General features: G+C 40.9%; 2 protein-coding genes across 8 annotated transcripts; both read right to left on the minus strand.

Moving 5' to 3' along the window:
- Positions 1 to 4489: 4489 nt before the first annotated feature.
- Positions 4490 to 36012, minus strand: LOC132195453 (uncharacterized). Of its 6 annotated transcripts, none has more exons than XM_059617464.1 (27): positions 35870 to 36012; positions 35744 to 35820; positions 35511 to 35658; positions 9445 to 9501; positions 9184 to 9241; positions 8859 to 9134; positions 8617 to 8801; positions 8519 to 8554; positions 8431 to 8464; positions 8317 to 8381; positions 8149 to 8251; positions 7850 to 8085; positions 7714 to 7785; positions 7599 to 7632; positions 7420 to 7487; positions 7264 to 7366; positions 6960 to 7198; positions 6829 to 6901; positions 6702 to 6757; positions 6606 to 6641; positions 6439 to 6553; positions 6264 to 6379; positions 6071 to 6139; positions 5966 to 6002; positions 5821 to 5900; positions 5666 to 5768; positions 4490 to 5611 (listed from the first exon to the last, which is right to left on the minus strand). In XM_059617464.1, the coding sequence occupies exons 3-27, from the start codon at positions 35547 to 35549 to the stop codon at positions 5361 to 5363; spliced, it is 2541 nt and encodes an 846-aa protein (XP_059473447.1). In that variant the 5' UTR covers positions 35550 to 35658; positions 35744 to 35820; positions 35870 to 36012; the 3' UTR covers positions 4490 to 5360. The 6 variants fall into 6 exon arrangements, 5 of the variants coding, with proteins under 5 accessions (XP_059473447.1, XP_059473448.1, XP_059473445.1 ...); XM_059617465.1 differs by having other exon boundaries at positions 35906 to 36000; XM_059617462.1 differs by lacking the exons at positions 35511 to 35658; positions 35744 to 35820; positions 35870 to 36012 and adding an exon at positions 9579 to 10679.
- Positions 36013 to 37319: 1307 nt separating this feature from the next.
- On the minus strand, positions 37320 to 39858 carry LOC132195254 (uncharacterized). 2 transcript variants are annotated; one of them, XM_059617123.1, is made up of 8 exons: positions 39698 to 39858; positions 39542 to 39639; positions 39149 to 39299; positions 38435 to 39037; positions 38289 to 38377; positions 38047 to 38207; positions 37857 to 37986; positions 37320 to 37797 (listed from the first exon to the last, which is right to left on the minus strand). In XM_059617123.1, the coding sequence occupies exons 1-5, from the start codon at positions 39807 to 39809 to the stop codon at positions 38313 to 38315; spliced, it is 1029 nt and encodes a 342-aa protein (XP_059473106.1). In that variant the 5' UTR covers positions 39810 to 39858; the 3' UTR covers positions 37320 to 37797; positions 37857 to 37986; positions 38047 to 38207; positions 38289 to 38312. The 2 variants fall into 2 exon arrangements, with proteins under 2 accessions (XP_059473106.1, XP_059473105.1); XM_059617122.1 differs by having other exon boundaries at positions 37320 to 37804.
- Positions 39859 to 72089: the final 32231 nt, after the last annotated feature.

The following is a 72089-nucleotide window of genomic DNA, read 5'->3' on the forward strand; positions in this document are numbered from 1 at the left end:
TTTATCGCGCCACGGAGATGTGTAAAATAGAGGAAAGATAGCACTCTGAAATATTTATACCAATTTGAAAACGTGTTCTATGTCTTGAGTTCTGCATTTAAAAAAATGCATATATTTTAACACGTGTTCTGTGAATTCTTCAATATAAATTTTAAAAAAGATGGAAGGAAAATAGATCAGTCGTCATTTACAACATCTGCAAAATCATGAAAAGGAGAATTTAAATAAAAATATAAATCAGTGATAAGTTATTTATATGTATTGGTTATTAAAAAAAACAATAAACAAAAAATTACACTCATATAAAAATAATCTATACATATTTTTTTATGTATATATCATGATAATTATGAGGAAGAGATTAATGTATTTTGATCAAATTTTTGGATGCATGGTCAATATTCTATTTATTATTCTCATTGGCAGTGATTATTTAGCATACAATTATTATAATATGAAATTTTTCATCACCAGGTAAAAGAGAAATTGCGCCTTAAACTCATATGATGATAACCATATAATGTCAATGATATAAAGCAATGGTCGTTATATCATTATTTATATATTTTTTAATATTATATCTATAATATTAATTTAAATGATTAAATGTTTTTTGTCTTGTAATAATAAAGAAATTTAATAAAAATCTCTTAACAAAAAATTATTTAAAAATAAAAAAAATTAAGTTTTATAATTGTTTAAAAATTCAAAAATTATAAAAACCATTTTTGTGAATTTAATATGATTTTATGCTGCAATCGTTGTTTTATTTCTTTACATATTTTACTTAACATAATTAATTTTCAATAATTATTATTTGATAATAAAATTAATAGATTCTAGTACAATTTTCATTTTAAAAATCTGTTATTAGAAGAACATCCTGCTCGGAGAATTAAACTGCGTTAAGCTCATTTATGATTCAAGTCAGTTCACAGTTCACCATGAGCGTGCGTTTAGGGGGTCACAATATATTGTATGTGCTGTTGACGCGAGATTGAATTCGGCAGCACGCAGGGTGCATGGTCGTGGTCACCCCTTTGAGGCCCGGCCGATGGCAGCGACGCGAGAATTGACCCGGGAGCCTCCCAATGGTGCAAACCAAGCTGCTGCTGAATACCTTGGCTCGCATGGGACGTGTGCGAGTGCGAATTCGGATCGAGCGAGGGCTGCCCACACCTCGTTACGGCCGCACTTTAATGTGCCGCCATCAAACCGGTGTACGTTATCAATAATTCATGGCGCAATCGACGAGATGGGAAAAATTATCACCGCCACGCCGAATGACAGGCGTAAACCCCATCGATTTGTCCACGCATCGGCAGAGGGAAAAGCAACGGAAGTGCAAATGATAAAAGTCAGCAGCCCTGATGATGGCGCAGTGGTCCTGAAATTAGGAGACTACAAATACTATTAAAAAATTTAATAAATTTCAATAACTTTCATATTACAATAATAATTTCATTAATTATTTCGAGCAAAACCTTTAGCGTAGTTTTTGTCAGGGATATTTGAAGTAGAAAATTATAGATTTCCAAGCAATTAGATAAAAGGGAAAGAAGTTTTTTTTGCAAATATAGAAAATATTTTTTTTTTTTAAATAGTCTTTTTATTTAAAACTAAATAATTTTATAAATCTTTTTAATGGAATATAAATTTTAAATTTTTTTATACACGTTTCTAAAGATCATTAATTTTCTGATTCATGTTATCCATGTACTCAATTGTATACAGTAAATTTAAAAAAAAAGCAAATAAGTTATGTCATGTGACATCAAAATGGTACTAAAATTAATGAAAATTATATTCTGTTTTGTTGCTTTATTCAAAATTATTTGTAACAGAAGAATAGCAAAATGCGATATATTTGGCCATTCATCAAATTATTCAAAAATGAACTGACGGATCCTTTACCTTTAGAGTAAAGTACAAATGGTACAAATTATGATGTGCAGCTAAATTCTGTCTTTCATTATTGTTGGTAGGATTAGAAAAATAAATATGCACAATTGAGAAAAGTAAGGCGGGCGCTGAACGAATTTTGTTAATGGAAGCGGCGGCAGCTCGGGCGATATCAAAATTGGCCTGTGGCTGGTGTCACCGCTCATCAGGGGCGATAGCGCTCTTGCCACCGAAATGGGGAATGACAGCCCCGAGCGTTTTTGCTCGCCGACCCTAAAACAACCCTGCGAAGCGCCACCATAATACTCTTTATGTGCCGAGCCAGCGGGCCGAGTGAACGCGCTGCACATAATGTACTTTGCGAGCAGCGAGGGCCGCCCACTGAATTTCGCAGGGTATATATTTTATACATTTTATCTAACACGTTTATTCCCCGTGGCACGTGGATAAAGTGGTATAAATGTGTGTTTAAAGCCGGCACAGCGGCGCAATATTGCTGTGCAAAGCAGCTTTATCTAAATTTTCAGTTTCATCGCTGTTCTCCATAATTGCAGTGAAAGCCCAGCACAGCGCGTGATCCTCTCTGCGCCGGGGTAAATTTATTCGCAACTCCCCGACGAGTGCTCCCCCGAAACGCTGCTGAAGCGGAAATCTGTTCCATTCCACCATGTCCATGCCCTTTGCCTCGTGTGATGTGCAGAAACGTACGAGGGACGCATCAGTTTAAAGGGCCACATCGAGCACCAGAAATAAAAAATCCTTTCATTTCACGGTCAAAAAAGAACATTGTTGTTCATTTGTTTAAAAATTTATTTTTTTTTTAATGGGATAATTGATTATTTGAATATATAAAGTTAAATTCATGTAAGTTGTATTTTTTTAATTACATTTTTATTTAGAATTTGATAAAGATATTATTTGTAATAATTTAAAGCTGATAAATTTCTGTATTAGTTCCATTAATAGAATAAATAGTTTTTTTTAATACTTATTATATAATTTTTTCCATTATTAGCATAATCTAATTTATTGATTTTTACGTCTCACATCATTGCTAATTAGACTAGTCTTTAAATTAATCTTCATGCAAACTTATTAATAAAGCTGCAGTTCATATATTTAGTATCCAAATATTATAAATAATGAAATATGTTAGTTGAAACTGATGTTTGATGATTAAAGTACTAGTTAAAATTAATGATGGTAAATTCATTAAAGCTCAATAAATTAAACGTGTGTATGAAATTCGTAGGAAATATATTATTCAAATTCAGGTAAACATGAGAATAATTCAGAATTTAAGGAGTTGTCGTTTGTACATAAATATTATTTTTTCCTTTGACATTACATTTCATTTAGCAAAAGCCAACTGCTGTTAAAATCGTGCGAAAATCCGCTGCTAATTTGAGTGTTTTACAAGAAGTCGGCGCTTTTTGACGCTGCCGCAACACGAAATCGGCTGTTCCTACTTTACTAATGATATGCACGGCGCGCTGCTCGCTCTCACAATAGAGCGTTCTTGGAAAACATCTGCTCCAATAATTCCAGGTGCTCAAACGCGGCACAAACACGTGGATAATAATAACCCTCGGTGTGACATTCATTAGGTTAATTTCGCCGCCGCAGCAGCAGCAAAAGAAGTCTCGTACATACAATAAACGCACAGAATCATCATTCGTCTATAAATATAACTTTTCTGGTATAAATGTCCACAAAAGTAAAAGGTGAAAATATTTTTGTGCGCCGCTCAAAAGGTGTCAAAACAGCTCACAATTACCCGGCTATTATTGTGCCCGAGGTGATAAATCACTTGCTAATAGCCAAGGTATTGAAGTGGAAAAAAACGAACGCGCCTCTATATATGAGCAGCACAGAGAGATGCTCCAGCGTGAATGACTCGGCGAAATACCGCGCCAGCCTCTCTTGATCTTTTTGTTGCCCTCTGTCGCGTGAATGGCAGAGGATGAGACACAAAAAGTAGAAAGATGCTCCGAAGTTCGCGTGTGTTATACACTGGAAATGTGTCTCATTCACTCTGCTCTTATATTCTTTACGAGTTTGAGCTGTGCGTGCTGGTCGCGCCTGTGAAAAGAATGAATATCATGACACTATGCTCGCGCATATAAACTTTTGCCTTTTCGCCCACCCACGATCACCAGAGGAAAACACAACCCCGCAGGGGGCACGCAATAACTGCCTTAACTGCACCTTTGCAAAGGTAAAGTCTACAAACGCCATTAATTTTTTTGAATTTTTTAAATTAAATTTTAAATCAATAGCTTCAACTTTGAGAATTTTCCTATTTTTTATGGGATTACATCCAATATTATTTTATGGGGGATGAAATTTAGTAGAGACTACGAGCCCCATGATCAGACTTGCATACGTTTAATAAAATTTTAATATTAATATCAATTTATCAATATCAACTTATTTATTTTTATTATCAATTTTGATTTCCTTTCAATTTGCTTCTTTTCAAATAGATGAAATATTGCAAAGAATAAATAGAAAAATATTACAATTCATAATTAATTGCCATTAAAGTTAATACAGAAACTCCTGTATTGAATTTTTATATACACGTCTTAAAAAAATACCTTCTATATAATTTCACTATAATCAAATAAGAGACTGAAAAAATAAAAATATCTTTTTGCCATCTCATCACATGACTGTATCAAAATTTTGAATTAAAACAAATGCAAAAGTTTACCTTTTGATTGTGATTAACAGCCACTTAACCCTTTCGTTGGCTTTTACGTGTGGTATGTACAACACTTTATAAAATCCATATATGCACGTAGCAGACCGGCCTTATTAGCGATTGGCCACACAAGCATCATCTCTTCTCTCGCCTTTGAGAAAGAACCGCTTTTGAGCACCACAAGGAGATTTAATGCTTTGCACGCCTATTTCACAGCTCTTTTAATTTGAATTTAATCGCGCTCGGCCTCAGCTGATAATGATCCGTGGCTAATTTGAATGGTTGCCGCGCGAGCATTTTGAGGTTTTCCTCCAAAATTTCCTCGATCGTTTATGACTAATAGTCTGTTTTCGTCGTGAAAGTTTTAAACTTAATATGATTTCTATAAAAAAAATTGGCAGTTTTGTTCTCAAATCTTAATACTTGTGATAGATAAAATTACAAGATTTTGACAATAAATTGTGTTTATTGATAAAGATTGTGTCACAAACAAAAGCTTTCAAAACAAATTTTTCCCCAGCCAGTTTCCACATTAATAAAAAATAAATCTTACATAATATTTTACCATAAAATCCAAACTAAAATTTAAATCAGTGTCGACAAAACGAAAATTTTCTATAATCTCATAGTTGGTTTTATCATCGGTATAATTCCTCTGACAATATAAGATCAAATTTGAAATTTTATATTATCCGTGAACATGATTTTTGCTGACTATTTTATTTCAAGCCAATAATTTCAACGATAAAAATTATTTGCACAAGAAGAATTGAACTGCAGTTGATTCGCAATCACTATAATGCAGTGAATTTTCCGGAGCCATATTTTCAGACATCATTCGTAGAAATAAACATTTGCTTGATTTGTAGCACGGATCTGTCGGCGTTTTCTTCATTGGAAAAAGTGTCTCCGGTATTTTCGCACCCGAGGAACACCAGAAGGACAAATCTCCGTTTTCATTCTCCTTGATTGGACCAACCGTAGTCCAAATATCAGGCCGTACTAATTTAATTTTTTTTAAGTTAATTTTTACAAGATTAGAATTAATGCGATTACAAGTTGGATCAAGCAGCAATAAAGCTTCAAGTTCAGTAACATTTTCAACTTCTAAAAGCTTCATTCCGATAGAACAGCAGTACGAATAAGTAACCTCGTACGACTGTAAAGAAATTGAATAATGATCATTAAAACAATTCTCTATTATAACATACCAATTTTGGAAAGCCGGAATTGTTCCTCCCAACAAAATATTTTGCACCGTTGGACACAGTAACTAATTTTCCAATTTCATCTATGAAGCAAAATTTTTAAGTTAAATCAGGTGATATAAAATAATAATTTAATTTTAAATCTGACTTTTCCCTGCTGATTTCAGCTGATCTACTAGAGTGCTCTGCATATAAAATTTGTGCATATAATAAAATAATGCTTTAAAATATTAAAAATATATGATTTATTTACATTTTTGGCGCAGAAATAATTAACGTCGCAGTACTGATAATTTGGCTCGCACATCAACGTAGATGGAAACTAAGTAAGAATAAATTTTTTAGTTAATGATGAAAATATTAATTTTTTTTTTTTTTTTTTTATTATTGTCGGTTTGAAAATGAGTTTTTGAAATTAGTTAATTTTTTTTTAAAGGTATTCCTACGTAATTGTTGGTGGCCGTTTTTATAGTGTACGCCATCAAATACTGGACCATCTGATATTGCGTCATTAAAACGCACCTTAAAATAAGGTAGGCAGAATCGCAGCGGTTGTTGCTTGCTTTCAATTAATGGTATAACAATTAAAAATCAATCTTTAAAGGAAAATAAGCAAATTACTTATGCTAGTGCACTTTTCGTAGGCTGCATAGGCCGATTGCAATTCAGTTTCATTTTTCAATGCATCTTCAAAAAGTCTCAAAATGTTTTGTCCATTTGGCTTCTTGTCCAGAAACTGAATAATAAAAATATGTAAATTTATGCAAGAAAACAATCTTGATATTAACTTTTTTGTAATTTTGGCCAATACATCTCGCGTAACACTTCAAAAAAATTTAAGCATAATTATTTAATTGAAAAATATGCATTTAATAAAACATTACAAGCAGATGATTCGCCGGCATTGTTGGCGTGAAGGTTAAAAGTATATCTTCTTCATCTGTGACCAAAAACATAAAACCACGATGACTTCAATATAAAAATATTTCTTTGGTGGATTTTTATATTAACCATGGTATAGACCGTATGTTTCCTTGCATTCCCACCATTTCTTTACTGCTTCAGTGTTATTGTTTGAACCTGCCTGATTAAAATTTCTTTTCATTCAGCATCATAATTTTAGTTTAAAAAAAATAGATTACCGAGCAAAGAAATAATTTTTCCTCCTCGCAAGGTGCTGTTCCAAGTTCAGTGACATTTGTAGTTTTGTTGAATGATAGGAAAACGCAGTCGTGCTCTTTTTTCGGAAATCCGTAGCCCCAAAGTATCTCTTGCCGATAAAAATACATGTCTGCCGAGCACCAGAAATGCTTTCCGGGGTATTTTGTTGATCTTCCAGAACTCCAGTAAGAATCTGTATCATTCAATCTGGCTGGCAATTCTGAATTCAAAATTCAAGACATAATTAGATAGAACTTCAGAGGCATAAATTTAAAAACTGCAAACTTCTAAAGATTTGAGCTATGCATTCCCTCTTTTCAGATAAATACAGGCTCTCCAAATCCATTCCCATGCTGCAGCAGTAATTTCTTGCATTTTCCCACGTTTTCTTTTTAAAAGATATAATAAATGAAAAAATTAAAAACGGATATTGAAAGATACTTTCACTCTTGAGAAATAGTAAAATTTCCCGCATCGTGCTTGAAACGTTCCTTTCATTGGCCCTGTCTCTATAAAAATGGCAACACTTCAAAAACGCTTATCTAATATCTCAAAGAACAGTGGTTTATATGTAAAAACATAAGAGTATTGAAAAAAAGAAAAAAATCTAATGTCACTACCTTGAGTGAGTCCATTGCTGGTAAGTATTTTAACCTGGAAAAAAATTTCGCATTTATCATGATTTTGATCAATTTTGATGCCAGAGGAAAATTTAAAATAAAAATCGAATATTACGTCCTGTGAATTGCAAAGCCCCGAGGCAGGACATCCGTTTTGCAGAAACTCACCAGGATTTTGCATCAAGCTCTGCGCATTTGCCATTCCGTACGTGTCACGAAAATTGAATTTTTTTATATTTTTATATATTTACCTCGCATGCAAAAGCAAATCGTTTGGAGCACAATTGGTCCCTCAAAAGAAACGCACCATTTTCAAATGAAGCGCTGACGCAAACGTCCCCCGAAACTTGCTGTTCGGCCGGTTGCTTCTTAGAATGCCACATTCCATTTTCAAAATTTCGGTTGTCATTTGCGCACCACACAAAGGTGCCATTGGTGCACCCCATTGATGTGCCACTTGTCCAGAACCTTGAATTATGCGGCCAATCTAAATTAATGAATTGGAAATAAATTACATTTTCCATCTTTTAAATTTTAGTAAAAATTATACTTTTGAATTTCTCGCCTACAGAACCAAGTTTTTGAATTGATTCAAAGCTGATAGGCTTCATTCCAAGGCTGCAGCATTTTTGCCACGCACTCAACCACACCATCTGAAATATTAATTACGCGATTTTTATAACAGCCCTGTTTTGTGTATTAACGAAATTCAAATTACAGGCTCGCCTCCAAAAATAAATGTTGTATTTCCAACATTTTCCCATGCTCCATAAACTTCCGGATCTTCAAATAAAATAATTTAAAATCTCATATTTATATTTTAAATAAAAACCTATGATCTGGTTATCTGCGTCTGTCAAATTTTTCTGAAAGATTCCAACTTACTTTTATTGAAGGTGGAATAAAAAATAAACAAATACTTGTGGATCGCAGTTCTTTGGACAGGAACAAGGTGGCTTTAAATTTGAAAAGTCAAAATATGGTTCTGGCATAGAATTTATAATTTTTAATTAAATACTTGGGTTGTGATTGGAACTGTGGAGGTTGCGGTGGTTGGAATGGTGGTGGTTGTAGTTGAAACAACTTCACTAATTAAACTTAATGTGGTTGTGATACTGGGTATGTCTTGAGTCAATATCACACTTGGCAAATCAGTGTTAATAGCTGATGCGGTAAAAGTTTGTCCCTCTTCGGTAGTTTGTTCTTATTACAAAAATAAAATTTTCCCTAAATAATATTAAAAAAAGTATGAAGTCAAACCAAAAGTTTCTGAGGTGGTTTCGACGATTTCTTGTGGTTGTGTCCCTTCAGTTACCTGTTCTGTCTGCGAGTTAATTTCAGTCTTCGGACTTTGCGACTCAATTGTCGTTGATTCCTGCTTGACAAAAACTTTAGCCGTACTTTGCTGTCGAGTATTTCTGCTTTCAGTCTTCATTGTCTGGTTTTGCTTTTGTGATGAAAACACCGTGCATGATTTCCCCCCGCAGCATTTTATTACAAGCTGCCTTTTATTCTTTTTTGATTTCTGAGATGAAGCTGAAAACAAGCAATAAATAACTTCAGAATTTTTTTATTTAATCGGTACATTTCACATTTCTGCCGGATTTTCGCATAATTCCCTTTTCTGGTGCAATGAATTTTGTCTGTGGAAATTATGATAATATTTTAAAAATTTCGAGATGATATTGTTATTCAATAAACTTGTAATTTTTTTTTTATAATATATTTTAATTAATATATGAATTGCAATAATTCCTTTACGAATTCATTTATACTTGGTTTTCAAATTAGGAGTAAACAAAATTTTTAATTTAATCCTATTAAATAAGAATTCTGTATCACATACCTTGTTGATTAAATTTTTTGTTTGCACCGGAGTCTCTTTCCCGTGAATTTCAAAACACTGACAGAACAAAATATTTCGAAGCAGAATTGATTTTAAAATAGCAGAGCAAATTATGAAATAAGGTGTATGCATACCTCACTTGAAATGGACCATATTATTAAAACGGTTGTGATAAAAATCAAACCACTTCTCATCATTTAATACTTTCTGTTGCGAATTTTCAATATGCTTGAATTCGCAACAGGAGAGGTGGACAGGACACGCTCACTCTATGCACGTTTGCACATAATCTGACGCAATTTTCATTTCAGCTCTTCCCCGTTACGGATGTGGGACACAGTTACGTTTGCCATCGGATATGGAAAGTATATCACATATAACAAAAGCGTGCGTTTTGCATTTCATGGAAATTTTTGAAACTTGCGAAAGAAAACCTTCAACTGGAATTTAATGCTGAGGCTCTTAACGAAGAGAAACGAGCTGCCAGGAATTTCGAAGACAAAGCGTGGGTGTTTTCCATTCATGCAACAAATTCCGAAAAAGCGATTTTTAAAAGCAAACAAAAAGCAGCAGTAAATGATTGGTGATAAAAAAAAGTATGATGGGCCGAGAGGGAAAATTTATCTGCCGCCCCTGCTGTTTGACGGGGTGTCCGTGGAGGCGCGTTCGAATAAATACGAGAAAAAGAGACACACACACGGGTTGATGAGGGTGCGTATTTTTCCTTGAGCCAAAATCCACCTGGAGCGAACTGATGCAGCGGGTCATTCATCAGCAGCAGCTCAACAAAGGCACCTGGTTCTCAAATCAGATTAGGCGGAGCGAGTGAAAGATTGAGTGGTGCGCGCCGTAAAAATTAAAATAAATGAGAAAGAGAGCTGGGGATCGAGAGATGCTGAGTGAGTGGCCGAGATGAGCAGCTTAAGATAAAGGTCCTGCCAGACCTGATGACTCCTTCCTGCTCGCCCGGCTAAAAAATCCAAGGAATTTTTATTATGCACCTGCTGCGCCGCGCGCGGATGCATCATCAATGGACCAAACCATTCACCCTGCCGATCCCACAATGAATCAACTTTTTTCTTCTCATGGTTATCGGTTTATTGGAGCTCCTTGTCATAGGTATTAACAGCTAATCACCTTACAATCATTTTTTTTGTACTTCTTTTCAAAGTGAATAACGAATTTCTGATTTTAAAATTTTTTAAAATCTTACTTTTAAATTTTACAATAACATAAAGATTTTTAAAATAAAAACTGCACACATAATGAACTTTTTAAAATTTTAAAATAATAATAAATATATTCATTACAATAATAAGTTAATTATAATCAATTTACATATACTTTGATTTTAAATTAAAAATATATTTGTTTTGAATTTTAATTTCCTTATTAATTAAATTTAATAGTTTTGTCTTACTTTGGTGGTCTCAAGACAGTGTCAAAAAATTAATTTGTCTTTTTTTTTGACTGGTTTAATATTATTAGATTATACCTTTTCTTTGGAAAATTGAAAAAAAAAATTATTTCAATTGTTTCATATAAAAACCGATTAATCCATTTCAAATTTTAGTCGGAAATAATTTATTTTCTCTTTTCCCAAAAGAAAAATGCAAGAAATATCAAAACCCACACATTGAATAGCTCGCCACGTAGCCAGGATAAATAAGAAATCTTTCATTCCTGAGGCTTGAGGTGTTATAAATGCGAGTCCTCAGCAGGTCATAAATTTCGTGTCTCGTTATATTCATCCACCAGCGCGCAACCACCGCACCAAGCAACCTCCACAATTCCTCTCCATAGTGCTGTGTTTGTATCAGTTTCGTGTGAATAATGCAGGTGGTGCCAAATACAATGCTATAGAGAGAGACCACCTCGAAGGCAATAACTTCCCCACGACCATTATCTCTCTTTCTCATTCAAGTTGTGCATCCTCTTCTTGTAAAATTCCAACGTAATGTAATGTTAATGTATTGAACGCGGACCCAATAAGTCTTATTGACGCGTCCGACTGCGCGCGAGACTATTAATTTCTGGTGAACGTGTGTATGTCTCTATCGAGAACGAACAATAAAGCAATCGACGATTCGCGCGGCCACACGCAAACTGTTACAGCCACAATGGGCCAATCAATTCGCGTAATTTGGCTGGATGGACGCACAGCTTGAGAATTGAATTTGCGAATTCCTTTTACATTTTATTTTGTTGGGGATTATCATTAATTCCGTTCTTATTTCTCACGGTCAATTCACTTAATTGCCGTAATAACGAGATATGGTTTTATTCTGTTAATATAAAATTCAACAAACCTTATAAAGAGGAAAATTTAGTTTGTCTATACATAAAAAATCCAACAAAAATTCAAAAATTGTATGAAATTAAAATTGAAGTATAGCAATTATGACTCGACCAACGTCTTCTGAAGTGTAGGTCATATGTGAGAATATATAATTTTTAATTTCCATATATAATCTGTGTATTTTGTCTTATCATTGGAATGTATTGAAATGCGCCGCCTGCATATGCTGCGAGCAATTTTATATTTAAACGCGCGCAGGTGTACATTATGCATACAAGAGCGGATAAAATATTTAACGCACACTCAAATTTAGAGCCAAATATACTGAAATAGATACGAAACTAAATTTTATTTATGCCAGCAAAATGTGCCAGCCGTAAACTCCTCTTCTCGCGATCATGTCAAATTTATTTATGTTCGGCCAGAGGAGATCAAAATTTTCAGAGTTCATGCGTTCAAGAAAATATGCGCGAATGTTTCTCAAATAATATAATTTTATTTGCAGTTCGGAACGCGAGACGATTTTAATGGACCTCCGAAATATATTTTTCCTGCTGGCCACCGAAAGGAATGAATGAATTAGGGATGAGTAAAAATTTGTTTGGAATTCGAAGCTAACACCTCGGTCACAGCTTGAGCTCTCCAACTGGTTAAACGAGGTATAAATTAGTGGATTTTTGACAACTTTTTATAATGCAGGGCCCTCTTCACGCGGCGCGTCTTTTCTCTCTCTCTCGAGAGGGACGCACAAAATTTCCTTCACAGCACTTTTTGTAAATATGTTTTTATGAAAAAGAGGCGCGTTTTTTAATATCTTTGGCCTGAGGCGCGTATTATACTTAATGGTGTTGAAACGCTGTTTGTATTTAGAAATTTGACAATTTTCATTAGTCTCTGTTGAGCGGTGGAATTTGTCACGGCTAATAATTTCCAACGCCATATATTACACTCAATTTAGGATGCTTTTTAAGGTGACTTTCATCTCTCTTCCATATTTCAGCACGCAACTCCTTATATGACGTTATGAGAATTTCCGCCTGTGGCAAACGTTACCGACTGAGAGAGAGAGAGAGAAAAAAGTAATATATAAATGTGTCAGGATTTGAATTAGTGCGCTCCCCAGTAAATTAGTGATAAATTACTCCCACTCACCGGGAGCGCACAATAAGCAAAAATGAGCACCTAGTATGTGATGAGTGACGGCGGCGTCACTCATCACCACGGGACGAACCCACGCGGACGTTCTCAAGTATCACCTCCGTTAAAGGTATTTATGTAATAACTGTCTTTGGATATTTAATAATAACAATGTCTTCCCTGGGTATCACATTTGTTTAATTGACTATTCCCATAGGATCTAGCACCGTCAGGGCGTAACTCTGACATCTGGAGGCACCGGCGAGATGTCTCTTTTCCACTTATTTAAAATAAGGGACTAGAGATAAAAAAATGGGACATTAATAAAATTCCCCGTTCCATTTTTTCTGCCTCCTAAATGTCGATTTTCCGGCATAGGTGCTTTTCCCTTGGGAAAACTGATTTTCCCCATGCCACCAAAAAGGGGCAAATCGGTTCCTCACATTCCCGACTCACCCGCTCTATCAACCAGGAGCAAGGGAGGATTTTTGGATATCTCTCTTTCTGTTCTTCAGAAAACCAAAAAACTTTTTTCCCGTAAATCAAAGGCGGAGGAAGATTTAAATCTAGATGAGTCAAGTTCCTCCGGAGACGATCCCTCCCGTAGTTTATTATTTCCCTCCAGGGGAAATTTAAACTCTCCACCTCCTGGGGGCGATTATGAACAAATCGGCCCAACCCTGGCCTACCAAACTTATGACATAAACCAGCCAGGACCCTCCTCTCGAGCTGATTATTTAGAGCTTCAAAGTCTCGAATTTCAGCCGTTCACACAAGCTGCAACCCCTTCCCTATCCCCTTATATTACCCCGTCTGATTATCTTGCACAAGTGGAAAACACTTCTGTTGGCACTCTTGATGCCCTGCGTAAGATAATTGGCACTCAATCAGAGGACGAAATCGAGGTGATTACAAATCAGTTCGGTTTGATTGATGTGCAGGACGAGCCACCTTCTGAGGAACTTGTTGAGCAGCAAATTCCTCGTAGCTCAACTCCTGCGGTCCCTAACCTTGAACCGTTAGTAATCAAATCTCGTGACACGAGTACCAATAGAGACGAAAATTCTCAATCGGGAAATAAAATGGCAAATCAGCCTACGAGCCGTGCGCGGCCGATTGACCTCGCCTTCTTCAAAGGCAAACAAAGTATCGGAGAATATTTGACACATTTCAATAGGGTCAGAGCGGCCAATCAATGGTCTGACTCTGAAGCACTTAATATTTTAAAGTGCAAATTGACGGGCTATGCATCGGAGTGGCTACAAGGCTATGAGGAAGACCCGGCGAACGCGAATGTGACGCTCGCTCAATTTTTGACAGACTTAAAAAATTCACAACATGTGCAGTCTGATGCACATGTGGCGGAGCGAGAACTTTACTCCAGGTTCCAAAAACGAGGTGAAAATTCACGCAAATTTGTAGGGGAAATGTTGTCTTTGATCAATAGAGTTGACCCCCATATGCTAGAGTCAAGGCGGATTCGCCTAATTTGCAATAATTTGCATCCCTCAATTTTGGATAGAATCGGTTCTCCCACTACAATTGGTGAACTTATTGCGCGGGCAGAGGATCAGGCGCTAAATCAACTCATTTTGGAACACCGGAGGAAAGTTTGCCCTCCTAGTGACTTTGACGCGGAGTCCAGCCGCTCTAGGCGGAAAAAGGGAAAAACCAAAAAATCAAGTAAATCAAAGAAAAAGAGTAAAAAGAAAAAGTCGGTTTCCGTCTCGGACAGCGAATCAACTAACGCGTCCGATAGCGGCAGTGAGTCTTCTTCATATCCGACTTCTTCTTATTCTTCCTCTTCTTCCTCAACTCACGCGGCCGTGGTTGAAAGGAAAAATAAAAAACTCCCCAAAAATAGTAAGAAAGTTGAACGCAAAATTGGGGAAAAATTGATGAAGAAAGTTGAAAAGCTCATCGCAGCCATTCAACTCTCTTCTGGACCTTCTCACATTCCCGCAGCCATGGTGCCCTCGCAGGCAGCCCCACAAGCGGCACCTGTGCAGGCTGTGGCGCAGTACACGACACCCAACCACTTCCCTGATCAGCCTTATGCTAATTACGACCGCGGTGGTTTTTCTCGTGGCCGTGGCGGCTGGAGTGGCCGTGGAGGCCGCCGGGGTCGAGGCGGCCGGGGCGGTGGCCGTATGTATTATAATTCGGGCAACACGATGCTTTGCAATTATTGTCGGCGCACGGGCCATTTGGAGAGCACGTGCTACAAACGCGAATTTGATTTGAGGAATTTAGGAGGCCACTTTGGACTCCCGGGGGCTGTCGCGAACCCCCAGCCGACATACGGGGCACAATATTATCCACCGGCCAGCCCACAAAACGCGTTGCCGCCATTTCCTTCCTTTCCGGCTCTTCCAGCACCGCCACTGGCGGGCCCAGGGGCACCGCAGGCGGCGGCGCCGTATGCCGTTCATGTGCATTACCCGTCGGCCAAGGAAAACCAAGACGGGAGGGCTTAGAAATTGGGGCCCGACCCCTCCCTAAAACCCATTTTGGGGGCTCCCTCTCTGTAAATTTTGAATCAGTTCGCACTTGCAATGAGAATAATTTTCAATCGAGCGGAAATAGTGTAGGAATCAATTCAGTCACAATTTGCGACAATTCTGCTAATCCACATGTTTTAAAAATTCCTGTAAATATTAATGGCGCAACAGTTCACGCGCTGACGGACACAGGAGCGCAGCTTAGTATTGTCTCTGCAGAATTAGTGAATAAAAAGGAAGTAAAGAGTAATTCAAATATTTTGCTGCGAGGCGCTTCTGGCCGTCTTATTCCGGTTTTAGGTTTGATTTCTCAAAAAATTCGAATCCAAAACACGGATTTTGTACATACATTTGCAGTGGTAGAGAATTTTGCACTTAAAATTTTGCTCGGTTTTGATTTTCTCAGTGCGAACAACGCTAACATTAATTGTAAAAATAAAGTTCTTTTGTTTGGCCCCGCAACAGAGGGTCCCTCTTTCGCTGAACCTGTAAATAAAATAAATTCAATATCTCAGGAGACAATGCAACCTCCTGCAGAGGAAGAGGAAATAGACGAAGTGCGCCCTATTGCAACGATTTGCGCACAACACACACTCGATATTGACGCGTTTGAGAGAAAATTGGTACCAATCTCAATTTCCCACAATTTGACAGAAGGTGAATATTTTGCTTTGCCTGAAGAGCGACTGATTAAAAAACATCTATTTGTGCCGAGTTTCATTTTTCATGTAACTCAAGGCTCAAATAATGTTTGGATTAAAAATCTTTCTAGAATACCTCAGCGCTTATTTCAGGGCCAGAAAATTTTCCACCTTTTCAAATTAGAATCTTTTCCGGAAATTGAAATTTTCCCAATTTCAACACAGTCAATTGACCCTCCTTCAGAGGCGCCGAAAGGGAACCCTTTGGATTTAATTCACATCAATCCTGAATTGTCAAATGAACAAAAGGCACAAATGCGCACTCTGTTGGAAAAATATAAACACCTTTTCCCACACGACACAGAAGATTTACCAACCACAAACAAAATACAACACATTATTAGGTACAAGGGACCTATAATCAAACAAAAACCCTTCAGGGAATCAATGGCTCAGCGCGAAGCGATGCGAATTGAAATTGACAGATTGCTTTCCAAAAATATTATTGAACCATCAGAAAGCCCATTCTCTTCTCCAGCCTTCATTATTCCCAAAAAAGGGGGTGGGTCTAGATTAGTTATTGATTACCGCTGCATAAACAAACATTCAGACCCAAATTCCTACTTTTTGCCTCTAATTTCTGACATTTTGGCTAGTTTCCACGGCGCGAATTTTTTCGCGGCCCTGGATTTGAACCAAGCCTATTTTCAAATTCCTATGGAGGAAGGTAGCAAAATTTTTACAGCATTTAGCACTTCCTCTGGTCACTATCAATTTAAAGTCCTACCCTTCGGTCTCCATAATGCTCCCGCCACATTTTCTAATCTTGGCGACAGCATTTTGAGTGACCTGCGATGGAAAATAGTAATTTCTTATTTGGATGATGTTTTTTCTTGGGCACCAACCTTTGAGAAATTGCTGGAAAATCTAGATATCATTTTACAAAGGTTTGACGCAGCAAACCTAAGATTCAAACCACAAAAATGCTATTTTGGGTTCCAAAAAATGAGCATTTTAGGTTGGTCAGTCAGCCCTCACGGTGTGCATGTGGATGCGGACAAAATCTCAATTTTATCTAAGCTCCATGAACCAAAGAACGTGAAAGAATTACTCAGGGCGCTCGGGATGATTGGCTATTATAGAAAGAGTATACCAAACATGGCAAAAATCGCAAAACCTCTTTATGATTTGGTAAAGAAAGACACAAAATTTGAATGGGGACCACAACACTCGGAAGCTTTTCGCACCCTTCTAGATAAAATTTCAAAACCCCCAATTTTGGCTCATTTTAATCCTTTGGCTAAAACATTTTTAGAAACTGATGCGAGCCACATTGCGTTTGGCGCGGTGCTGTCACAGCTAGACGAGCATGGGAATAAACGTCCCGTTGCTTTCGCTAGCCGAGCGACAACGCCGTCCGAAACCAAACTAGCAAGCGCTGCTCTAGAGTGCTGCGCACTTTCCTGGGGGATTTTGTATTTCAAATTTTACCTCAATGGAATTAAATTCACTGTACTTTCAGACAGCCATGCAATTTGTTCCATTACAAAATTAAAAGACCCTTGGGGCCGAATTGGGCGTATTTTGATGCGCCTCCAAGCTTTTGATTTTGACATGGCACATATTTCAGGCAAAAAACATGTCTGTCCTGATTTTCTCAGCCGCTCCAGCGCTGATTGGTTGCCGTTTGATGAAGAAAATTTCTTAGCGGAACTAGAAATTCCTGCGTTTTTCACCGAACTTGTAAATATTAAAAATGCTCAACAAACTGACGACAAAATTGTAAATATTAAATTAGCGTTGGAAAGAAATGACACAAGTCGTCAGTATAAGCAATTTATATTGCAAGATGGGCTCGTTTGCAAACGAGGCACGAGCCCGCGCAGCTGTCTTCTGCTGCCTCTTATTCCCGACTCGCTAAAAACACAGCTTATGCAAATGTTGCACGAAGATGTTCTCTGCGGTGCTCACTTGTCATTTGCAAAATGCTATGACAAAATCAAAACTAGGTTTTTCTGGTTTCACATGATTCGCGATATTAAACAATTTATCCGTTCATGCCCTATTTGTCAAAGTTTTAACAAATCAACCCAACGTAAGTTAGGCAGTCTTATGCCAGTGGACCGACCTAGGACGGCCTTCATTAAGGTGTGTCTGGACTTCGGAGGTCCATTCGTCCGGTCCACTCGCAGGAATTGCATGCTCTTGGTTGCAGTAGACTACCATTCTTCTTGGGTAGAATTACGAGCTTGCAAAGATGCCACAGCCAAAACCACAGCCACTTTTCTATTTGAGCAGTTCATTTGCCGAACGGGCCTATTTTTGGAAATTGTTCATGACCGGGCCCCAGCGTTTACAGGTGAGCTCATGACTGAGTTCTGCGAATTAATTGGCACTCGCCAGGTGAGAATTAGTGCGTATCACCCAGCTTCAAATGGGAAATGTGAAAGATTTGTTAAAACAGTCAAATCAATTGTAGCTAAATACGTGAGTCCTTCACAAAAAGATTGGGATTTACGTTTGCCACAAATAGCTTTTGCCCTGAATTGCTGCACCCATAAGTCAATGCAAGAGTCACCTTTTGCTCTTGTTTACGGCCGTCAGCCAATTCTCCCCTTTGATATGATTTCAAACGAAAGTTTCCGAGACCCGTTTGTAATTGACATACAAAATCGGCTTGCTCTCGCCGAGGAGATAGTTGCAAAAAACTATTCTAAACAGCAACGAAAAGACAAAGAGCGCTATGATGCGCGTCGCCGCTTAATTAAATTTAAGGTTGGCGACTGGGTTTCAGTTTTCACTCCACGCGCTAAAATTGGACTGTCGAAAAAGTTACTCCCTGTATATATTGGACCTAAGGAGATAACAGGAATCATCAGTCCAATCTCGTTTCGCGTACGCATGAGCCTTCGTCCTGGCGCAAAGGAGGAGGTCATAAACATTGAACGACTCAAACCCTTTTTCACTCGCGATGCACAACCCCAAGGGGTCCCAAATAGGAATAATTCGACTGAGCGCGATTCGTCTCCGGCTGCGGTCGAATTAAACCCTGAGTCTCAGGACGCGCAATCTGCTAACGCGACACCTGATTTAGACTCAGACTCATCTTAGGGTGTGTAGTACGCAAATTAGCTCAATTTGGGCTACCTGGCACAACTGTTGTTATGCCTGGAAATACGTGGCAAATGGAGAAATAGTTCCTAAAAAATTTATAAATAAAAATACAAAAAATTGGAACATTTTTCTATTATGGCCACTTTAAATAAAATTATTCTATTCATTTTTTTTTTTTTCTCCTCTACCACCTAGACGTGGCAGTAGCCTACTTTTCAGTGCGTTACTATGGCCACTTTAAATAAATATTTATGTAAATATTTCTGTAATTTATATGTATATATATATATTTCTATTTTGCCCTGAGTGCTAATCAATACAGTTCACTTTTTCATTCCATTTTTTCTTGGAACTTTAAATAAATTAGATTTTTTTTTACTCTTTCGGTCAATACACTCTTCTTCTATATGTATGAATTTTTTCATTTTTTTCCATTCATAAGAAAACACCTAAATCACCGCGGCACTGAGCGCACATCATATCAGCTCAGAATTATTAGAAGCGCGGTGGCCCGAGAGAAAGAGCGGTGCCTCACCCGCGAGCACGTGGCGACCGGAGTGTCTTGGCGATTTGATTTGGGACATGCGCTGTATCGCGCTCTGCATGTCGCAGCGGGCAGGCAGCTCTCGCGCGGAGTCGCCATTATTGCCCCTAAAATCATTTGTCCAAAAACCAATATCCCCAATATTTGCCCTTAAAACAAATGCCCAAAAATGAACTATCCTAAATTTTTCACTCAAAAATTCCCTAAAAAGTGAATGTCCCAAAAATATTTGCTCTTAAAAGAAAAAAAAAAATCTTGGACAGTCCTTCTGATCACTTCTAGTTACCTTATATTAAATTTTGTCAACCTTCATCGATAGGGGAAATATTTTAGAGCAAATAAATTTTGAAACATTTGGGAGTTTTGCAATTAGGGGCAAAGCGGGTCTCCTCTCGCACGACTTCTCACAGCAGCCGGCGCGGCATTTCTCGCGCTCGGGTCTTAGTTACTATTTTCTTTAAAATTTTATAGCACTCATTCTAGAGCTCTGAAAATTCTCATTCCTTGAGTTTTTTCAATAAATATATCTGTCTACGCACCTCAAAATACCTAACTACAACCATATACAGTTAATTTCTTTGAAAATTACACTTATAAAAACATGATTATTGCACTTATAAATACTTTGCACTTGAAAAAATTTTGTTGTTATTTTCTTTCGAGACCTTTTCATAGGGTTTTATTCCCAGCTATATAGCTTGGACATTAATTTCATTTTTTCAATTGTACATTTCCAAAACAAAATTATTTTTTCAAATGACATTTTTTGTCACCCACACTCCTACAGGCCAGTGATGTGCCTGTGTGAAATATACATATTCATCGTTTCACTGCACCTGTGCAATTCTTAACAAGTAATTAATAATAATAGCTGAGGAATGGTGCTCAATAGCAACCATAATTGTGTTTAGCCAGGCCGTCAGAGAGACTAAAGGATTTAATAACGATCCTGTATCAAATCAGATTCCACAGGGCCCATGTGGATTTAATTTTAGAATCGTTATTTTATTCCTTTTGCAATATTATTTTATGAAAACTACGCGCGTAGTCTTTCTTTCTGATGAAAGTGGAAGCCTTGGCGCCTCAGCCGACTCTATAAAGAGCCGAAATATTTGTGTTATATAGTCCCACTTGCATTTTTGATGTCTGCAGAACACATATTCTGATTGTCAAACAGAATTTTATTGATTATACACTGCACTTGTTCATATATTATTAGGGGAAAAATTAAAAAAGGGTTCCAACAATTCCCTTTAACCTCTCCTTCAATTTCTGTCCATGATAGTCTTTCTTTTATTGGTGTTAAAATTTTTTTTTAATATATCACAATATTTTTTTTTTCTCTCCTCTCTGTACTCGTCCCTTTGTAACACCTATTTGATAGTTCTATCGGTGCTCACGTTTGTTTAAGATGGACCAAAAAATTTGGGGACCTGCCGATGCTGAATTCCAACAGTACAAACTACTGGTTTTCATGCTGCAGCGAGACTGTCCCTTTTTACTGCCACCAAGACCTAGGTGTCAAATTTACGAAGTGACAGGAGATTTGTTCCGCTGGCCATCAGAGTACAAGGCACATGCGGTAGCAGCAGATTTAGGGATGTATAGGGGGCTCGCACGTTCCTATGTCAATCTCTATGGCAAGGTTAACCGCCCTTTGACAGAAAAGGTGCGCCCTGGCACCATCCTGCCGGTCAAAGTAGAGGGTCGCGGTGTCTACACCGCCACAACGTGGCTGCATTTGGTCACAAAATGGAAATCTGAAGATAAGATTTCACATCGTCCGAACGCGTTTGTTTGCAATATCCAGATTGCCATCCGGAAATTAGCAGCATATTGCCATGACCACGGGGTCCGCTCTCTCGCGATTCCAGCCCTCTGCAGTGGGCTAGACGAAATGCCCCCAGAATACATCCTACATTTGCTGCAGCTCTATTTTGCCCCGGTTGACACCACGATTTTTATCGTGCGTCTTCCACGCACCACCGGGTAGACACACAATTAATGTAGTGGATTAACAAAATTTTTATTTATATTTGATTCCAATTTTTCTCAGATGCACAGTACTACCGAGCCTAGTACTTAATTTCAAACATCATTATCACTTTCAGATTAATTAATTTTGCCAGCAAATTAATTATATAATCTTGAAGGTTTTCAAATTATTTATTTGTTACCTTAATTCAAACACAATTTTTTTATTAATTCTTTACACTTGTTTAACATCCACTACATTCGTACATCTGGAATCTATAATTTTTTTATTTATTCTCATTTTGCGGTATTAAAATATTACAATTTTTTTTTCTCTCTGATGAATATATACCATTTTATTATTTTTGTAACCAAATTATATGACTCATTAGATTTCCACTCATAACCACCGCACAAATATGTTGTTTTCAATAATTATTTTTACTGGTCTTGTCAAGATGATTTTTTTCTTGTTTAGCATAACTCATTGTGCAATTATTCTCTCCTGGGTCTGACGCATTTTCTTTTATTATTAAAAATCATTCTTCAGTTGAATTATTAATTTTTATTTCAAGATACATGAGTTCTGATTGTCGTACTCAAATTAATATTTTTAGTTGCGTCTAATTTTTTTTGTCGTCTTTGTCAGCATACGCAATATGCAGACTTCCTGGCTCTGCGGTGCACATTCACGTCCGCTGCACCTGGTTTGGCGGTCTAACAGTTGACATTGCAACTAGCAGTTTTTTTATCACATCAGCGTCTGACCGCTCTCTTCTACGAAAATAGCTCAACACAAATTAAAATAGCACAATTGCAGTTATGCGTGGGTTTAGCACATTCATCGGGATTATCACACCATCCTGTTTCCGCCGACATAATGCACAAAAATGCACTCCTTCTCAATTTTTGTTGTTTTCATATTCAGCAACTTATTCCGCTGCATAATTTTTTTTTCATTGTCAGCTAAAATCACTGGTGACCACTCCAACGTTTTGGGGCTGGTCACTCTGGCACGACTCTTTAACACAAAGAAGCGGGCCGCCTCATCATGCTCGCGTCGCGCGGGCCGCGACTCACCACTTTTGGTGTCTGTCTGCTGAGTATCACTAACTATTTCTCAATTGTTCTAGCTGAATTCCAATTGCACCCGGGGGTTTTGGTCAAACAATTACAATTGTTTCCATCGACTTCTATTTACCCAATTGTTTTTGACATCGAATTACCTCAATATGCCCCTCTTGCTTCTATGTTTGGGTATCAAGTTTCCACACCACCGGAAGATCCCTTTCTGAACTTGACACGTATTTTGAGCAGAGCAGATTACACACTTGCCAATTTGACTCAAATGTAATTTGACACAGACCTGGAGCAACTTAACTTTCGAATCCCACGCGCACTTGAATTCATAGGAACTTTCTTTAGTTATTGTTGTTCTCTTGTCACCCATGCCGACCTGCCGCCCACTGGCACCCAAGCTCGTGATCAACTCAAAAAATTAAATGTTGAAATCGCAAACGCCTTCACAAAAATTTCCCAGAATAATGGCCAACTCTTCCAGTTCGCGTCAAATATGAGAAATTATATTCAGGAAATTTCTCATAGAATTAAAATCACTTTGGCCGCGGCAACTTCTGCTCACGACAAATTATTACTCCATCATACATTTAATCTGTATGTGAGAGTTCTCCACTCATTCACGCACTTGATCAACTTGCAAAATTCCCATTTCCTTCAAACACTCTTTTCCTCGTGCGCGACTGGCAAATTGAATCCTTTGATCGTACCGCCGAGCAAACTGAAATTAGCTTTAACTGAACTCCGAGAAAAAATTCAGCCAGAAAACCACACGCTTGCGATTCCAACAGCAAAATTGGATTATTATTATTCAGACGATTTGATTTCCTGTTCACGCAGCACTATCGCGATGACCTTAACCCTTCGAATTCCTCTTTTGACTACCACTCAAAAATATTCACTATACTCTCTTCAAGCGGTTCCATTTTCTTCTGATGGTAAAATCTGTAAAATTGAAGTGCCCTCGCACGTCGCAATTTCATCTCAAACTTCTGCTCACTCTGCAATTCGGACCTTCCAACCAAAAAAATCTCTTGGCCTTTTAAATGACATTAATTTACCAACAACTGAACAAAGATGCATTGCTGCCCTTCTTTCTCCCACTGCAACCCTCAATGATCTACGAAATTATTGTCCTTTTCAGTGTTTCTCCACAAATCAAATTAGCATTCTGCACATTGACGAGAGGAACTTTATCATTACAAATGCAGCGAATTTGACGGCCCATTGTGGCACCGCGCGTCACTCCCTAGCCACACAAGCAACCACGGTAGGGGCCCTTCAAGTGCATCTCCCTTGTAATTGCTCTCTTTACGCCAATACTGACAAAATTATTGAGACAAAATTCCCCTGCCTTCGGCCTGACACAAAACCGGCATCTATTCGTTTTGTTCCTCACGCGTGGACTCATCTTCCTTCTACAATCTATATTTCTCAAATTTCAAAAATTCCAAATCTTACAGCTATACTTTCGGAAGATTGGAACAAATTTTTGCCTAACGAACCACATCTGCAGAATGCGACGGTCACCGTTTTTGATTGGTCTTTTGTACAAATTGTCTCAAATTATATTGGCCTGTTTCATTGGGTAACTTTTGCCCTCCTCGCGTGGATCATTGTACGCACGCCAAGCCTACTTTGGGGCCTCCAAAATGCAAATCGGACACCAAAATCATCGCGCCGCAGGCACCGAATTTACCAACGACGGCCACTACCCGCGATACCGCGCTCGCAGCAAAATGACTCCTCTGCGGAACCCCCTGATGCACCACCACCTCCGTAATTATTTCACGCGGCGGTGTCATACGATTCATTTCATTATCCACTTTTCCTCACGGCAGTTCTTCTTCATTACTCCTTCGGTCGCGCGTGAGTTCATCGCAAGTTTAAAATTATTAATTTTTAATTATTTAAATACTTTTTGGCTCTTCATTATTCTCCTTCCTTCAATAACGCATTTTTTTTGTATTATTATTATTTATTCTTCTCGGTCAATACAAAAATTTCAAATTGGGTTCTTATTCTTTAATTTTTTTTTCTCTCTCTCTCTCTCTCCTTCACGGCCCTAAATCAATTTTTTTATTTTTCCTCCAGCTTGCGATGGCCACACGACACAATTCTGTCACAAACCACGTTCTAAGACCCCGGACGGCCGTGTCCAGAACACCGCTGGCACTGCTCCGCCGTCTGCTGTCCATTCAGAAAGGACTTTTGAGTATCGCGACTCGCCATATTCGCGATCATGAGTTTCTTTTTGCTCGACGAGAATTAGCCTCATGGACTGATATAGCAGTTCACATCTTTCAACTCTTCAAAGAAATGGACGGCCAACCATTTCCTTCTTGTATTTTTCTGGTACGCCCTTTTAATCGAACTTCTCAATCTTCTCAACAAGCCCTTCGTGGATTTCTTCGCGCGATGCGTCACAATATAAAAATCGCTATCAATCTTTGCCACGCCGCATCTTATGATCATCGCTCGCCGTTTTCGCCGCCGCGTCTCCTGATGGAGCGTTTTTACACGACACGACTGGCCCTGTGTGATCGGCTACCTCAGGAGTAAAATCACAAGCCGAGTTTCATAGGTTTCGCTTTTATTGCACATTTTTTTTTTTTTTTTTTACATTATATGGCATTGTAAATTTTTCTTTCACTTCCAATGTTTGCACTTCACCTGAATTTGTTTTTCATTCCAATTTTACTTTTCTCATTGACTATGCGCAATAAATTTTTTTTTTTCTCTCTCACCAATTTTCAATTCACATTATAATTATTTGTTCAAATAATTATCTTATTCTCTTTTTTTAACTTAACTGCCAACTTCATGGCTTTTGAATTAAAAATTAAGAATTATGCTGCTGAACTTGCACTTCAATTCCGTCTCTCCCGATTATTTTAAATTAATCTCCAAAATACATGGATTTTAATTTCAAATATTCTGGACCTTATACAATACTGATTTTTTTTTAATTTTATTATTATTGCGCCTTTACTTTTCACTTGTTCATTACACTTCCTTTTGTTTTGTTGGTTGCACTAATCTTCCTCTTTCAGCCTTCTCCGTACTTCCTAATTCCCCTCGCTCATATACATCTTCCTGAATCAGCATTTTTAGCGCGACTCAAGAATCGAGCGAGTTCACATATCACTTTCAGTCATTGTCGCATTTTTCATTACTTTATCACACGTCTTCCTGGCAACGGAGTCAGACGCGTCCCTTCAGAATTTTTGATTCAAACGTTCTTTCTCCGAGTTTCCGTCTAATTTCAATCCTGTAAGTGCCATCAATTACTTTCTTCAGGATACAATACCAACCCTGTCCATACCAAATTCAAGTATCAGTTAAAATTATCTCGACGGCCTGACCGTTAGATTTTTTTTTTGAAATTTCTTATTTTTGTGTGGGTATTATTATTATTATTTTTCTCAGTTTGGTTATTATTATTTTCGTTTATTGTTTATTTTTATGATTATTATTATGGTTCCTTTCGCACACTAGACATAATTCATTCATTTCTCCATACTGTGCCACCGGTTGCACCAGAGTTAAAACATCATAACTCGCTTTCCCCTCCAACGACTTGTGCGTATGTTTTTCCATACCGGCTGGTGTCCAACCTGACACTTTCCACGCCCACACTACTCCAGCGAAACTGGGTTAATCAACTGACACCCATCAGCTGACAGCGCTCTTCACTCTCGCCTACCTCAACCGAGGTTCGGCCTGGGCCGCCTCCAGGCCGCTCTTTCGGCCTCGGCTGGCCGCCTGGGGGTCGAGGTGCATTCCGACCTGGCTCAGGAATGACAGGAATAATTTATTGAAAATTATCAAATTTTTTTTTAACATACTTTTCGTTCTAGTTAATTTTCATTATTATTTAATCTCAAGTATTGTTCTCTCGGTTTTCATTGGCTTCATTTTTTCTTTTTTTACAAATCACTTATGCATCTTGCGATGAAAATTTTTTTTATTAGTACACAAAATTCAATATTCACAATAATAATAATAATAATCGGTTGAAGATTTTTTTATTTACATCTCCCTTCTTCATCCGACCTACACACAAAGATGTAATAATAAATTCAATGGACCATTTCCAGTCCCTTTATTTTCATCTTTTCTTAATGAGATGGGACACGACTGCCCATAGGCATTCCTGCCCAATCTTTCCTTCTTTTCAGCTTTGTGTTTTTTCCTTATAATTGGGTTTATTTTTGTAGCACTCATGATGCGCATCTACGTACTACGGTCCGAGAGCTTCAGGATTTGCCGCCTCGACTCCCAATGCTACCGGACGGGGCAGCGGCTGGAATCATACATCAACTTCGCGGCGGCGGGACAAAGTTTCTTCTTGACGGACTATTTTCGAGCGCACCTCCGCAGCCTTCTACGAGACGCACAGGTCTTTTCTACTTCCAACCCGACTGCTCTCGAGTCCCTGTTGGACGAGACCCGAGAGGTGGTAGTCGCTCACCTGGCACGCATCTCCTACTCCGCTCAGCTCCTTCTGACTCTGTTTGACACACTCGTATCTGTCCTTGACGCGGGCCAACCCAACATCGGCCGCAACCTCGCCCGTCAATTCCTCGCCAGGCTCCAGACATTCTGCGAATTGTTGAGTCCGTACCTTGCCTTCCTCCAGGCCGAATTGGACACAGCTCAAGCGGCATTGCCTCCCGATGTCCAGTTTTCCCCCCCCTCATCGGAGGATGAATGGGAGCCCGACGAATACGTGGCCACACTGCCCCTCTCGCCTCCGTCCTCCGATCTCGAGGACTGGTGAAATGTGTCCTGCTGTCCTGCCGTTCCGCCGTCCAGCCGCCGCTCCGCCGCCACATCCCACCATCAGACGTGACGCCGTTGTCCTTCGGCCGAAGACTAAACCAACGTGTAGGACACTCAGTGCGTCGATTTATCCCTTTTTGATTTTTTGTTAATTTGCATTCTCTGTATTTAACTTTAGTTCGGTGCTCTTATTTCCTTCCTTATTTTTGGTAATTTAGTCTCCTTTTATTACCCTGACGTCTCTCGCTCTCCAGTATTTAAATTTTGCTCGAAGTCCCTAATTTTTTTTCTCTCTCTCCGTCTATTTGACCATCGCTATTTTTTTATTCCCTTTGTTATTTTTTTTTTTACTTTGCATTTTATTTTTACATGGTCAACATTCCTTTTTATCTAATTTTTTTTTATTTTTATTTATTTCTTTAATTTTTTCCGAATTTATTTTGTACTCAGGGCTGGACACCCTGTCGCACACCTCTTCCTTCCCGTCAATGGAATTTTTCCGTGTTCCCCTTTTTCTCGAATTACGTTCTTTTCCGCTATTCCTGTTTCGGTTGTGGTGCGGGCTCCAACCCCTTTTATATTCCGGCTAACACACCCCAAAACCCTTTCGATCCATATGTTCGTTTTGGACTGAGGTCCTCTCGCTTTGTGCAAGGGCTCGTAAACGAGCGCGGCTGACCACCGCTGTGGGCTTCCTCCACCCACGACTTTGCTCCCCTTGGCACAATTACGAGGGTCCGCCAGTCCAGTCGGATATCAAAAATTTTGCTTATACAAAAAAAAAATTTTTTTTTTCCACAACACTATTTACACATTCGTCCCAAACAAAATAAAACTAAAATTTTAAATTCCCCAAATAAGCCGGGGGGAGGGGGTGGGTACCTCACCCCAACTAATCGGTTGAAGCAATTAAAATCTTTCCCATCTCAAATAAATATTCCAAAATTAATAACATTGCGGAAAATTCCATTACGGCGATTCGTAAATTCAGTATTCTTAATCATAATTAAGTAAGAGGATAATATTCATTTACAAATATTAAATAACTTATTTATTCGAGCAAGGCAACATTTTTCAATATTAACAAGTCCTAAAAGTAACTTCTTATTTTTTTATTTGTTTTTGTTCTTTCCCTAAATTCGAGAGGGGGAGATGTCAGGATTTGAATTAGTGCGCTCCCCAGTAAATTAGTGATAAATTACTCCCACTCACCGGGAGCGCACAATAAGCAAAAATGAGCACCTAGTATGTGATGAGTGACGGCGGCGTCACTCATCACCACGGGACGAACCCACGCGGACGTTCTCAAGTATCACCTCCGTTAAAGGTATTTATGTAATAACTGTCTTTGGATATTTAATAATAACAATGTCTTCCCTGGGTATCACATTTGTTTAATTGACTATTCCCATAGGATCTAGCACCGTCAGGGCGTAACCCTGACAAATGTAAAGGTAAAAACACCAAGGTGAACGAACAACTCATAAAAAATAAATGGTTTACCTTATGGCATATAATAAAATAAAAGTAAGAATTTTTTTTATTTATTTGAATGATTTCTATCGTGTTGCATATAGAAACCGGTAAAAAAAAAATAATACATTTGGTAATTTTCTACAAAATGCATAATTTTTGGAGCTGGGCCTAATGCGGAAACTACTTTGAACTTCATCTTGAAAAACACGCAATTTCAAATTAATTATATTTTGCTTAATACAAAATTAAGAAAATCTAAAAATAGCAAAAAAATATTTAAAAAAAGGGGGGGTTAACATTAAAAAAGCATTGTTGCAAGTCGAATTTTCAAATAGTCAAGAAATTTTAACCGTTTTACGCTGATTTTAACTGTTGAAAATTCACAATTGTTGCAACGAACTTTCAAAAAGTTAGAATTTCCAACTGCTCCTCTAATTTATTCAAGAAAGTTCTTATTTTTTTTTAAAGTAAAAAACTTTCATATCGGCTTGTGTTGGAGTGCATATGTGACGAGACAAAGATTAATTAAGGTTTTTTACTTTGTTAAAGCTTTTGTTAACAAAATAAAAACTTTTATAAAATTCAATTGAATTTAAGTAATAATAAACAGATATTTTATTTCATTGCGTAGGGAATCATATTGTAATGATTTTTTTTACAATAATTGATAAATGATCAGATGTAAAAGAAGGTTTAATCTTTGTTTTAATCTGTTATAATAAAAGTATTAATTTAAAATTTTAATATTTTCGACATCATTTGAGACATATTTCTTTTATTTTACAAACTAAAATTAAACAAAAAATTTAAGTCTCTTCTGCTAGTGTAACAGAGGCATCAAGTATTCCGTTTTATTGTTTCGGCCTCCGAGGACCAACAGAATGAGGGTTGAAAAAAGATAGCGATTGGCCACGGTGAGTGAAACGCGCGCTGCCAAATAACAGGGGTGTCTCGACTCGTTCTCTCAAATCCCCGGCTATTGAGACTTTCTAATTGCTCATGCAAACCCCCCAGAGCCGTGATTTGGAAAGAAACAACCAGAACAGTGGCGTGGGCGACAAAAACACAAATGCGCAAGAAATCAGTTTAATTAACTTACATTAATTGCAAATTAAAATTACACATTATTGATTATGATATAAACAAATTGTTTTATTGTTTGTAATTATATTATAATATTTTTATCACTTTTATTATATATTTTTATTCAAGTTTATATATCTTTATAAATTTATAAATATTAATATTATTTTTTAATAATTTATTTATTTAATATTTATAATATTATTTATTTAAATATTTTTATTTATTGTGTATTGTAAATTACAAATTTAAAAGAACCTTAAGCGTCCTTGTCTCAAAAATTGCTGTGAAGTGTGAATGTGCAAAGGTTTTGCAAAATATAAATTTCAGTCCAATTGCTTATTTTCACAGGTTTATCCGTTTTGTAAAAAATACTACATCGCCATCATGGTTTTTCAGCATGAAGCCTGTAGCCCGTTGGAACTTGAAAAAAATTTCAAAAATTATTTTATGCTTTGCAACTTTCGCAAGCGCTCCCAAATCAAAATGATTTCATATACAAACTACCAAAAATAGATTAACCATTCTGTTCATCTAATTATTGTAAGGCAGTTTGAATTTTCCATTTAAAACTTTGGCTATTCCATGCGGCCACCTTACAAACATATTCAGAATTTTAATTTTCATGGTAAAATGAAAAAAAAAATACAAAATAACAAAGAGTTTTTATCAACGATGTATCACATCATCTACTTTTGCTGCCATTTCCAAATATTTACTCTGCTTGCCGAAGGTTTGCGTTCAATCGAAAACGGATTGGCGATGTTATTGGTTTTTCACACAATTCATCGCGTCAAACAGGATCGAAAGGAAAAGGGTCTGTCAGTGACGTGTTGTTATATTGTGTGCCAACAAAACGCCATGAAAATATTGGCCCCATTAAAGCGCGCAGCTTCCTCCTCTCAGGGAGAGATGAAATATGTCCGCTTTTCTTTCGTGTGCATGGATGGCGAGGATGTTGATATGTAAACAGCCAGACGGATTATTCCCGTGCATGATTTACAGGCCGAGCGGAAAGGTGTTAAAGTTCACAAAAAAGTGTAACGGGGGCCCAACTTAAACATGCCTATTATGCCGGTGACGCAGCTTTCAGTCATTGTATCATGAGCATGCGGTCGCTGACTGTGTGTGGCAAATAAACCCCTAATCCACTGATCTTTTGAGCAAACACCAGCGACGCTTGTTTGCTTTGAAAAGGAGCAGCACGTACTCTCACCACCGACTTTTTAATCCATCTATATTTTAGGAGAATTTTCAAAATTTTAATTGCTACAGTAATTGCTATATTTAATAAGTTTTTATATTGAAAATTGAAACAATAAATATTAAATAAAAATAATTATTCATGGGTCCACCTCAAATTGATTTCATATCGCATGATGTAGTATTCATTATCATGATGTTTGGATATATTTGTAATATGTAACGCAAATAAAATTAGCTTACATGAATAAACTCAGTACATACAGATTTCACAGTTTAAATAAAAAAGGGCAATAAAATAAGAATATTTAAAAATATAACTAAAATATTAAATTATAGTTAAATGTTTATATCAGTTAAAAAAAATAAAAGAAAAAAATACATTATTAAAATATTTTTATAATGTAAAGTAAAATTATATAACATTTACGTCATATTTTATTCACTTTGGTTTCATTGTTGTAATCTGGTATTTAGGTCACGGAGTTAATTAAGCACATATTAAAATTCGCTAGCTTTGTTTAGTAGCAAATTATTCGCGAATTTGTATTTTATTTATTTATTCGCGCAACGTACATTTTATCCATTGCACGGATTTTCTTTATGGTTGGTGCAGTGCAGAAGTGATAAATACTGTGTTTACATTAGTCGCAGCCCAGTTGGCGCGCGCAATGATAAATGAGCTCTTTTATTATGTATTCATGCGTGGCCGCGGCATTTATACGTGCATGTGTACGTTTTGAGCAACGTTTAATAAATTAGTGCGCTACCCGAGAACTGCTGCCGGCCATAATAATAGTTTAAGCTCGGCCGGAGACAAAAACGGCTGCGTGTAGCTGCGAAGCCCTCGCCGCCCGGATTAATAGAAATATTATGCAAATTGCAATTTGATACATGTGCAAAAACGCCCGCGTTATAAATTTGGATGGCAGTTCAAACCAAAATAAATTCTTTTTGGAATTTTTTTTATCTAATTAACGATACAGAGCTTATTTTGTATTCACTCATTACTTCAATTATATGACCTTAAATTTAAGGATTACATTTTTTTTAATTATTGTGAATTAAGAGTTGAAAAGCTCTAAAAATATATTAGTTTTGAAACTAAAGGGTCGTTAAAATTAATTTTAATATTAAACTAAATTATTTATGCATACAAATTAAATACTTTTTCGTAATATATATTAATGCAATCGCAAAAGAAAGAAAAAAATCACCTTTAAATTGATTCCATAAAAAGCCATAAAATTCATTAGCCGCGGCATTCAAAACTTCTCTCCATTCTGCAAATATGTACTTTCCCAGGAGGTCCTCATCTGAATCCACTGAGCTATTCAGAGATGAGCTGCACGCAGCATCCATAAATCGCACTCGGCGTAAACATCAACGCGTCCAATTCACACCGCCAACAATACACTCCTAATTAGCGAAAATAGTTCTTCCTCAAGCACCATCAACCTCCCCTACTTAAGCCCGTGAAATATTTTCCCGGGTGCTGCAGCGGTTTTATTTTGTGTTTCCATTTGTGAATAACCAACATAGTTATAAAAGAATAAACAATAATTCATACACCTTTCACTAAGTGGCATTTTAATGCCGAATGAAATATTAACACGATAAAAATTCCAGCGCAGCTCTCGCGCTCTCCTAGCCCATGTTTATGGTCCACGTACGCGTCTCGTTTGGCGTGTATAAATAATTTCAAGTGTGAAATTCGGCGAGAGGGTATTAAAAAAAAAACGAAGAAGCAGAAGAGCTTTTCTGGTATGCTATATGTACGAATTAGTTGTTGGTCTCGACAGGGAGTTTAAGAAAAGGCAGCTGGAATTTGATATTTTCTTACAAGAACGCGGTGGGTCACACCCTCCTTTGTCTGTCACATCTGCGCTAAATAGATTCCATTCAAATTCTTTTGCATAAAAAAATCATGATGTAATACATTTTTTTTAGTTCATGCATAATTCGAAAAGCAAGCAAAATTTAATTTATTAGCGAACACTAACCTAACTGAATTTTAGTTCCAAACATTAATTATTTAAAAAAAAATAGTAATTAACAAAACTTAATATACAAATTTCTTTTGCAAGGAAAAATACATTTCAACAATGTGATAATAATTTGAATAAACAAACAATAATAATATAATTTATTTAATATTTTAAATTGAATAATATGCACAAAAAATGGCTTTATATTTTTATATTTGAAAAATTATAAATTTTTTAAAAAAAAATACAATTTTGTCGTGTGTCTTTGATTTAATATTAAAAAATAATTGGGAGGATAAGAAAGATGCCTCGTTATTTTGCTTTTATGTTGACTGACGCAGACTACGAATAATGTGTAAGCTGATTACTTATAAATGAACCCCTTGCGCAATAAATCTTGGTCGGAATGTGCAAAAGTCACAACAAATTAACGCGATTTGCACGCGTCTGTGTGTGTGTGAAAAGACGAACCGCTCAATTCTCTCAAAAGCGTTTCATTTATATTCTCACACTTTAACCCGACCCCACAGTTAAAGGTTGCAAATTCGCTCTCGGCAAACTGTTTAAAAATTATTAATGCGCTCGAGCACGTGGCCGGCGCGAGAGAATGGAGGATAATTTGCGATTGGTTCCGCGCATTTCCACGCCGCACGAGCTAGGGTGACAAACGTTTATCTGCGCCCGGAGTGAGAGAGTTTTTATCTGCTGGCGGTGCGCGACCATAAAAAGCAGGAGAGAGAGAATGAAAGAAGGAGACGTGTGGAGGAGCAGTTTTTCGATTGGTTCCGGCCATTGTGTCAAAATTATGTTGATACGAGAGTCGGCTTATCTCGTTCCCATGAGACGGTTTTAAAGAGGATGAAAACACCTTAGGGCAGCACAATCCTCCACAAAAACTAATAGTTTGGACCATAGGGATCATTTATATAACAAGAACATTGGAGGTCACCGCGTAAATTTTTGAGAAAAACGCATTTGAAATTAACATGGCTCGCTTATGTAAAATTTTCACTAAAATCGTTTGATTGCATTTTAAGTCAACAGTATTGCCTTTGGCAAGGGTTTGTGACCCACCAGCATGTTCCTTGACAACCCTGCTACAAATGTGGCACCAGAAAATTGGGGGTCGCCGCGTAGTTTTGAAAAAAGTTAAATTGAAGGTAGAAAAACGTCGTTTTTGGCATTTTTCACGTTTCCGAGACAATTAAGCAAATTTTTGAACCCTTTGATTTAATTGATTTCTTCAGTCAAATATCATGATAGTTAATATTTTGGTTTCTGCAATACCCTAATAATGAAAAAAATTCATATTTTTGAAAATCCAACATGGCCGTCTGAGATACACAAGGGTTTACTAAAACTGATGCCAAATTGATTAGGGTGCAGATTTTTTAATTTTCTCGGTTGCAGCTGATGAACCAGTGTATCTTTTCTCAACGGTTACCAAGTTTCTAGGTCAAAGGTCATTGACCCTGGCAAAGGTCAAAATCTTAAGTTTTTTTCCCCTTTGAGATAGGCAACGTTACAAAAAATCCGTGATAGCCAAAAGATGCGGCATGTCATTTTGCGTCAGTGTGTAAATTTTCACAGAATTTTTTAATAAGCAGTTTTGAATATAATAAATGATTTTTAAATAGCGTCCGAACGACTGAAAATGATCTCTTCGGACGAGTTAAAAATTAGAAAATGAGGTTTCTTTTCATCATATTTAACACAAATTAAGTAGGTTTTTTTGTATTAAATGGGAAATTAACTTCCATCTACGATTTTTTTCTGTTAGAGTTAGGACAAAACACCCAATGACAAAAAATGATTCCCATGCTTTTATCTTGCCAACCATGTGTCACACGAGGTTCCCAGGTCAAAAAAGGTCATTGACCCCAGTGACCTGTGACCTTGAAATTATTTTTTCAGGATGTGTGGCACATAGATCGAAAGCGGACATCAGCAGAAACTTTTTGGTGCCTGGTATTTGGTTGTAGCTTCAACGGAAGCTGAGTTATCAATGGTTTTCCTTATCAAATCATTCCATATTTTCTACAAAATTTATTAAAAAAGTAATTTTAAAAAATTGCCAAACTTTGAGCCCCTGTAAAATAGGCATTTTTGAGAATTTTCAAAAAACGTTCTAAACTATTTGTCTACACCCTGAAAGCAACCAACCTGCCAATTATTATCAAAATCGGTTGACCTCGTGCCAAGAGTGGGTCAGAATAAAATAAAAAGTGCCATTTAAAAACTCACACGAGCAAGATGCAGACAAAAAGATCTGGAGGTCTTCATCAGTTGTGAACTTTTTGCGCAAAATCAAGAAATTGTGATTTGTGCGGTTCTGATTTTCAGTCTCATTATGCGCACATGCGTTCACTGAAGTCATCTTCGGTTTAAGACTCTAAAATTGACAAATGCATGAATATAAATTATAAGCACAAATATAAAAAAAAAATGAAAAACAAATAAACGTTGATTAAACATACCAATTTTCGTGACATTTCATCCTCTCTAATTTCCTTGTAAATTTTATTGCTTCGAATGTCACCTTTCGTGTACAGAACTACAATGAAATGAAGAGTAAAATAAATAATAATTTTTAAAATCAATACCCTGATTGCATCAATTAAAGAAAATCATAGACATACTTCCACCCAGTGGAACCAATGGTATTTTAAACACATCGGTGATGATTGAAATTGAGACCATCAACAGCACCCACACAGAGAGCACAACTTTTTCCTGCACCAGCATTGTACAGAGTGACGCGATTTCTTCTGCAAATCCATCGAGCATCCTGCGTCCCAGTGATAAACTTTTATCTGCATTTGGCAGCAATTTATATAGATTAATTCTGTTTGCCTCGAGCTCGGATAAATCTTTTCAATTTCAATTTGGAAAAAAATGAAGTGGTGATTTATAGAATTCAAGTATTTATTGGTGCTTATTCTACTATTTGATGGATTTTTTCTCTTATTTATTTGCATAAACAATAATTCTACTGGCGTGAAACATTTTTATACCTGCCCACAAATAAACAGGCACGCACAAAATTTGATATGATTCTATTAATGACAATGATAATATTAAATCGAAAAATATCTGCTATACATTTTGTAAGTGATGTGACAATACTCAGTCAGTTTTAGGGAAGTATTATCTATACAGGAGAAGAAAATTAAAAAATGATATAGATTAATATAAAGCATTTTATTCATTTTATAATGGATGATATATAAACTCCACTGCAAAATAATCTTTCTTTACAATCGGCGCATCTGGATTTCGCCCTGCGCTGCTGTTCCTTGCGCCTTTTGAAAATTATTCAGAATATTTGGCGCCAAATAGAAAATTGAATATAAAATCGGCTCTCCAAGAATGTGCATGACAATAATGAAGTGAACTGCAAAAGGCGTGTGAAGGCTTAAAAGATGCGTCACATCATTGATGAAGTCAAGCGTGATTGCCAGTCTCAGGTACACTAGTTGCAAACTATGAGTTTAAACCCATTTTAAATTTGTTAAAATTTAATCTTTTAATTTGCCTCTTTTTCCGATCTAAAGATTTTGGTTGATTTGATGATTGTGGAACGAATTGTGCTCGCCGTCTTGAAGCTCAATATGAAAAATAGGAAGAAGAAGCACAATGCGGCCCGCTGTAATTAACTGCAATAATCAAAATAATATTCCAGAAAATATGTTAAATATTGAATTAAATTACGCAGTGTTGCGTACTCGATATGGCAGTGATTACAACAAATTTACAAACGCCTCCAGAAGGAGACAGAATAAAACTATACCATAGCACTAATTTAAAGACCCACTCCGGTCATTTGTATTGCTCTTTATTTCTCTTGAGGCCTGTGCGTTTAGCAAAATTTATATTCCAGAGGCATCGTATTCTTAATTTTTTTTTAAATCTCTCTCACTATTACTTGGGAGATGATTTTAAGTATAACATTTATAGTTCAATAACTGTTGGGGCACTTAAAACAATAAATCAAATGCATTTAATATAACGTTGCATTCAATAAGGTCAAAAAACACATTTAATAAGTTCCATTATGCATGTAAACTAAAGCGATTTATTTGATAATATTCATTACAAAATAATTTATCCATACATTCTAGCCATGTATAGCAAACTATTTTATGTATGTATTTATTGATAGCAAACTGTTGAAATATTTGTAAATTATTGTTAAAATAAAAATTGTTCAAAGTAAAAATAATATCTAATTTAACTACAGTGATGAATGATGAATTGTATTTTTATGCTCCTTCCTATATCCAAGGAAATGCTACATTTTAGCCATTTCAATTGGTGCTTGAGTTGTTCCGTTTGGCGTCTTTTGAAAATACTTTAGAATTTTCGGAGCAATAAAGAAAATGGTGTACAGAAATGGTTCGCCAAAAGCAAAAGCAATAAAAAAGTAGTACATATTAAAAGTATGCGATGCGATGCTCGGGATGATGTAAATTAGCACGGTGTAAACATCATTCAAAACGTCAGTGACAATAAAAAGTCTCAAGAACACCAGCTGCAAGCTAGATTAAGTATTTTACATCGCAATATAATATTAAAATGATCGAATCTTACCTCAATTTTCGATTCATTGGTGCTGCTGCCATTTTCGTGTCATTGATTGTGGAGCGGATTTTTGTGTACGTCTTGAAACTGAAGAATAAATAAACCAGGAAAAATGCAAGGCGTGGAAGATGAGAATTCACTGCGAATCAATACAATATTTTAATAAATAAAGTGGTTTAAAAACTAGCAAAAGTGTTACGCAATTTTCCGTAATCCCGTGATTTGTTTGAAAAAACAATCAGATTCATGTCGACAGAAAAGTAAAAAGTTCCAGAAATAAGGAGGCTGGCCAACCAGGCAATAATGTGGTAAGTTTTAATCATTTTTACTTTCATTTCTTCATCAATCCTTCCTTTGGCGCTAATAAAAAAAACATTAAAATATTTAAGATTAATAAGAGCTGCTTGACAGAAGCTTGAAATCAAGAGGAAATTTAAATACTTAAATGTGAAGTAGCAGTCGTAACTAGAGAGTGATCCAGATTATGGCAGCCATGGAACAAAAGAAGGGCAGGCGAACTAAGGCAATATCTTTAAAAATTTTACCAAATAAATTCGAAAAATTTAATTTTGATTTTGAAACTTTACCCAAGATCCTGTTTTCTGCGAGCTTCGACCACGGGATAAAGAAAGTTATTGCTGTTCCCAATTTCAAAATCAGGTTGGAAAGCGCGTGAAAAATGAGACACTGATTGCCTGGTACTTTGAATGGGGCGCGGTACAGATTGCTCAGGAGCAAAAGCGAGAACAGGGACGAACCAACAATTGGCAAATAGAACATGTTGTACATAAGAATGTAGCGATCCATAAATTCAATATAATCGTCGTAGAATTTGTCCTGGCCTTGATAATAATAAGACATTTCCTCAAATTTGTGCAGCTTTTTGCAAAAGGAGAACAACGTTGGCGAAGAGTCAAAAACATTTGGAAGATACGCGAGAAACCGGTGCTTTCCAAGTTGCGACCGACAAGACTCCCGCATTGCTTCCCGGGGTGTAATTACGGATTCGCGGTTCTCATCGGTCATCAAGCAATAGTCTTCCGTACAATTTCCACACATTTCAGAACTGATTTGCGTAGACTGGGTTACATCGGCCAGAAGAAGAAAATATTGTTGGCCCTCTATTGAGTAGCACTGATTGCGAATCATCCTTTGTACCACGCTGGAGTTTGTGGCTTCCATAGTCAGATCTTTAAAAATAAAAAAATAAATAAAAAAAAAACATTAAATATTGTTTATCCCCAGTGAAAACTTGGAGCTTTAATCTTAAAATGAATTTTTTTTTTCAATTTTTCACTTACAAGAACAAGCTGCAGATAAAAAGATCTGGAGATCTTCAGCTCCTTGATAGTTTTTCCGCAACATCAGGTAGGTTTGGTTGATGCCGATTTGATTATTTGGTGTCTTCGATGCACATTTTCCCATAGATTTCCTCATTTCTGGCTCAAGTTGCTGCAAAATATTTGCAGAAAAATAAATTTTTTTGTTTATCTCAAGTGACAGAGGGAATAATTTTTTTATAATTATATACATTTTAGTAAAGTGTGAATCAAATTACAACACTAAATGAGGTAGATAATATAATGTAAAATTGATTCATTATAGAACATAAAATGTTTCCAAAATCATTTCCTTTGAATTTTAATATATTTAATAAGTGAATACTTCAATTTAAAGAATTTATTTGCAAATACCGATATTTTTGTGTGGAATTTGTCTTGCACATTCAGGTATTGTGGCACATTTGTAAAGTCCTTGTGGTAACTTATCATGTCCATAGTAATGGAGCTTTCTGGAGATTTAAAAATAAATTATCTTTCATTAATTAAAATAACACAAAGAAAACATACCATCAAAGGCGATCTTTCTGAATAAGGGTTTTTTAAAGACGTAAGTGAGCAACATAATTGTAACCACCAGAGCTGTCCATGCTAAGAGCACCACTTTTTCTTGCACCAACATTATGCTCGATTAATTGGCCTGCTGCGAAATCCTGCGTCCGCTCAAGACAACTGATACAGTTTATCTGCATTTTGCAGCTGTTGTGATGAAGCCAAAAAACGCCCACATCAAAACGGAAGCATAAAGCGATTAAGAAGAGTTGGGTTGGGTTTTTCCTGGTTTTCGCAATTATTTATTTAAAATAAAGTTGATTAAATTTTCATTGAATGAAAAGCGCTTTCGTTTTGGGCCCATTGGAAAGAAGTTTCAGAGAAAGAATTAAAAAAAGTGAATATTTAGAGAAAATAAACATTAAATTAATTTTATTATGTTTAATTTCAAATTATAAATTTGTAATAAAATTTAAACTTTTAAGTTTTTGTAGGTGACTTAAAAAAAATTAGGGAGAATATTTTGCTTTCCTATATTAAAATATTTTTAAAATGTATATTAAATTTATTTATAAAATCTTATGCTGAAAACTTAATTTAATTTAAACGCTAGTCAAACACAAAAATAGTAAGCAATAATAATCAATTTAAAGATGTTTTAAATAATATCTTATGTTAATGTTATTTATTAACATTCTCACTGGCTCATCTCGTTCACTGAGAGACTCATATCAGAAATTAATAATTTCATAATAAAAAATAAAACCAAATAATTATTGATTATTGCCTTTTCTTTAGCACAGATAAATTAATAAATACATAAATATTTTTATAATCTTTTCCGTTTCGTCCCTTCCTTTTTTAACAAGCAAAGCTCTTGTTAGGGTATAAATTTAAATGACCGTCAGTTATTGCAAAAAAACTGTTTTCATCAATAATAACTACAAAATGCTAAAAATAAAGGAAAAAATTTAAAAAAAAGAGAGTTAACTATGAAAGAAAAACTTTAAAAAAAATCATTATTTAATAGTCGAATTATTACAGACAATGTGGCGGAATTGTGTTCAAATTAACATTTATTTTGAAATTTCAAATTGAATTTAACTAGAAATTATAAATAATTTTAAATTTTCTAGAACTTAACCTTTATGGCAGATTTTTCTCGGTATTATAAATTATTAATTAATTAGCAAAAGAATACAAAATTGCCATTACATACTTAATAAAATACCCCTTGATGCCTTGGTAAATGTTATGAGCATGGGGTATGCAACCTGCTCGACTCCAACAAATATGTACTTCATGAGATGTTATATACTTTTTAAATTATGTCAATAGCCCTTTTATATTTCCAAATTTATTACTTTGTAATTTAAAAAAAAAATGCATTGTGTTGATTAAAAAAACAATTTGAAAACAAATCCTACTATTTCCTACTACTTCTTTCAAATAAATATACTTCATTTGAAAAAAAAAAAAAATATTTTAATCGGGTTAAAGGAAATTCTAATAATCTTTGATTGAAAACATTTAAAAATCATGGAAAAAGCCCGAATCTTTCATTTCCATGATCATCTCCTTGAGTGTCAACTTCTTCAAACAAACTTAAAAATTAATGTGGAATTTATATAGCAAAAGTAAATTCTTAGGGATGAATTTCCATTTATGTGAGGAGTGCTGAAAAATTTGTCTCGTTTCACTGAAAAAGCCATAACAAGCACGCTTGACGAGTTTTCGGCCGAGCCTCCCACCGGTGGTGCGGGTTGACGAGGTGGACCTACATGATTGTAACACTCTCATTATTATTGCCACCCACTCAAGAAAATAAGTTAAAAGTCGCTCAGCATGCGGTGCGTCATAAGCAAAGGTGTGACACTGACAAACTGAAAATCATAAAAATAACACTCGCCTGCGCCTATGAAAGGGGACCCAGCTTAAAATATCTCTACACGCGGCACTCACACCAAAGTGTCTGCGCCGTGTATCTCTAGTAGGCAATAACACGCGGTATGAATATTTCCTTTCTCATATATCTGGTGTTTCCATCAAACTTGTCCATATATAAGCTGGGCAGGCGACATCACACACGCCACTCCTTAAAACCCATTTCAAAAGAGAGGCGCGCTGAATATAAATAATAATATTTCAGGATCAATCTGCATAAAATATATTTTTCAATCTATATTTTGCAACTCAACACGCCACAACGCCGCTCGTAAATTGGATATTTGTAAATGATAAAATATATGTATTTTATTTAACACGTCCCCAGCATTTATTTAATATTTACACCCGCGAATCGGCCGCGACAAATAAAAACGCTCGGCGGCCATTACCGCGCGTATATTCACTTTATAAACCTGTCCCCAGACATTTACCAATAACAATTTTTCACCGCCGAGAGGATATAAAATTATTATTTACCTTCGATCGGCTCTCTGTGTTTTTAATACACGCGCGCATTACCGCCGTCGTTTCTGCGAATCCTGTGGGCATTAAGCGCAATTTGCATAGCGGACGACAGCGCCAATCAGGCACAATAACTTTCGCGCCGAGACGGCTTTCATTGCAAGCGTGTAAATAAATATATGCGCCTTAACACCTTTTTATTGTGTTCGGACGTTCTGTGAAATGGTCATTTTATGCGCGTCAGTGATGCTTGAACTAAGATGCTGTTGCTTGAGAAATCAAATTTTAAAAGTTTAATTTGAAATGCAGTTTTTTTTAGGCACCCTCTGAGCGGTAACTTAACAAGCCGAAAGAATTAATTTATGTTATAAGTTTATATTATTTTATCATAAGACTGACCTTAAGAAGATGAGATGTAATTTTAATATAATTCTATTTACTTAAGGTTTGCAGATTATTTATTTTAAATTACCTAAAATAAAATAATATTATTGCATTTAATTTGCCAAAAAATTAGTACTGTAAAATTAATTTTTATGCTAACATAAGATTAAATTTGCAAATTACAATTTGTATTAAATACAATAATTGTATAAAATGGTAAAAAAGTAAATGTGATCCAATAAATAAAATTTTATAAATTATTTTGTTATTAACCAGCTATAAATAATTAAATATTTGCTAATCAACTAAACAAAAATGTCTTTAATAAAAAAAAATATCATAAATTATATTGCAAACAGCAATTTTATTTTGAGCGGAAAGCAGATTAAATCATTTATTTTTATTTATTTAATATTTGAAAAATGATAACAAAATACAATTAATTCCAGACTTGATGTTGTGTCTTTTTTGCACATTAATCCGCGAGGAACATCCCCTAAGCAAGTGTCACGTGTAAATAAGCGTGAGGCGTCGTTCTTTTCACGCCATTTAGCCGGAAACTGGCAGAAATCGCACCCCTGCTTTTGCAGCGAGCGAGATTTTAGTGCCGCTGACAATACTGTTTTATGTGCGCCGAGAGGCAGCTGTTTTTACAGCCTTGCACGTTCAGTGCGAGAGGCGCCGGGGCTCGGAGCCAGCCAGAGTGTCACTAATTATCATTAAGCCATCTAAATGCTAATTAATAGGCGGCCATTTCACAAACGATGATGACGAGCGCGCTATTTGCTCAGTGTTATTATGGAGACCGGCGAGAGAGAGAACGACGGAGAGCAAATGCGAGAGCGGAGGCGTTAAAATTCCATGGTGCACACGAACAGGCAGATAAGTTCAGCCCACGTACACACCCTTCTCAACCCTATTCATAGCTTCGCTCCACTGGTGGAAAATAATTTAAACACCAATAATGAATTATTTGTAACGAATTTAATATTCTTGAAGTAATATCAATATCAAAATCCTAGCCTGCCCAATCAATAAGAAAGAAGTGTTTGTTGAACATTTAACTTTTTTGTTACTAGTAGATACATTCGTAATCTTTTTATAAAATTTAATCTGATAAAAATAAAAAATAAATAAAAGGAAACAAATGCAAGAAGTAAAGATTAATCATAATAAATTTAAAAAAATAATAATATTTTAATAAAAGTTTAAAAGAAAATTTATAATTTAATGCCGAAAATTTTTTTTAATAAAAATTACAAAAAAGCATCAAAAAACAAAGTACTGCATTCAAAAATATCTTCTTATATTTTTTAAACTTGGAGCTAATTTTCCTCGAGCTCGCAAAGTCAACTTTTAACGCCTGTAACGCTGGAAGGGCCACTTCATTTTGCTAGGGTGCGTGGTGTGAGGCTGCGAACCCGAAATTCACCGGAAAACGCGGAGAGAAAAGCGACCCTTCCCTCTCTCTTCTCGCTTTTCCCCGGCATTATCTGCGTCCAAAAATATTTAGCAGCGTAAATTTGAGATAAAAATTCACTCCCTTTATCTGGTGGGGCGTGCAGCGCGGCACCGCTTCGCCCTTTTTAATATCTCACCCTGGAGAATTGTTAAAATAAAAAAAAAAGGGAAAAACCGCCCACCCGCAGCAACACGGATGCTGCGAGAAATGGAGTATGAAATGCAGACAGACAGCCGAAGACTAAATTACCATGCGTATCAAAGCGCGCTTCTCGCCACCCACCCCGTGTGCGTCCCACCCTCGCCGCGCCGACACCCTCGCACGAACACGCCGGTAGTTAACTGCTCCTGCTTCATTTGCATACCAGCATGGCTGTTCGAGCAGAGTGGCGAGCGGCCAAACGAGCAAGCGTGTGTCGCCTGCAAAGTATGCTGCGCCGCTCAACGTGCTCATTGTTCACAGCCTCATTGCACAGAGCGATTTGAAAAATGTATTAAGTGTACATAAAATCCTTGAAAATTTAAAATGAAATTATATTTTGCTTAATAAATAATAACAAAGAAACACAAAGGATTGCGCAAAAAATATTTTAAACAGGGGAGTGGCCAACGTTAAAAAAAGCATTGTTGCAAGTTGGTTTTTCAAATGGTCAAGAAAATCTAACCGTTTTTGGTTTTTTTTTTAACTGTTGAAAATTCACAATTGTTGCAACGAACTTTCAGAAAGTTTGAATTTCCAACTGCTCCTCATTCCAGAATCAGAACTCGAAAAATTCAGACATGTCCTCCAATGTGCGAAGCGACAAGCCTGACCTGGTCACCCTGGAAATCAAGGGTGTGAAAATCAACTGGGACCCGAAGCGAAACCATATTTTCGTTTCAACCAACTCAGGATGCAGCTTCAGGCAGCTTGAAACTTTCAACGACTGCGTGAGGATTACAGAATTCTCTGGAACCACAACCATTGTCCATCTCGGCACGCACGGCTTCTCCGTCGAGGAAATCAAGGTAGATCAAGGAGATTAATTTATCATTCAAAAAATTAAAAAATTTTTCCCCTCAGGCAAACGAAGCCAACTCCAAGAATGACGAGTCGGAGCCGCCGACCAAAAAGGCCAAGTTGTCCGACGAACTCGTCAAAAATCTGTTGAAGGAAATCGGAGAAGAACTCAAAGCCATCAAGGGCAATGTCAAACAAGAAGTGCTCAAGCATGTCAAAGAACTGGCCGATGCTATTGGAGCACCCTTGGACCTTGAGTCACTCGGCGACTCCGAGGACGAGGAGGAAGAAGAAAAGACCAATGTCTCCTGCGAGTCTGGCGCTCCCGAGTCAGCTCAGGGACCTCAGCCAGGCGAGGGCCATCAGGAGAAGCAACAGCCTCCCTACTTGGACTGCGGCTGCGACTTTGATGACTTCTCCGAATCTTCCGAAGACGATTTCCTTGACTAATCGTTAATAAACCTGAGCGTTCATTTTCTTTTAACTACAATTGGTTTTTTTTTTAAGTAAAGAACTTTCATATCGGCTTGTGTTTGATTGCATAATTGACGAGACAAAGATTAATTAATGTAGGATAAATTTTACTTCGTTAAAGCCTCTGTTTACAAAGTTAATAGCTTAAAAAAAAATTTTAATTAACAGAAATTTTATTTCATTGCATATGAAATCACATTGTAATGATTTTTTCACAATAATTTTTGATCAGATGTAAAAAAGGTGTAATCCTTGTTTTAATCTGTTAAATGACTAGTGTTGCAAACATTATGAATATTCTCGTCACCATTTTTTTGTTATATAAATTATTTTATTTTACAAACTAAATTTAAATTACAAATATAATTCTCCTCTGATAGTGTAACAGAGGCATCAAGTATTATGTTTTATTGTTTCTGCCTCCGAGGGCCAACAGAATGAGTTAGGGTTGTAAAAAAAAAAAACGATTGGCCACGGTGAGTGAAACGCGCGCTTCCAAATCACAGGGGTGTCTCGACTCGATCTCTCAAATCCCCGGCTATTGAGACTTTCTAATTGCTCATGCAAACCCCCCCCCCCCCAGAGCTTGTGATTTGGATAGAAACAACCAAAACAGCGGCGTGGGGGATAAACGGATAAACTAGTCGATTATGCACTGACAGTTTTCATAAGAAAAAAAAATAAAAAATTTAGATTCTGTAATTTCCAAAATTGCAAAGCTTTGAATATTTTTTACAACAAAAATAGCTGTAGGATATTAATTTGTGATCAAAAAATTATTTTATTTACGGTAGCTGACCCTGAAAGTCGCAACAATTAAAGATATTTTTAATGAAGTGTGATTGTTGCCCATTAAATTGTTGGAGTGCATTTTGATTGTTGTGACGTCATAAGTCAGTAAACCTTTAAGGACTTCTTATTGACATAGTAAAATCAAGTCTTTACAACAGTAAAAGCTAGTTTTGGCAATTATTTGAAATTTAGCAAACCATTGTTGTAAAGACTTGATTTGACTATGTCAATAAGGAGTCCTTAAATATAATAATATCATTGCTGATCTTTGCTTGCTTTATGCGAAAAGTACATCATTAATGATTTGTAAATAATTATTTCTAAGTTAAGAAAAAAAAATTGAATTTAAATTCTGATAAAAAAATTGCAGATATAAAAATGACACGTTGATTGTAACTTGAAATAAAGCGAGTCGTATTGCAATCCATCCCGTTTGTTGGTCAAATGATGCAGTTACTTTTTCTCCGCAAATCCAATGTCCTAAAGTTCTTTTCGGGCAGTGAGCAGATTACTTTATGTGATATTTGTCCCGAGTTTAATCGAGTTGACAAAAATTGGTCCGAGGGGAGTTGGCAGAGGAGCAGAAAATCATATTTATTCCGCACGCTGGCCACCCGCGTTTGATAAAAGCGGCGATCACGTACGGCGTTCGAGAGGGCGACGCAGAAATCACTGAGACGCGCCGCAGCTTTTTTGCGCCAGATATGATAATTCTGCGGCTGAATCACGTCCTGCCTTTTTACGTCTTACAAAGGGAAAATGGCCAAGAGTCAGCGCGTTTGAAGAGTAACGCGGCGGCAGTTGGCTCTGCAAAGATCGCACGGACGTGACTTTTGCGCTCAAGTGGCTCACGCGAAATGAGTTCAGAGAGCTGCAAAAATCTGCGCAAAAGTTCTTGCCTTGGGAGGTGGATGTGCATGCGAAATCAGCAAAAAAAACTTGTGCAGTTTCCTTATTAATAGCTTCAAAATTCCTCTAAGATTTTATAATTATATTCATAGAAAATAAACAAATAACAATTATTTAAATAGTACTTTTGACTAAACGCCTTTTAAAGGGAATTACGTTCCGAGACGCGAGATACTGAGACAAAACCAGTGTAAAAAAATTAGAAAAATTCTTGTTGTGATAGTAAAAAATATTAATTAAGGGCGAAAATTTCCCAAAATTAATACAGTTGCAACATGATTAATTTTACAAAATGAATCTTTTTCAAAACTATTATTGATAATAATTTTTTTTTATTCTGCAATAATGTAAGGCTGATATATTGGATAATAATTGAAACGATGAAAACTATTTGGGATGGAAACATCGAACTAGCAAAAATTCCATATGAAAACTAAAATCAATGTAATTTTGTATAAATAAAATATATTTTTTATAAAAACGATAAAAGCGATGGTGTTTTGGTGTTTTTTTTTTTTTTTTCAAGAAATCATTCGTGAGTGCATTGAAATAAGCTGAGGTAAATTAATTTTTTTGCAATCTTGTCGTAAGAAAATGCTGACTTCTGCCCAGCACTTGCAAAATCTCTTTATGTCCAAAGCCGTGCTCTCTTTAGTCTGCTTTTTCTTGAGTCGTCCAATCTAGCTGGAGAGCCCCTAATAACTCAGATGATCCCTGCGGCTGCGTCGCTCTTTCGCATAAGTGAGTGCGTTATCTGGCTCTTCTTTGCCCCAGCTTGCATATTGTAATAACACCGCGCAGATATGGACCTCATAATAGGGCAGCGCGAGCTCGTGATGTTATGGCGCAGAGACCAACCGTCCGACGAGCTTCTCGACCGCGCACACTAATAATAAATAAAAGTGCGGGGTCAGCAGAGAAGACGACACAAGCAGCGCACTAAAGGCTTTCATGTCCTCTGCAACTGGGATCTTCAGTACAAACTGCGTGGTTTTGCTTGCAAAATGAGAAAAAATAGCTTAATGCTTAATAATTGAACTTGCGCAAATATGTTTTTAAGAGATTTTAAGAAGGATAAATATTTATGCTAATAAACGTTCACAAGTCAATAAATATCAATATTAATTATAATGCAATAGCCCTGATCGACAGGATAACGTTTAAGATTAAATAATCTCACATGAAAAAAGTTATTTTGTTGAAAATCATCATTAGAATCACAGATATTAAAGAAGACATTCTTATATAAAAAAATCGGAGTTCATTAAAAATTATAATTCTAAATATTCAATGTGTAAATCTGAATAAATATGGAAAGCATAAATGGCATACGAGTGTAGAAATATTACATAATTTCTTTTATTTATTTTCAATTCAATATGATAATAAAAAATTATTTCTTGGCCTTTTATCGTTTTAGGATTAAATGTGAACATTAATAACCACTTTCTTAATATTTTGTAATTAAATAAATTATAAATTTGATTTATTAATATTTAATAACGACATAATTGTATAAAATATATAAATGCATAAATATTACATTCTGCAAAATAATTTTTCCCCAATTTATCCAGCAAATGAGTTTATTTTTTATTCATAAATAATTTTGTTTTTAATCCACACTAGTTAGCATTTCAATAACCTGTAAAAATTAGATCAATTACACTCTGTATGAGGTTGATTGCGGAATAAATTTGATTTGATTTGTTAAATTTGATTTCAAGCGTGTAATTTGCGTTGTGATTCAGCTGCAAACTGCAACACCCCTGCAGACGCTGCTGCGATGCACTCTCGGCGACGTCATAAAGTTTTATTTGTATATAACAGGATTATAAGACAATCACTTGCGGTCCATTTAGAGAGTATTGAGAACACAGATGCAAGTTACTGCCGCAGCAATTGCAACTCTAATTCCGCCTCCCTTCATCCACCGTGGGGTCGAGTCAGCTTTTCATCCCCCGAGAGAGACAACTGAACCAACGCAAACTCAATCTAAATCTGCTCTACGCCGGGGCTAATCTGTTTGCTCTCGGCTCATGCCAAACATGCGGTGCCGACTCGCGAGAAAGCAAATAAAGAGCTGATTGTGAGTGGGAATTCGAGGAGTAATGATAACGTGTCCTCAATATGGTCAGCTGCGAATACTTTTTCTCTAGCATCAGTCCCTAAATGAAAGTAATTCAATTTTATCCCAAAAATTCTGCTCCAGTTTTTAAGGGGAATTGTGATTTCCTGCGCATTATATTTGGCAGGCCAATAATTCATCTATTAATCGAGAATGAAAGCATGAAAAATTGCATTAATTACTTAATATTTATTTACATTAAAATATAATTATTAGGTTTACATCACCAAGTGGAAAAAATCAAGCTTTTGAGTACATTTTGTAGTCACTCTGCCAGAGAATATAATTATAGCATCTAATTAACTGAACCCATGTAGTAGAACAATGCATATTGAAAGCATCTTATGTGTTATGTCAACGTCAAACTATGAATTTGTTGGTTGGGCTGTTCGTTTTGGCGTCAGCAAAGGCGAGAACAAACGAATCTGACAACAGCTTTTGGCGTTTCATCACTGCATCATCAATCTGGATTAAATTTTAAGGAAGAGTAATCAGGCTGTAGGGGCGCCGCCTTGAGTACATTCGTATATTGTGTTTTGACAACGCGGTGGTTAACCGAGCGGGCGAGTATTTATGAGTCGTAAACTTTGAAAAAATAAGAGGGGCTCTGATATTAGTCCGCATCTCCATAATCCGCTTGTGCGGCAGCAAGCATTTTTTAAAGCATTATCAATTTTACGGCCTCCCTCTGACGCCACCCCCATGCGGCGCGGGGGCGAGAAATAAATTAGCTTTGTTTAGAATAAATGACAAAAGCGTTTAGCCAAACAAAGTTAATTTGCGCAGCAGCCAGTGTAAGAGGGAGAAACACTACTTTTTTCGGTAATAAAATTACGCGGGGATTTGAGAACTCTTTTTTTAATGATGATTGAGTGCTCCTAGATGAATAATTAAATTATTGCTCGTCGTTTATAAAAAATATAGTGGGCATCCGGGGGTTAGATGCACTTTGCAAATGCAACATGTTTTTAAAACTCAAATGAAGAAACTTAAGGTAATTTTTTTATGTAACATTCTTGCTAACATTATTTCCACCGAGATTTATTTATTTATAACCAATTATTCATTTTAATCAATTTAAGTAAGTAAATCTTTGTTTTGTTTTATTTTTAGAATTAATAGATACATTAAATATCTATTTATGGTTAACATTGCATTGAAAATAAGTAAATTGCACAAAATAAATACAATACAGCTATTTAAATATTAATGACATTTGATTAGATAAACGTAATTTAATGTTTGTATAAATAATCTTGGTGATTTAAAGTACTATGTCCATCTTGATTAATAGATTATATAATTTACTTGACACAAAAGCATCTTAAATATTTTTTACGAGTTTAGAGACTTTCGTGTTCCGAAATGAGTGCCCACTTTTCATAAGCGAGCAAGAAGGGTTAATTTGGAAACTGCGGTCATAAACAACAAGAGAGCGGACCCGCTTGTAATACTTGGCAAATAAAGCAAGCACCAGCAGGCTCCGACCGGCAAAAATGTTAATTGGGCCGCGCGCGCGGAGCAAATTTAGTGGCAAACTTTGAGGAGGTTATGCCTTCTTAAATACATATTGGGCCCGGCCATAAAATTCAGCAGCAGCAGCCGCTTCTAGCTGCTGCGGCAGATAAAGACAGAGGGCGAGTTAATAAAAATGCCTGCTACTGTATTTAATAATAAATAATGCCGGGAGGAGCCGGCAGCACTTTATGCTGCTGCTCGGGCGCGCGTATTTTGCATACACAACTAAATTTTATAATGCACACATACACAGAGCTAGGACGGAGAGATATGAAGAAACTGTTTTATGACCCACACACTGGGGTAGCAGCCGCATTCGGATTAGGGTTCGAGAGCAGCAACATCTGTGCTTCTTATGTAGCTCCTTTGCTGATGGATTACTCCGCACGCCGCCTTTTATATCTGCAACCGGCTGTACAGCCGCATTAAGTCCGATCGGAGCGCCGACTGCGTCCACCGGAGCCAATTTCACTCTCCAGACTCCTTAATTAACTCTCTCCAGACGCTCCGAAAATGAGCAAAGCCCGTTGCGAGCCAATTTCCTCCACCCTTCGGTCCGAGCATGGATCCGGGGGCGGCCACCCTTCGCCTGTCTTTTGCCCAGGCTTGTACTTGGGCATGAATGTGTGGTTGAGTTGATTATGCAACGCGCACTACACGCGGCCAACTTTTCTGCCGCCGCTGCTGTTGCTGCGGGCACATAAAAATTCAGCTCTCGTTTAAAATTCGGAGGCAGATTTCACCAAATCCCCATCCGCGTGCTCGCTTTTGTGGCTTTATTATGCTGGGATCCGCACTTTTATTGAAACAATTCAAAGCGGAGCCGGACCAGAAAAAAAATGCACACACGCGCGCCTGCTGCCATGTACTCTTCTTTTTTTTTCTTCTAAGGGTGCGAGGGCGCGGATAAATGCACGGGCGACACGTGCCTGGACTGCATTGCATGCACCTTGTACTTTTGGCAGACGCGAAAAAGGGGCCCGAGGGCTCACTTTCTTAAACAAATTCTCAGCAAGCCGCCAGAATTTTAAATCAGGTTATTTACTTGTAAAGAATGTAATGCAATAAGTTTAATTTCATTTAAAAAATTACAAGAGATGTTTTTTTTTTCAATATTTGACAAGGTCCGCGCATCAGCAACAATGAAAAAAGATTTGATTGTTGTTTGAGCTCTCTGATTGGGTACAAGAAAAGTTGTACCCAATCAGAGAGCTCGACAACAATCAAAATTTTCTGACGAGCGGACCTTGATATTTGAAACAACATAATATATTGGTCAAAACTAATTTAAATCCATTTAAATAACTGGTACATAATCGTTCTCAATATACAGATCAATAAAAAACTGAAATTAAAACAAGAATGAAATAATTTCATGATGGCCATTTTTCAAAAATGTTTTTGTTCCATTATGATAAAAAAATAAAGCCTTCAAAAAGGAAGCTAAAATGAGAATTATTATTAAATGTGGAGAAAAATTTTAATTTCATTTATGCTGCATAAAAGAATCGTAACACCCATTCTAAGCAGCACATTCCGCAATACAAAAGAAACTTTGAGAAGGAAAAGTTGGAAGAGAAGTTTATCACATTCCACTTTTACGAACTCAGAAGCGATTATGCAAGAAACACAAATCTAGTCAAATCCCCTGAATGTAGTGTTATAAATTGTTTCCGGCTTCCGTTTCCATTTTCAGAATAAAAAAATACACGCGCATTGCAGATTAAACGAAGCGAGTGGAAAAATGCAATATTTACACACGATACGCACTCCGGAGTTTTTTAGTAAGGGCGAAAAACTTTTCCAACTCGCAGCAGGAGAAAAAAGCAGCTTCGTAGTTAATACCAGCGTGTCACTTTGCGGGAAATTTAGAGCCGCTGGTGATCCGCGAAATCTAACAGGCCCGATACAAAAAAGCAGGCGGCCGAATGAAGCGATCAAAATATATCCGGCGGCCCGGGGTTGACACCTGCGACTGCCTGGCAAGAAGAAGAAGACGAAGAGGCAGGCCCAGGTGGCGCGAAAAAATGCAATAACGCGAAACAATCCACAATAATCTGGCCGCCGCCAACGCTGGCAAAATAATTTCCTCCTCCTGACGGCCAAATCCTTTTTATAAATCCAGTAGGTAAATAACAAGTTCATTATAAAAAGTTTATCCTCTCGCTCTGTCTTTTGTTATTAAGGAGCAAACTTTTTTTGCTGCTGGCAAAGAAAGAAGAAGAGGCGAATTCTCCTTTACCTTTTTTTCATTTTCTTACAACTTGGATATTTTTCCTAGAGCCAAATGTATTAGAATAAAATATCTACTATTGAATTATAATTTCTTTACAAAAACAACAATAATGAATTTTCATATTATAATTTGAGAAGATAAAATCATTTTATTTTTACAATTATATCTACTTTTTATACATTATAATAAAAATTTGATATATTTTATTTATTTATGTTAATATGATGATTTATATACAATTTGTGTTATACATTTAATCAATGTTACCAAATTTTTGGTTTATTTATGTTTAGATCCAATTCAACTTATTTATTTCTTACAATCAATGCAAAGCATTATTGCGTCGTATGAAGGCGGAAGGATTAAATGTTATTGGACTGTATCGTAATAAAAAATTTAAAAAAAAAAAAATCTTGAGTATTTTTGAATTACATTTCAGAACGAATTTTAATTTCTCTTCAAACTTTGGATAATAATTTAAAAACATTTAGATCCCCTTGTGCGCGGGAGGAATGTGCGCGGATAGCTGCGGGTGGGCTCGTGCTGGTTATGAATAAAAGAGAGTGTGACAGACGAAATGAATAAGCACCAAAGGATTGACCTGGCCGTGTTTTGTGCCGGTCGACGGACGAGTCTCGCGCGGAATGCATGCATATTATATCATAAAGGTGTATCTGTCTGATGAATCTCTCGGCGCGCAGAGCAGCCCAGCCAGCCAACTTCTCGCTTTTCTTTTTCAACACATTCCTCCGAGACCAAAACACGAATCTGGTGAGCAGAGAGACGCGCGGGCCGCACACGGTCATAATTACCTCGTTTATTACGATTCATTCCGGTGGCCAACTGTTGGTTACTTCTCGCTTCTTTGTCAAGACCGCAGCCTTAATTATTCGTTAATTGACTTTTAAAAAGCCAAGTGATGGATACTAAAATCATATTCTAATTAATCTATCACGCGTTTTTTATCTTTTTTTTTAATTATTTATCATTGTTGAGGAGAATGATAGTTATTTTTTTTTCATTCTTCTTTACAGTACAAATTTGCAAATTCATTTGATGAAAGTCACAAGACTAATAAATCAATCATAATCACAAAAGGCAGGTCTTTTGATTTTAATGTTTAATGTAATTATATGAAATATCCTTGGCTCATATAACTGAAGAAGTTAGAAAAACTAATTTTAAATTTTCCTTCCCCGAAAATTCTTTCTTCTTTTTTCCCAATTTAAATTTTCGTGTTGACGAAGAAAAATAAATAATAATAAAATTGTTTATTTCCTTGGAAAAACGTGCGTTTACAAGAGTTTCCTGTTAACAAATTTAATTATTTTTCACTATCAAAATGTATGTTGTCTTAATTTTTATCGTTAATTCCAATTTTATATTCATGAAAAAACGTGTGTGCCGAGTCGTTGGAATTCGCATTGGCCACTTGCTAACAGTCATTTTAACGCGAGTTGCCAGCGTTGAGATCCCCGACCAAATCATAAAAGCGCACGTTTACTGCCGGCGTAAAGCGAAACGGCGCGCGCGGCCCTTTCTGGTTCTTATATGACGACATAAAGAACGATTCCCCTTTGCCTGGTCACATTCCTTTCAGCACCGGCTTCGGTAATTAATTATGCCCAACACCTTTTCCTGTGTTGGCACCTTCGTTTTAAATGTTGCTCGCTGTGGCCAAGGGAAAACGAAGGCACACTTCTGCGGTCGTTTTTGTCATTTGCTTATCAACAAATTCCTATCAAACAAGCGCGGTCAGATCGTTAAAATTCAGCATTTATCTCGGAACAAGATGTAATTGTGCTATACAAAGTGAGTGATGGATTCGAACTTCAGTGGAGAAAAATAAAACCATCTTTAGTTTTTTCACTCAACTTATAAATTTACATTTCTGGCATATGTGTTTCTTGATTTTGATCGTGTCTTTAGAAATAATATTCAAGGTGTGAGATATTTATGAGCACGGATGTGACCGGCATTTGTCTGAAATGCACCCAAGGGTGATACGGGCATGAATGAAAAACAGTTGACTCTCTGGCCAAGGATGAATGAAAAACGAAAATGTGTTGTCCTGGGCCGTGAGAGGTGCGCGCGAGATGAATTTTATCAGCAGGAGACTCATCGCACTCGATTAATCACCCAGCAAGACAATTGAATGTTGACATTGTTGCAGTGAGAGATATTGAGCGTTAAATTTAATGGACGCAATTTCCTGTGGGCCTGAATACGAAATCACGAATTTCCATTAGGATGTTTGTCTTGATGTATGTCAACATTTAGTGAACACGTCTGATTGTGAGCTCTAAATATTAAAAAAAGTGCTGATTGATTCCTTTGATGGACACCAATCAACACTCCTTCATGAGAAATGAATTCCGAAATGTTAGTTATTTAAGTCTCATTGCCTTAAATATTGAAAACTTAATATTAAATCAAATAAACTTTTTTTCTATTTCTTGTTGCTCTGGTCGGAAAAAAAATTTTAACGGAACTGTTTTAAATTTACAGCAAAAAAATTAAATTCTTCAGTTTTCAGTGACTGCGCAACAAATAAAAAATTAAAGAGTGCTATTCTCTTGATTAAGCTCTCCCGGTCTTAAAGTTATGCTAGGATAAATTCAAATGGATAAATTTTAAACCCCTGACACGGGCTAAATATTTTTTTTATCCCGCCTTATATTTTTTGTTCGAGATAACCTTTTCTTAACCCCGAATCGGCAGGATAAATATTTAGCCTTCGCTATAATTAAATCAGCTGTTTATAGTTTTTATTAAACGATTCATGAACTTTTTAAATTTTGGCCAATTGCAACAAAATAAAAACTTTCTCAGATCAGAATTTGGCGAGGATCACGAAAATGATATGAAAGTAAAATTATTATCCACAGCGAAAATAAAAAACTGTGAGCAATTGCATTTGAAATTTTTAACATTTTTTACATAAACATATTTTTAAAGAACTTTTCATAGAAGTGAATATAGGCGAATTTATTTATTCTTTGAAATTTTGTGCAAGTAAAGTTATTGTACTCAAAACAATTCTCAAGAATAAAGATCAAGTTTTGATCTAAATTCTGATAATAAGGATCAAAATTGAATCTATTCTAGCCTTTCACCGCTCACCGCTTAACTCTCAATGTCTCCGCTAAACGCTCAGCCTTTCACCGCTCACCAAGTCACCACTCTGCCTTTCAACGCTCACCGCTGACCACTCAACGTCTCCGCTCACCGCTCAGCCATTCACCGCTCACCGCTGACCTCTCAAGGTCTCCGCTCAACCCTCAGCCATTCACCGCTTACCGCTGACCTCTCAACGTCTCCGCTCACTGCTAAGCCTTTCACCGCTAATCCTTTCAACGCTCACCGCTCACCGCTGTCCTCTCAACGTCTCGACTAAGCCGTTCTCCGCGCAACGCTCAGCATTTCACCGTTCAGCCTTTTAACGCTTCACCGCTCACCGGTGACCTCTCAACGTCTCCGCACAACCCTCAGCTTTTCACCGCTCACCGCTAAGCCTTTCACCGCTCACCGCTAGGCCTTTCAACGCTCACCGTTCACCGCTGACCTCTCAACGTCTCCGCTCACTGCTAAGCCTTTCACCGCTAATCCTTTCAACGCTCACCGCTCACCGCTGTCCTCTCAACGTCTCGACTAAGCCGTTCTCCGCGCAACGCTCAGCATTTCACCGCTCAGCCTTTTAACGCTTCACCGCTCACCGGTGACCTCTCAACGTCTCCGCACAACCCTCAGCTTTTCACCGCTCACCGCTAAGCCTTTCACCGCTCACCGCTAGGCCTTTCAACGCTCACCGTTCACCGCTGACCTCTCAATGTCTCCGTTCAACCCTCAGCCTATCACCGCTCGGATTTTCACCCCTCAACGCTCAGCCTTTTAACGCTCACCGCTGACCTTTCTATGACTCCGCTCAACCCTCAGCCATTCACCGCTGACCGCTCAGCCTTTCACCGCTCACCGCTGACCTCTAAATGTCTCCGCTCAACCCTCAGCCTTTCACCGCCGACCGCTCAGCCTTTCACTCCTAACCGCTCACCGCTCAGCCTTTTAACGCTCAACGCTCACCGGTGATCTCTCAACGTCTCCGCTCAACCCTCAGCCTTTCACTGCTCACCGCTAGGCCTTTTAACGCTCTCCGTTCACCGCTGACCTCTCAATGCCTCCGCTCAACCCTCAGCCTTTAACCGCTCAACCCTCATCTTTTCGACGCTGACTGCTCAGCCTTTCACTTCTAACCGCTCAGCCATTCACCCCTCACCTTTCTCTGCTCACCGCTTAGATTTTCACTGCTCACCGCTCAGCCTTTCAACGCACACCGCTGACCTTTCAATGTCTCCGCTCAACCCTCTCAACCCTCAGCCATTCACCGCACACCGCTGACCTCTCAACGTCTCCGCTCACCGGTAAGCCTTTCACCGCTCATCCTTTCAACGCTGACCTCTCAACGTCACCTCTCTACCCTAAGCCTTTCTCCGCATACCGCTCAGCCTTTCATCCCTAACCGCTCAACCTTTCATTGCTCACCGCTCAGCCTTTCACCGCTCAACGCTCAGCCTTCCAACGCTCATTGCTGACCTATCAACGTCTCCGCTCATCCCTCAGCCTTTCACCCTTCAACCCTCATCCTTTCACCGCTTACCGCTCAGAATTTCACCCCTAACCGCTTAGCCTTTCACCACTCACAACTGACCTCTCAATGTCTCCGCATAACCCTCAGCCTTTCACCGCTGACCGCTGACCGCTCAGCCTTTCACCGCTCACACCACAGATTTTCACAGCACGCCGCTCAGATTTTCACCCCTCACCGCTCAGCCTTTTAACGCTCACCTTTCAATGTCTCCGCTCAACACTCAGCCTTTCACCGCTGACCGCTCAGCCTTACATCCCTAACCTCTCAACCTTTCAATTCTCAACACTGACCTCTCAACGTCACCGCTCAACTCTAAACCTTTCACTCCCTACCGCTCAGCCTTTCACCGCTCACCGCTGACCTCTCGATGTCTCCGTTCAACCCTCAGCCTTTCACCGCACGCCGCTCGGTTTTTCACCGCTCACCGCTCAGCCTTTCAACGCTAACCGCTGAACTCCCAAAGTCTCCGCTCACCGCTGACCTATCAATGTCTCCTCTGAACCCTCAGCCTTTCACTGATGACCGCTCAGCCATTCACCGCTCACCGCTAAGCCTTTTTCCGCTCACCACTTAGATTTTCACCGCTCACCGCTCAGCCTTTCAACGCTCACCGCTGACCTTTCAATGTCTCCGCTCAAACCTCAGCCTTTCACCAAACACCGCTGACCTCTCAACGTCTCCGCTCACCGCTAAGCCTTTCACCGCTCATCCTTTCAACGCTGATCTCACAACATCACCGCTCAACCCTAAGCCTTTCACCGCTGACCACTCAGCCATTCACCCCTAACCGCTCAGCCTTTCAGCGCTAACCGCTCAGCCTTTCACCGCTCACCGCTCATCTTTTCACCGCTCACCGCTCAGCCTTCCAACGCTCAACGCTGACCTATCAACGTCACATCTCAACCCTCAGCCTTTCACCACTAAACCCTCATCCTTTCACCGCTGACCGCTCAGCCTTTCACCCCTAACCGCTCAGCCTTTCACCGCTCACGACTGACCTCACAATGTCACCGCTCAACGCAAAACCTTTCACCGCTAACTACTCAGCCATTCAACGCTCACTGCTAAGCCTTTCACCGCTCACCGCTCGAATTTTCACCGCTCACCGCTCAGCCCTGTAACGCTCACCGCTGACCTTTCAATGTCTCCGCTCAACCCTCAGCCTTTCACCCTTGACCGCTCAGCCTTTCACCGCTCACCGCTCAGCCTTTCACCGCTCACTTCTCAATGTCTCCGCTCAACCCTCAGCCTTTCACCACTGACCGCTCAGCCTTTAACCACTCACCGCTGACCTCTCAATGTCTCCGTTCAACTCTCAGCCTTTAACCACTCACCGCTCGGATTTTCACCGCTCACCGCTCAGCCTTTTAACGCTCACCGCTGACCTTTCAATGTCTCCGCTCATCACTCAGCCTTTCACCGCTGAGCGCTCAGCCTTTCACCCCTAACCGCTCAGCCTTTTAACACTCACCGCTCACCGGTGACCTCTCAACGTCTCCGCTCAACCCTCAGCTTTTCACCGCTCACCGCTAAGCCTTTCACCGCTCACCGCTAGGCCTTTTAACGCTCTCCATTTACCGCTGACTTCTCAACGTTTCCGCTCAACCCTCAGCCTTTCACCGCTGACCGCTCAGCCTTTCACCGCAAACCGCTGACCTCTCAACGTCTCCGCTCGCCGCTAAGCCTTTCACCGCTCATCCTTTCAACGCTGACCTCTCAACGTCACCGCTCAACCCTAAGCCTTTCACCGCTCACCGCTCGGATTTTCACCGCTCACCGCTCAGCCTTGTAACGCTCACCGCTGACCTTTCAATGTCTCCGCTAAACCCTCAGCCTTTCACCGCTCACTTCTCAATGTCTCCTCTCAACCCTCAGCCTTTCACTGCTGACCGCTCAGCCATTCACCACTCACCGCTGACCTTTCAATGTCTCCGCTCAAACCTCAGCCTTTCACCACACACCGCTGAACTCTCAACGTCTCCGCTCACCGCTAAGCCTTTCACCGCTCATCCTTTCAACGCTGACCTCTCAACATCACCGCTCAACCCTAAGCCTTACACCGCTGACCGCTCAGCCATTCACCCCTAACCGCTCAGCCTTTCACCGCTAACCGCTCAGCCTTTCACCGCTCACCGCTCATCCTTTCACCGCTCACCGCTCATCCTTTCACCGCTCACCGCTCAGTCTTCCAACGCTCAACGCTGACCTATCAACGTCTCCGCTCAACCCTCAGCCATTCACCACTCAACCCTCATCCTTTCAACGCTGACCGCTCAGCCTTTCACCCCTTACCACTCAGCCTTTAACCACTAACCGCTGATCTCTCAATGTCTCCGTTCAAACCTCAGCCTTTAACCGCTCTCCGCTCGGATTTTCACCGCTCACCGCTCAGCCTTGTAACGCTCACCGCTGACCTTTTAATGTCTCCGCTCAACCCTCAGCCTTTCACCGCTGACCGCTCAGCCTTTCACCGCTCACTTCTCAATGTCTCCGCTCAACCCTCAGCCTTTCACCGCTGACCGCTCAGCCTTTAACCACTCGCCGCTGATCACTCAATGTCTCCGTTCAAACCTCAGCCTTTAACCGCTCACCGCTCGGATTTTCACCGCTCACCGCTCAGCCTTTTAACGCTCACCGCTGACCTTTCAATGTCTCCGCTCAACACTCAGCCTTTCACCGCTGACCGCTCAGCCTTTCACCCCTAACCGCTCACCGCCCAGCCTTTTAACGCTCACCGCTCACCAGTGACCTCTCAACGTCTCCGCTCAACCCTCAGCTTTTCACCGCTCACCGCTTCGCCTCTCACCGCTCACCGCTAGGCCTTTTAACGCTCTCCGTTCAACGTCTCCGCTCAACCCTCAGCGTTTCACCGCTGACCGCTCAGCCTTTCACCCGTAACCGCTCACCGCTGACCGCTCAGCCATTCACCGCTCAACGCTAAGCCTTTTTCCGCTCACCGCTTAGATTTTCACCGCTCACCGCTCAGCTTTCCAACGCTCACCGCTGACCTATCAACGTCTCTGCTCAACCCTAAGCCTTTCAACCCTAAGCCTTTCGACGCTAACCGCTCAGCCATTCACCCCTAACCGCTCAGCCTTTAACCGCTAACCGCTCAGCCTTTCACCCCTAACCGCTCAGCCTTTCACCGCTCACGACTGACCTCTAAATGTCACCGCTCAACGCAAAGCCTTTCACCGCTAACCGCTGACTACTCAGCCATTCAACGCTCAATGCTAAGCCTTTCACCGCTCACCGCTCAGCCTTGTAACACTCACCGCTGACCTTTCAATGTCTCCGCTCAACCCTCAGCCTTTCACCGCTGACCGCTCAGCCTTTCACCGCTCACTTATCAATGTCTCCGCTCAACCCTCAGCCTTTCACCGCTGACCGCTCAGCCTTCCACCGCTCACCGCTGACCTCTCAATGTCTCCGCTCAACCCTCAGCCTTTCACCACTGAACGCTCAGCCTTTCACCCCTTACCGCTCACCGCTCAGCTTTTTAACGCTCACCACTCACCGATGACCTCATAACGTCTCCGCTCAACCCTCAGCTTTTCACCGCTCACCGCTAAGCCTTTCTCCGCTCACCGCTAGGCCTTTTAACGCTCTCCGTTCACCGCTGACCTCTCAACGTCTCCGCTCAACCCTCAGCCTTTAACCGCTCACCGCTCGGATTTTCACCGCTCACCGCTCAGCCTTGTAACGCTCACCGCTGACCTTTCAATGTCTCCGCTCAACCCTCAGCCTTTCACCGCTGACCGCTCAGCCTTTCACCGCTCACTTCTCAATGTCTCCGCTCAACCCTCAGCCTTTCACCGCTGACCGCTCAGCCTTTCACCGCTCACTTCTCAATGTCTCCGCTCAACCCTCAGCCTTTCACCGCTGACCGCTCAGCCTTTCACCGCTCACTTCTCAATGTCTCCGCTCAACCCTCAGCCTTTCACCGCTGACCGCTCAGCCTTTAACCACTCACCGCTGATCTCTCAATGTCTCCGTTCAAACCTCAGCCTTTAACCGCTCACCGCTCGGATTTTCACCGCTCACCGCTCAGCCTTTCACCGCACACCGCTGACCTCTCAACGTCTCCGCTCGCCGCTAAGCCTTTCGCCGCTCATCCTATCAACGCTGACCTCTCAACGTCAACGCTCAACCCTAAGCCTTTCACCGCTCAACGCTCGGATTTTCACCGCTCACCGCTCAGCCTTGTAACGCTTAGCGCTGACCTTTCAATGTCTCCGCTAAACCCTCAGCCTTTCACCGCTCACTTCTCAATGTCTCCTCTCAACCCTCAGCCTTTCACTGCTGACCGCTAAGCCTTTCACCGCTCATCCTTTCAACGCTGACCTCTCAACGTCACCGCTCAACCCTAAGCCTTTCACCGCTCACCGCTCGGATTTTCACCGCTCACCGCTCAGCCTTGTAACGCTCACCGCTGACCTTTCAATGTCTCCGCTAAACCCTCAGCCTTTCACCGCTCACTTCTCAATGTCTCCTCTCAACCCTCAGCCTTTCACTGCTGACCGCTCAGCCATTCACCACTCACCGCTGACCTTTCAATGTCTCCGCTCAAACCTCAGCCTTTCACCACACACCGCTGAACTCTCAACGTCTCCGCTCACCGCTAAGCCTTTCACCGCTCATCCTTTCAACGCTGACCTCTCAACATCACCGCTCAACCCTAAGCCTTACACCGCTGACCGCTCAGCCATTCACCCCTAACCGCTCAGCCTTTCACCGCTAACCGCTCAGCCTTTCACCGCTCACTTCTCATCCTTTCACCGCTCACCGCTCATCCTTTCACCGCTCACCGCTCAGTCTTCCAACGCTCAACGCTGACCTATCAACGTCTCCGCTCAACCCTCAGCCATTCACCACTCAACCCTCATCCTTTCAACGCTGACCGCTCAGCCTTTCACCCCTTACCACTCAGCCTTTAACCACTAACCGCTGATCTCTCAATGTCTCCGTTCAAACCTCAGCCTTTAACCGCTCTCCGCTCGGATTTTCACCGCTCACCGCTCAGCCTTTAACCACTCACCGCTGATCTCTCAATGTCTCCGTTCAAACCTCAGCCTTTAACCGCTCACCGCTCGGATTTTCACCGCTCACCGCTCAGCCTTTTAACGCTCACTGCTGACCTTTCAATGTCTCCGCTCCACACTCAGCCTTTCACCGCTGACCGCTCAGCCTTTCACCCCTAACCGCTCACCGCTCAGCCTTTTAACGCTCACCGCTCACCCGTGACCTCTCAACGTCTCCGCTCAACCCTCAGCTTTTCAACGCTCACCGCTAAGCCTCTCACCGCTCACCGCTAGGCCTATTAACGCTCTCCGTTCAACGTCTCCGCTCAACCCTCAGCGTTTCACCGCTGACCGCTCAGCCTTTCACCCGTAACCGCTCACCGCTGACCGCTCAGCCATTCACCGCTCAACGCTAAGCCTTTTTCCGCTCACCGCTTAGATTTTCACCGCTCACCGCTCAGCTTTCCAACGCTCACCGCTGACCTATCAACGTCTCTGCTCAACCCTAAGCCTTTCAACCCTAAGCCTTTCGACGCTAACCATTCAGCCATTCACCCCTAACCGCTCAGCCTTTAACCGCTAACCGCTCAGCCTTTCACCCCTAACCGCTCAGCCTTTCACCGCTCACGACTGACCTCTCAATGTCACCGCTCAACGCAAAGCCTTTCACCGCTAACCGCTGACTACTCAGCCATTCAACGCTCAATGCTAAGCCTTTCACCGCTCACCGCTCAGCCTTGTAACACTCACCGCTGACCTTTCAATGTCTCCGCTCAACCCTCAGCCTTTCACCACTGAACGCTCAGCCTTTCACCCCTTACCGCTCACCGCTCAGCTTTTTAACGCTCACCACTCACCGATGACCTCATAACGTCTCCGCTCAACCCTCAGCTTTTCACCGCTCACCGCTAAGCCTTTCTCCGCTCACCGCTAGGCCTTTTAACGCTCTCCGTTCACCGCTGACCTCTCAACGTCTCCGCTCAACCCTCAGCCTTTAACCGCTCACCGCTCGGATTTTCACCGCTCACCGCTCAGCCTTGTAACGCTCACCGCTGACCTTTCAATGTCTCCGCTCAACCCTCAGCCTTTCACCGCTGACCGCTCAGCCTTTCACCGCTCACTTCTCAATGTCTCCGCTCAACCCTCAGCCTTTCACCGCTGACCGCTCAGCCTTTCACCGCTCACTTCTCAATGTCTCCGCTCAACCCTCAGCCTTTCACCGCTGACCGCTCAGCCTTTAACCACTCACCGCTGATCTCTCAATGTCTCCGTTCAAACCTCAGCCTTTAACCGCTCACCGCTCGGATTTTCACCGCTCACCGCTCAGCCTTTCACCGCACACCGCTGACCTCTAAACGTCTCCGCTCGCCGCTAAGCCTTTCGCCGCTCATCCTATCAACGCTGACCTCTCAACGTCAACGCTCAACCCTAAGCCTTTCACCGCTCAACGCTCGGATTTTCACCGCTCACCGCTCAGCCTTGTAACGCTTAGCGCTGACCTTTCAATGTCTCCGCTAAACCCTCAGCCTTTCACCGCTCACTTCTCAATGTCTTCTCTCAACCCTCAGCCTTTCACTGCTGACCGCTCAGCCATTCACCGCTCACCGCTGACCTTTCAATGTCTCCGCTCAAACCTCAGCCTTTCACCACACACCGCTGAACTCTCAACGTCTCCGCTCACCGCTAAGCCAATCACCGCTCATCCTTTCAACGCTGACCTCTCAACATCACCGCTCAACCCTAAGCCTTTCACCGCTGACCGCTCAGCCATTCACCCCTAACCGCTCAGCCTTTCACCGCTAACCGCTCAGCCTTTCACCGCTCACCGCTCATCCTTTCACCGCTCACCGCTCATCCTTTCACCGCTCAGTCTTCCAACGCTCAACGCTGACCTATCAACGTCTCCGCTCAACCCTCAGCCATTCACCACTCAACCCTCATCCTTTCACCGCTGACCGCTCAGCCTTTCTCCCCTAACCGCTCAGCCTTTCACCGCTCACGACTGACCTCTCAATGTCACCGCTCGAAGCAAAGCCTTTCACCGCTAACCGCTGACTACTCAGCCATTCAACGCTCAATGCTAAGCCTTTCACCGCTCACCGCTCAGCCTTGTAACGCTCACCGCTGACTTTTCAATGTCTCCGCTCAACCCACAGCCTTTCACCGCTGACCGCTCAGCCTTTCACCGTTGACCGCTCAGCCTTTCACCGCTCACTTCTCAATGTCTCCGCTCAACCCTCAGCCTTTCACCGCTGACCGCTCAGCCTTCCACCGCTCACCGCTGACCTCTCAATGTCTCCGCTCAACCCTAAGCCTTTCACCACTGAACGCTAAGCCTTTCACCGCTCACCGCTAGGCCTTTTAACGCTTTCCGTTCACCGCTGACCTCTCAACGTCTCCGCTCAACCCTCAGCCTTTCACCCCTAACCGCTCACCACTGACCGCTCAGCCATTCACCGCTCAACGCTATGCCTTTTTCCGCTCACCGGATAGATTTTCACCGCTCACCGCTCAGCCTTTCACCGCTAACCGCTGACTACTCAGCCATTCAACGCTCACTGCTAAGCCTTACACCGCTCATCGTTCGGATTTTCACCGCTCACCGCTCAGCCTTGTAACGCTCACCGCTGACCTTTCAATGTCTCCGCTCAACCCTCATCCTTTCACCGCTGACCGCTCAGCCTTTCACCGCTAACCGCTCAGCCTTTCACCGCTCACTTCTCAATGTCTCCGCTCAACCCTCAGCCTTTCACCGCTGACCGCTCAGCCTTTCACCGCTAACCGCTCAGCCTTCCACCGCTCACCGCTGACCTCTCAATGTCTCCGCTCAACTCTCAGCCTTTCACCACTGAACGCTCAGCCTTTCACCCCTTACCGCTCACCGCTCAGCTTTTTAACGCTCACCACTCACCGATGACCTCATAACGTCTACGCTCAACCCTCAGCTTTTAACCGCTCACCGCTAAGCCTTTCTCCGCTCACCGCTAGGCCTTTTAACGCTCTCCGTTCACCGCTGACCTCTCAACGTCTCCGCTCAACCCTCAGCCTTTAACCGCTCACCGCTCGGATTTTCACCGCTCACCGCTCAGCCTTGTTACGCTCACCGCTGACCTTTCAATGTCTCCGCTCAACCCTCAGCCTTTCACCGCTGACCGCTCAGCCTTTCACCGCTCACTTCTCAATGTCTCCGCTCAACCCTCAGCCTTTCACCGCTGACCGCTCAGCCTTTCACCGCTGATCGCTCAGCCTTTCACCGCTCACGACTGACCTCTCAATGTCACCGCTCAACGCTAAGCCTTTCACCGTTAACCGCTGACTACTCAGCCATTCAACGCTCAATGCTAAGCCTTTCACCGCTCACCGCTCAGCCTTGTAACGCTCACCGCTGACCTTTCAATGTCTCCGCTCAACCCTCAGCCTTTCACCGCTGACCGCTCAGCCTTTCACCGCTGACCGCTAAGCCTTTCACCGCTCACTTCTCAATGTCTCCGCTCAACCCTCAGCCTTTCACCGCTGACCGCTCAGCCTTCCACCGCTCACCGCTGACCTCTCAATGTCTCCACTCAACCCTCAGCCTTTCACCACTGAACGCTCAGCCTTTCACCCCTTACCGCTCACCGCTCAGCTTTTTAACGCTCACCACTCACCGATGACCTCATAACGTCTCCGCTCAAACCTCAGCTTTTCACCGCTCACCGCTAAGCCTTTCTCCGCTCACTTCTCAATATCTCCGCTCAACCCTCAGCCTTTCACCGCTGACCGCTCAGCCTTCCACCGCTCACCGCTGACCTCTCAATGTCTCCGCTCAACTCTCAGCCTTTCACCACTGAACGCTCAGCCTTTCACCCCTTACCGCTCACCGCTCAGCTTTTTAACGCTCACCACTCACCTATGACCTCGTAACGTCTCCGCTCAACCCTCAGCTTTTCACCGCTCACCGCTAAGCCTTTCTCCGCTCACCGCTAGGCCTTTTAACGCTCTCCGTTCACCGCTGACCTCTCAACGTCTCCACTCAACCCTCAGCCTTTAACCGCTCACCGCTCGGATTTTCACATCTCACCGCTCAGCCTTGTAACGCTCACCGCTGACCTTTCAATGTCTCCGCTCAACCCTCAGCCTTTCACCGCCGACCGCTCAGCCTTTCACCGCTCACTTCTCAATGTCTCCGCTCAACCCTCAGCCTTTCACCGCTGACCGCTCAGCCTTTCACCGCTGACCGCTCAGCCTTTCACCGCTCACGACTGACCTCTCAATGTCACCGCTCAACGCTAAGCCTTTCACCGCTAACCGCTGACTACTCAGCCATTCAACGCTCAATGCTAAGCCTTTCACCGCTCACCGCTCAGCCTTGTAACGCTCACCGCTGACCTTTCAATGTCTCCGCTCAACCCTCAGCCTTTCACCGCTGACCGCTCAGCCTTTCACCGCTGACCGCTAAGCCTTTCACCGCTCACTTCTCAATGTCTCCGCTCAACCCTCAGCCTTTCACCGCTGACCGCTCAGCCTTCCACCGCTCACCGCTGACCTCTCAATGTCTCCGCTCAACCCTCAGCCTTTCACCACTGAACGCTCAGCCTTTCACCCCTTACCGCTCACCGCTCAGCTTTTTAACGCTCACCACTCACCGATGACCTCATAACGTCTCCGCTCAAACCTCAGCTTTTCACCGCTCACCGCTAAGCCTTTCTCCGCTCACTTCTCAATATCTCCGCTCAACCCTCAGCCTTTCACCGCTGACCGCTCAGCCTTCCACCGCTCACCGCTGACCTCTCAATGTCTCCGCTCAACTCTCAGCCTTTCACCACTGAACGCTCAGCCTTTCACCCCTTACCGCTCACCGCTCAGCTTTTTAACGCTCACCACTCACCTATGACCTCGTAACGTCTCCGCTCAACCCTCAGCTTTTCACCGCTCACCGCTAAGCCTTTCTCCGCTCACCGCTAGGCCTTTTAACGCTCTCCGTTCACCGCTGACCTCTCAACGTCTCCACTCAACCCTCAGCCTTTAACCGCTCACCGCTCGGATTTTCACCGCTCAGCCTTGTAACGCTCACCGCTGACCTTTCAATGTCTCCGCTCAACCCTCAGCCTTTCACCGCTGACCGCTCAGCCTTTCACCGCTCACTTCTCAATGTCTCCGCTCAACCCTCAGCCTTTCACCGCTGACCGCTCAGCCATTCACCGCTGACCGCTCAGCCATTCACCGCTGACCACTCAGCCTTTCACCGCTCACTTCTCAATGTCTCCGCTCAACCCTCAGCCTTTCACCGCTGACCGCTCAGCCTTTAACCACTCGCCGCTGATCACTCAATGTCTCCGTTCAAACCTCAGCCTTTAACCGCTCACCGCTCGGATTTTCACCGCTCACCGCTCAGCCTTTTAACGCTCACCGCTGACCTTTCAATGTCTCCGCTCAACACTCAGCCTTTCACCGCTGACCGCTCAGCCTTTCACCCCTAACCGCTCACCGCCCAGCCTTTTAACGCTCACCGCTCACCAGTGACCTCTCAACGTCTCCGCTCAACCCTCAGCTTTTCACCGCTCACCGCTTCGCCTCTCACCGCTCACCGCTAGGCCTTTTAACGCTCTCCGTTCAACGCTGACCTCTCAACCCGCTCAACCCTCAGCCTTTCACCGCTAACCGCTCAGCCTTTCACCCCTAACCGCTCACCGCTAACCGCTCAGCCTTTCACCGCTCATCCTTTCACCGCTCACCGCTCAGCGTTCCAACGCTCAACGCTGACCTATCAACGTCTCCGCTCAACCCTCAGCCTTTCACCACTAAACCCTCATCCTTTCACCGCTGACCGCTCAGCCTTTCACCCCTATCCGCTCAGCCTTTCACCGCTCACGACTGACCTCTCAATGTCACCGCTCAACGCAAAGCCTTTCACCGCTAACCGCTGACTACTCAGCCATTCAACGCTCAATGCTAAGCCTTTCACCGCTCACCGCTCGGATTTTCACCGCTCACCGCTCAGCCTTGTAACGCTCACCGCTGACCTTTCAATGTCTCCGCTCAACCCTCATCCTTTCACCGCTGACCGCTCAGCCTTTCACCGCTAACCACTCAGCCTTTCACCGCTCATTTCTCAATGTCTCCGCTCAACCCTCAGCCTTTCACCGCTGACCGCTCAGCCTTTCACCGCTAACTGCTCAGCCTTCCACCGCTCACCGCTGACCTCTCAATGTCTCCGCTCAACTCTCAGCCTTTCACCACTGAACGCTTAGCCTTTCACCCCTTACCGCTCACCGCTCAGCTTTTTAACGCTCACCACTCACCTATGACCTCGTAACGTCTCCGCTCAACCCTCAGCTTTTCACCGCTCACCGCTAAGCCTTTCTCCGCTCACCGCTAGGCCTTTTAACGCTCTCCGTTCACCGCTGACCTCTCAACGTCTCCACTCAACCCTCAGCCTTTAACCGCTCACCGCTCGGATTTTCACCGCTCACCGCTCAGCCTTGTAACGCTCACCGCTGACCTTTCAATGTCTCCGCTCAACCCTCAGCCTTTCACCGCTGACCGCTCAGCCATTCACCGCTGACCGCTCAGCCTTTCACCGCTCACTTCTCAATGTCTCCGCTCAACCCTCAGCCTCTCACCGCTGGCCGCTCAGCCTTTAACCACTCACCGCTGATCTCTCAATGTCTCCTATCAAACCTCAGCCTTTAACCGCTCACCACTCGGATTTTCACCGCTCACCGCTCAGCCTTTTAACGCTCACCGCTGACCTTTCAATGTCTCCGCTCAACCCTCAGCCTTTCACCGCTGACCGCTCAGCCTTTCACCGCTAACCGCTCAGCCTTTCACCGCTCACTTCTCAATGTCTCCGCTCAACCCTCAGCCTTTCGCCGCTGACCGCTCAGCGCTGACTTCTCAATGTCTCCGTTCAACCCTCAGCCTTAAACCGCTCACCGCTCGGATATTCACCGCTCATCGCTCAGCCTTTTAACGCTCACCGCTGACCTTTCAATGTCTCCGCTCAACACTCAGCCTTTCACCGCTGACCGCTCAGCCTTTCACCCCTAACCGCTCAGCCTTTCACCGCTCACGACTGACCTCTCAATGTCACCGCTCAACGCTAAGCCTTTCACCGCTAACCGCTGACTACTCAGCCATTCAACGCTCAATGCTAAGCCTTTCACCGCTCACCGCTCAGCCTTGTAACGCTCACCGCTGACCTTTCAATGTCTCCGCTCAACCCTCAGCCTTTCACCGCTGACCGCTCAGCCTTTCACCGCTCACTTCTCAATGTCTCCGCTCAACCCTCAGCCTTTCACCGCTGACCGCTCAGCCTTCCACCGCTCTCCGCTGACCTCTCAATGTCTCCGCTCAACCCTCAGCCTTTCACCACTGAACGCTCAGCCTTTCACCCCTTACCGCTCACCGCTCAGCTTTTTAACGCTCACCACTCACCGATGACCTCATTACGTCTCCGCTCAACCCTCAGCTTTTCACCGCTCACCGCTAAGCCTTTCTCCGCTCACTTCTCAATGTCTCCGCTCAACCCTCAGCCTTTCACCGCTGACCGCTCAGCCTTCCACCGCTCACCGCTGACCTCTCAATATCTCCGCTCAACTCTCAGCCTTTCACCACTGAACGCTCAGCCTTTCACCCCTTACCGCTCACCGCTCAGCTTTTTAACGCTCACCACTCACCGATGACCTCATAACGTCTCCGCTCAACCCTCAGCTTTTCACCGCTCACCGCTAAGCCTTTCTCCGCTCACCGCTAGGCTTTTTAACGCTCTCCGTTCACCGCTGACCTCTCAACGTCTCCGCTCAACCCTCAGCCTTTAACCGCTCACCGCTCGGATTTTCACCGCTCACCGCTCAGCCTTGTAACGCTCACCGCTGACCTTTCAATGTCTCCGCTCAACCCTCAGCCTTTCACCGCTGACCGCTCAGCCTTTCACCGCTCACTTCTCAATGTCTCCGCTCAACCCTCAGCCTTTCACCGCTGACCGCTCAGCCTTTCACCGCTGACCGCTAAGCCTTTCACCGCTCACTTCTCAATGTCTCCGCTCAACCCTCAGCCTTTCACCGCTGACCGCTCAGCCTTCCACCGCTCACCGCTGACCTCTCAATGTCTCCGCTCAACCCTCAGCCTTTCACCACTGAACGCTCAGCCTTTCACCCCTTACCGCTCACCGCTCAGCTTTTTAACGCTCACCACTCACGGATGACCTCATAACGTCTCCGCTCAACCCTCAGCTTTTCACCGCTCACCGCTAAGCCTTTCTCCGCTCACTTCTCAATGTCTCCGCTCAACCCTCAGCCTTTCACCGCTGACCGCTCAGCCTTCCACCGCTCACCGCTGACCTCTCAATGTCTCCGCTCAACTCTCAGCCTTTCACCACTGAACGCTCAGCCTTTCACCCCTTACCGCTAACCGCTCAGCCATTCACCGCTCAACGCTAAGCCTTTTTCCGCTCACCGCTTAGATTTTAACCGCTCACCGCTCAACTTTCTAACGCTCACCGCTGATCTTTCAATGTCTCCGCTCAACCCTCAGGCTTTCACCGCTAACCGCTCAGCCTTCCACCGCTCACCGCTGACCTCTCAATGTCTCCGCTCAACCCTCAGCCTTTCACCACTGAACGCTCAGCCTTTCACCCCTTACCGCTCACCGCTCTGCTTTTTAACGCTCACCACCCACCGATGACCTCATAACGTCTCCGCTCAACCCTCAGCTTTTCACCGCTCAACGCTAAGCTTTTCACCGCTCACCGCTAGGCCTTTTAACGCTCTCCGTTCACCGCTGACCTCTCAACGTCTCCGCTCAACCCTCAGCCTTTCACCCCTAACCGCTCACCGCTGACCGCTTAGCCATTCACCGCTCAACGCTAAGCCTTTTTCCGCTCACCGGATAGAATTTCACCGCTCACCGCTCAGCCTTTCAACGCTCGCCTCTGACCTTTCAATGTCTCCGCTCAAACCTCAGCCTTTCACCAGACACCGCTGAACACTAAACGTCTCCGCTCACCGCCAAGCCTTTCACCGCTGACCTCTCAACGTCACCGCTCAACCCTAAGCCTTTCACCGCTGCCGCTCAGCCTTTCCACCTAACCGCTAAGCCTTTCACCGCTCACCACTCATCCCTTCACCACTCACCGCTCAGCCTTCCAACGCTCACCGCTGACCTATCAACGTCTCCGCTCAACCCTCAGCCTTTCACCCCTCATCCCTCATCCTTTCACCGCTGACCGCTCAGCCTTTCACCCCTAACCGCTCAGCCTTTCACCGCTAACCGCTGACCACTCAGCCATTCAACGCTCACTGCTAAGCCTTTCACCGCTCACCGCTCAGCCTTTTAACGCTCACCGCTGACTTTTCAATGTCTCCATTCAACCCTCAGCCTTTCACTGCTGACCGCTCAGCCTTTCACCGCTCACTTCTCAATGTCTCCGCTCAACACTCAGCCTTCCACCGCT

The sequence above is a fragment of the Neocloeon triangulifer genome, unplaced genomic scaffold, assembly GCF_031216515.1.
Source record: "Neocloeon triangulifer isolate White Clay Creek 2 clone unplaced genomic scaffold, ASM3121651v1 ptg000009l, whole genome shotgun sequence".
Taxonomy (NCBI): Eukaryota; Metazoa; Arthropoda; class Insecta; order Ephemeroptera; family Baetidae; genus Neocloeon; species Neocloeon triangulifer.

Bases quoted from the DNA above. Each gene is read 5' to 3' on its own strand.
- LOC132195254 (XM_059617123.1), bottom strand. From the start codon at position 39,809: ATGTTGGTGCAAGAAAAAGTGGTGCTCTTAGCATGGACAGCTCTGGTG. The intron at 39,640-39,697 runs GTATGTTTTCTT...TTAAATCTCCAG, and splicing joins CAGAAAGATCGCCTTTGATG to AAAGCTCCATTACTATGGAC. The intron at 38,378-38,434 runs GTAAAGTTTCAA...AAATTTTTAAAG, and splicing joins CGCAGAAAACAGGATCTTGG to ATATTGCCTTAGTTCGCCTG.
- LOC132195453 (XM_059617461.1), bottom strand. From the start codon at position 9,576: ATGCATACACCTTATTTCATAATTTGCTCTGCTATTTTAAAATCAATT. The intron at 7,633-7,713 runs GTAATATTCGAT...ATTTTTTTCCAG, and splicing joins GGCTTTGCAATTCACAGGAC to GTTAAAATACTTACCAGCAA. The intron at 6,003-6,070 runs GTAAATAAATCA...TTTTATATGCAG, and splicing joins ATTATTTCTGCGCCAAAAAT to AGCACTCTAGTAGATCAGCT.